Below are 71,776 nucleotides of genomic sequence, written 5' to 3' on the forward strand. Positions count from 1 at the left end.
TTTGACTAGCCATCCTCAAATGCTTATAGATCATCTCTTCTTCCTCCTCCATTGGTTCATAGTGAAAATCATCCTCGATTTCCAAATCATATTAATCTTCCTTTTCCACAAGTCATACAATAGTTCAGCTTCTTATCCATGTACATTGTGCTTCTGATTGAATATTTGTTTGGCTTGTGCCTTGCCTATTGGACAAGCAACAAACCAAATCTAACTCAAGACTCTCAATTTAAGATAGCATTTCAATAGAAATTATTGAGTCCTTAAAAGAAATGGGTCAACAACGATTGCCCTTAGTAAACTAATACATGGTACTAGGGCAGAAGGGACGCTTATCATCAAAATGAAAGTGGGACTTGAAGAGGAGTTTGAGTCCTGAGGTGCTCGGCTCAGTTCTATAGAAGTTGACAAAGGCCTTATATCCCGTCAAAAGGAACTCAACAAATAAAAACAAACACAAAGTATACATGAGAATAACACAAGGAAGATGGTCAGAGAAAAAGGAAAGGTTCAATGAATGGAAGGAAAATCAAGCTCAATGAAAAGATAAAAGATAAAACAGTTGACTGTAATAATAGCTTTGGGTGAGTTATATTGCTGACATATTGTGGAAAATTAATCAATTAGTTTAACTTTCTATTAGTTTATGAGGGTGGTTGGCTCTAGATAACATTTCCAACTGACTCAGTATGTATTCGATTGAGTAAATTGGATAAGATAAGTTTATTTGTACTCGGCCCATTTGAGCATGTTTTTTTTTATATCTTGGTCATTGTACTAATGGTTAATAGTCATTTGTGATTTATTTTATTCGTATTGATTTAGAGACAGATTGATAAAGATGAGTGAATCGCCTTTTGATAAAGATGAGTGAATCGCCTTTTGTCATATTAGGATGTGGACTCAGGTTAAAATTGTTGGACTAGTAGATAAAAAGGGATAATTAGCTGTGAAACTTAAAGTGAGATGGTCTTTTGATTTTTTTTTTAATTTTAAATGAGATGCTTTTTGATGATATTTATTTCCTTTTATTTTTAACTTTGTTTAGTATTGATATGTGACAAGAGGCTATGTGTCCGTGGGATATAACGGTATAAAGAGCATTGATGTTAATATGTAGATTTTATAATAATTAAATGGTGTTACAAATTAATATGGATGAGTGCTATGATATTACATATTAATCTTGTTTAATTCTTTGAACTCAGTTAAGGAGTGTATTTTATATAAAAAATTTAAAAATTAAGAAATAAAATTTAAATAAAAAATAAAAATAAATAAATAATAGAACTCATAAATAATCAATGTTAGTGTTAAAATAAATATGAGTGTGTATTAATAAAAATGAGACGTTAATATAATAAATATATGATATGCTATTTGAAAAGATGACATATATTAACGTTCAAATCAATACGGATATCCTAATATATACTAATTAGTATATTTTTTACTCTATTCAATATAATTTTAATAATTTTTTAAAAGGCACATTTAAATTTTTCGAATGCCTAAAAAATAGGCCTAAATTTTAGCTTTCCCAAAAGGCATACCTCATCTAAAAATGATAGGCTTAAGAAAAAAATCTCAAAAAAATATTAAAATGATGGAACCCATAAAAAGTGAAATGATAGATCATACATTTATGTATTTATCTTTAAATATATCTTTAAAAATTTTCCTTATAGATATAATTGCTCTTTTGATTTTACCCATCCTACTCAAAAATGGCTCATTATCTTCTCATCTCTACTCGCTTCCCTTTTCTCTCTCAACTCAAGTGTAGTGTTGATCAAGTGAAAACATAGCATAAAGCTTAATCATTAAATTTAGGATAATCCCCTAAATTTACTATTTTTATTTTAATAAAAAAATTTAAAAAAATATACACAAAAGAAGGTTAATAAAAGTAAAAATTTTAAAAATATATTTTTAATATATAGTTACAAATGAATTATAAAATGAAATAAATTAATAAAAATAAAATAATAAAATAAAATAAAATAAAATTTTATTTGGAAAAATTAGCACACCCTATTTCTTTTCCACGGATTTTCTTATTAGGAAAAACAAAATAATATATATTATTTTATTATAATAATAATAATAATATTTCCATTTTTTTAATTAGTAAAAAAATAAAAATTTATTCATTTCAAAATAATTTTGTATTTCATTCTATCCCAATGAGAAAATTGGATTAGGATAGAAAAGGATAATACATTTTCATAATTATCAAATCGATTTTTTCACCTAAGAAGATTTCTTGAATTTCTTTTACGATGCTGGTTTTAAAAAATTAGCACCACATTGATAGTAATTTTAAAAAATTAGCACTATAGTGGTGTTAATTTTAAAAGAATCAGTACTATAATGATGCTAATTTGAAAACCAACACCACATTATATTGTTTTTCTCATATAGAGTCTGCTAATTGACATATAACTATAATTTTATTTACAAAAATTAGGACGAAGCTTACACATCATATTTACCCTCTCCATACTCAGCTCTTCTATTATATGTCAATTTGTTAGAAATCCAAATCCCCTAGGTTCAATAATGGATTTCTATAAAAAACTATTGATGAACTTAGAGAATTCTGATCAAACTCATTCCAAGTGTTATAAGGTTATGAAGTGCTAATCTATATGTGTCTAATCTATTAACTTAAAGTCATTAATAGTAGTGATCAAAATATTTTCAAAGTTTCAAACTTTAAGGCAATTGACACTCAGAACCTGGTATGGATACCATAAATACCTTCAATGCACTCAGCTCTTCCATTACATGTCAATTTTGTAAAAATTCAAATCCCCTAGGTCCATCAATAGGTTTCGATTGAAACACATTAATAGACTTAAGCTTTGATTAGATTCATTGTAAGTGCTATAGATTTCTGACAAAGTATCCTAGAGTTTATATGTGTCCAGAGCTATTAGCTTGAGTCATTAAGTGATCAAAAGGTTTTCAAGCTTCAGACTTTAAGGCAATTAACACATACACATAACTTATCGTAGAGATGTCAAAACCAGGCACGAACACTATAAATACCTTTAATGCACTATCATGGGAATATAATCAAAGTTCCAAATTGAAAATATATGAAAAAGATCATAGGTTTATAAGATAAAATATATCTCTATTAGTATGAGGCATTTTGGTAGAATTCAAAAATAAATTCATAAGAGTTTAGACCAATAATATCATATCATTGTGGAGATATGCAAATTCTTTTGGTCCTAACAAGTGGTATCAAAGTCATGGTCCAGATCGAGCCATGTGGGTCGAATAGTAGCCTTGAACGAAGGAGGTGGGAGCTCCTAGAAGAGTGAACTTTAAGTGAAAAGTCCAAGCAGGTTAAGAATGATCGGATGCTCGGGAAAAATCTTGGGGGATTGATGACCATATGCTTGAGGGGAGGTTCAAAGTAGGTCAAGGGTGATCAAATACTTGAGGGGAGACTCAAACTATGAGAATAATGGTGATCATTCATTTGAAAGAAGAATTGTTAGGAATACAATCAAAGTTCCATATTAGAAAACTACCTAGAAAAGATCATGAGTTTATAAGATGAAAGATATCTCTATTAATATAAGATCTTTTGGATATAGTCCAAAAATAAATCCATGAGAACTTAGACCTAAAGTGGATAATATTATACTATTATGGAGATATGTGAATTTTTTTTTGTCCTAATATCATCTTTCATTATATGTCAATTTTTCAAAAATACAAACCCCTTATATCTATCAATAGGTTTCGATCAAAATCTATTGATGGACCTAAATAGCTCTGATCGAACTCATTCTAAGTGTTATAGGTTTTTGGAGTGTCTCGGAGTTTATATGTGCCCAGAGCTATTAGTTTGAAATCATTAACAACAGTGATCAAAAGATTTTCAAAATTTTAAACTTTAAGACAATTGACACATATACATAACTTATTATAGAGATGTCAGAATTAGTCATGAACACCGTAAATACCTTCAATGCACTATCATATTCCATTACATGTCAATTTTTTTTAGAAATTCAAATCTCCTAATTCATCAATGGGGTTCACTCAAAATTTATTGATGGACCTAGAGATTCTGATCGGACTCATTCCAAGTCCTATAGATTTCTAAAGTGCCCCAGAATCTATATGTTCCTAGAACTATCAGCCCGAAGACATATTAACAGTAGTGATCAAAAGATTTTTAGAGTTTTAGACTTTAAGGCAATTGATACATTTATATAATTTATTGTAGGAATGTCAAAATCAGACATGAACACTATAAATACCTTCAATATACTATCATATTCCATTATATGTCAACTTTTTAGAAACCTAAATCTCCTAGGTCTATCAATGAGTTAATGGACCGGGAGAACTCTAATTAGATTCATTTCAATTCTTGTGTATTTCTAAAGTATTTCAGAGTCTATATGTGACCTCCTTTACTATTTGAAGATCGTTTAAGCAATGTTCAAAAGGTTTTTTAAACTTTCATAACTCTATGGTTCTGTTCTTCTAAGAACAATACCATATTGATAATGATTTTCGGAAATAAACACCGCTAACTCTATAGCAGAAAAATAAAATATTATAGTACTGGTTCTAAATATCAACATCATAAAGTGATGCTAATTTTTTCAAATAAATTTTTATTTTATTTTTATTATTTTTTTAATTGGACATTGAAAATAGAAAAAATATTTCCTTTTTACTTTTTATCAACATTCTTCTGCATTTTAAATTTTTTAATTAAAATTTTAAAATTAAAAATAATGCTGACTTTAATGATTAAATTTAAAAAATAATAATAATTTGAGTATAGTTCGTTTGTAATATAATTACGTTTCCATGTCAATCACCTAGCTGAAAAAGAAAAGGGACAGAGGAGGAAAGATATTTTGGGAAAAAAAAAATGAGATGTATTTTTTTTTAGAAAAGATAAAAATTAAGTGCGCCTTTTGGACAGTTGGAAGTTTTGAGGACATCTTGATTAATTGCCGATATGATTATTCTAGACTATTTACACCTTATGAGAAAAAAAGATTTGTTGAGATAGATATGCGCATAATCGGAATTCCTAACTGCTAAAAGTTTCAGCGAACCTAAAAACAAAGGATACAAATTCAATATCTAATTAAATGAAGTTCAATCAAATCAAACAAATTCAATGGTGGCATATACAAAATAGATGAACCAACCAAAACAAAAGGCTCTCTAGACCTCATGATAACAATCAAACGATTAAATGTGCCTTACTTTGAATGTGAGTGCTCATTATAATGTTTGGTTGTTAGTTCTCCCTCTGAATAAAAGAGCTTAAGCTTTACGTGAAATAACAACACAAACAAGCAGCTGTCTTTTCTAATTTATTTCTTGTCTTGATTTCGTCTCTCACTCCTTTCTTTTCTTCCATAGTAAAGGATGTACGAAAAACCTGGGCTCATATATTGTACTTGCTTACCTTAAAGGTGGTCAAAGTAAAAGTTTTTCATCATTAAAAAATGATGAGTAAATTTAATTTATGTATACATGCAAAAATCTGTCATTTCGTTGTGAGATGCTTTCTTTTTCTTATGGAAGGTAAATGGATATTATCAGAATGCACAAAACATATGCGTCCTTGGATGGTTTGCTTATTTCTAATAAAGTATCATATCTAAATAGATATCTAAGATATATGGAACATACATACTTGTACATAAATACAAACCTTACAGTTAAACGATCACCATCAAATATGTCATCATACCACAACTTGTTGGGCCATGTAAGTGGCTCTATACCCCTTTTGTGACAGATATAACCTCCGTTTGTGGTATGTACAACCTGTCTCCTAACCCCAAACAGCGTTGATCCCCTTAATATATAGATATCATGCATCTATCAACTGCATAAAATGTGTCCTAAGTCTCTTTCACTCTCCAAATATCTGATATGTAGTCCCCTCTTACGGCTATTGTATACATATGTTATGTCTCTATATCAAAATGTATATCTCATTTAAAAAAAAATGGATACATATATTATGACTATATCAAAATATATCATCAAAGCATATCGCGTGTATATGATATATATATGCATGAAGTGCATCAAAACATATGATGTGACCATGGATAGGCCCTCATATCGGATGAAGCCATCTAAGGTCTTATCTACAAAACTAAGTTTACACTGAGTACTAACACTAGGCTACCTGCTATGTCAAAGTGTAAAATATAAACAATGCTCAGTACATATGACAACTGTGTTAAACCATATATATGACTCTGGAAAGACTATGTGGAAAAGAAGTATCAAAAGAGAAGTAGGACCATGGGATGACTACTCATAACTAGTGAAGTATCCACCTGAGTAAGTAAATCCTATGTACAAATGCCAAAAGCCAACACAATTCAGAAAAGTAGCATTATGTCGGAATACAAACTTTGAAGACCGTAAAACTGATACATGATATCAACTTGCATTTGAAGAGGTATATAAAAGTACATTGATCCTATATGAGAACGCCAACGAACGAGCCACCGATGAGTACAATGAGTAGGCATCTGTTTTGACTTCATTGTTGATCGCCTGACAATAATAAGGACTTGCGAAGAGACTCGCAGGAGCTTGAACGGGAGCAAATGAGAAGGAGAGGGTTAGAATGACGACCCGGAGTTCCACGCATCCACTCCGACACTCAAGTAAGTCTTCAGTAGAACAGGAAGAAAGAAGAACCGTAGTATATGATTTGTGGTTGTGTGTGCACGCATACCTATGCCCATAGGAGCAAGTTGCCTTTATAGAGTTGCAGCTATACTCCACGTACGTGTCTCGAGATTTACGTTGGCGTTACGTCTCTTGAAATAAATGACTACGTTGCCCACTTCTCCTAGACTAGACGACTGTGTTTCCCACGTTCTCTGAGGGGCAACGACTACATTGTCCATATCTTTAATGATCCACAACTTATCGCCCTGTTTCCTAGCAACTGTCGGGCGTGCTGCTCCGACTAGTCGAGGTAATCTGGAGTTGCAAGGATTGGGTTGTACAAAACTAGGATTGTACAACGTCATGGTGACATGAAGCCGGGTTTGCATGGAGTCGGGAGTATTGTAGAGTCATGAAGTGGCTCTCTGTTGACTTTGGCCGCTACCTTAGTTAGACTATTGACCTCCTTAACCACGTGACACCTTTTGATTACCCCCACATCACCAGTTTATCTTTCAAATCTAATTGAAGGAGGCAGAAGTTTGACTTACTAGATTGTTGTTTAGTGAGTATGGTGATTACCTTTGTCTCGACTATAATAGCTAAGTGGTGAATCTAAGACATTTTGCAAATGACATTGTGCATTAAATGTAGCTATGCTTAATAAATGCACACCATGCACAATCTGTTTTGATCTTTAAGTTCGGAATGTGCCAGCATGTCTCTAAGATTGTGTCTCATTAAAGTGATGTGATCATCTGCAAAGAAGACGAGGCATCATCGGAATCGCAATGATTACCAAGATTTGGTTTGATCATTGTGCTCAATCGAACAGTCGACAACCCATCCTACTCTTGTAATTGTAGAGATCCATCGGTCATCATTGAACGAGTGAGGATATATTAGGTCAAAGAAGGATGTCGTTGTCCTTATCGTGTAACCATTGCTTCTGTGTTCGTCGCTTGCATCTCCTTCATCTCCTAGCACTCTGGTTCCCATTTTGTAGTACGTTGTCATGTTCTTCATTGTCACCTTCTGCTCCAATCAACTATTGTTCACTTGTCCTCTATGTATAGTTTTTGTAGTCTTGTATGGTGCCTCTCAATAGTTGTGGAGTCTTCTTCTGCTTCATGGTATAGGTTTATTGAGTCAAGTTTCACCAGCAACCCTTGGATCAAATAAGGACAATCTATGGAATCCTAGCTGATCATCGGATAGTCCTTCTGAATGGTAACAACCATTCCCCCTCTCGTTTTGTGATATTTTGTAGGAGTCATTTGTTGAGTGGACTGCGCTTTTCTCATTCCGGCCTTATTTTTTTAAAGTGTCGTGATATTTCCATATTCCCTTATCCTAGCTTAGTCCCAACTCCTTCTGAATCGTCTCTGGTGTAGTCATCCTCTTCCAACTATACCAAACCCCCCTATCGCCTCAAATCTTTTATTTTTTATTTTACCCGTCATTGTACAAGGGGGTAGAAACCTTTGTTTTTCTTTGTGAAGCCCCCAGTCCCTATGACTTGGCTAACTCATTGACAACTCGAATTACTCTTAAGCTCCTACCTTGAAAAATTATAATTTAGAGAGGAGCTACTTTACTTCACCCCAGAAGATGCAAGATCTGAAGTTCGACTACTCGAGAAGAGGTTACTTCACAAATTCAAGCTAAGTCTCATCTAACCCCTCTAACAGCTTCATTCGGTTAGATTTTTTGCTCGTATTAGCTTTAATATTTAACTGAATGCTTGTCAATTTATTCAGCTGCCACCATGCTGAAGGCCAATGAGGAAGAGGTAACATTCACGAAGGACTCCCACCAGCCTATCAGGCCCGTCTTCACCAACGCAAGTTCAAATCCTAACTTCACTTGCCGAGTCGATGAACCTTTAGGTTATGACTAGTTCCTCACGTTGACGAGGTCCAACCACACCCTTGGGGGCCAAAACCCTAACATTCCCTGTCGGTTGGGGGCTCTTGCATTGGGGCCAGCAATTCTAACTACTTTAAGGTCCAACAATTGATTTCAATCAAAACCACTTAGGAAACTTTGATTGGACTAATTTCAAGTCTGATAGATTTTTTACAGTGATCCTAAATCCTGTCATATCCTAAGTTATCAACTTGGAGTCATTTCCGCATTACTCAAAAGATTTTTAAAATTTCAATACGGTAGTTGTTCTATTCTTTAAATAATAGTACCACAATAATACTGATCCTTAAAAATTATCATCAAAATATTTTTTATTTTATAATTTTTTTCTTTTGTAATTGGCTATTAAAAAATAATTTAAAAATTATTTCCATTAACGTTCTTTTAATTTTATAATTTTTATTAACTTATTTTGTATTTTTATTAAATTTTAAGATAAAAAATTAGTTTTTTTTCTTTTAATTTAAAGCTAAAAAGACAGGAGAGATATAATCGAAAATAAATGTCTTTTTAAGAAATATGAAATTTAGATTCGGCTTCTGGTCATTCGGACATTTTAGGTGCATCCTTCATGTGACAAAAAAATCAAAAACAAAACTTTAATCAGTAATACTGAATTTAGAATGATCCATTTGGTCCATAAAATTTTTTTTATCAACCATTATAATAAATTATAAAGTATTCGTAATAGACGATGAATTTCAGCATTACATATCATTTAGATAAATTTTTTTAACAAATATATAAAATTAAATCATAAATATTTGAATAATGATTTAACACTCTAGGATCTTAATGAAGCCTTCATGATTGAGAGTAGATCCTTTGGACCATATTTTACAAGTCCAGAGAATGGATCATTATATTTATTGGTTGATTTGAATAGACTTCATCTGTTTAACATATGAGTTCCATCCAAATCAACCAATTAACCTATGTGGTCTCTGATCCGTAGAGTGTGGATCAGAGGATCTTGCTTGCTGGGAGAGCGGATCCTTTGGATCGTACTTTGCGATCCATACTTCAGAGAATGGATCATTACATTCATTGGTTGATTTGAATAGACCCCATTTATTTAGCAGATGAGATTCATCGAAATCAGCCTATGCAGTCCATCCTTTGGTTAGCAAAGTGGGAACCAGAGGTTCCCGCCTAGCGCCTGCTGGAAGAACGGATCCTTTAGACCGTACTTTGCTATTCAAAGAATGGACCACTGCATTCATTGGTTGATTTGAATAGATCTATCTATTTAGTAGATGAGGTCTATTTAAATCAACTAGTCAACTTATATGGTCTATCATCTGGTCCATAAAGTGCGGACCAAAGGATCTTATCTACTGGGAGAATGAATCCTCTGAATTGTACTTTGCGATTCAGATGATGGACCATTATATTCATTAATTTATTTGAATAGATTTTATTTATTTAGTTAGGATCCATCTAAATTAATCAATTAATTTAGAGCTATGATACTCATAAGAAAAGGATCCATCATTTCATTTTTTTTAGATCTCATTATTTATATATCTATCCTTAAAAATTTTTCTTAAGAATATCATTTCTCATTAATTTATATTAATTTATATGATTTATTTTATAATCCATAGAATAGACTAAACGATCTCACCTACCGGATCTCACTTATTAGAATCGGATTCTGAATCACAATTTACGATACAAAGATGGACGGCTGCATACTGCATTCATGGGCGATTTGCATAAATCTCAGATTGCCGTAAGAAGTTGGTCGGTGGAGAGTATTACGACGGCGATTGCATACCTCTTATTAATTGGTCGGACGTGGAGATGCGCCTATAAGACAAAGGCGAGATCTTAATACGAGCCGATTTAAGTGATGGACTAAGCCATCACTGCATAACTCATTTTTGTCTCATCCACGCGCAGACAACCGAAATTGCATTCACATTATAAATATAAATATCATCTTTTTAAAAATTTTGATGTAATATATATAAATATTTTTCTTCTCCACGGCCATCCCCGCCGTCAATTCGACGATGGACGGTTTGCATCCCACCGTCTCCCCGAGCTCCGTCGACGCTCTGCTAGGCAAAGTGATAAACAAAAAAAACAAAAAGGATCCGAGGAAATGCTGCTCTTTTCCCACTTTCCTTTTTCTCACTGTGTCGTCATTTCGATGGGAGGCTTCGGTCGATGTTCCCGCTCTGCTGATCCCTAACGGAATCATGTGAGTTTTCCTTCCCATTCTATCGGTTTCTTATGGGATCGGTCGCTTCGTTCGACTCTTCACGGTCGGATCTTGGCTCCCGGTGCTTTTTTGTTGATCTGAGGTCGGGGGGCCGTGATTTTCTTCTACTGGAGTCTGGATTTGGATGACACTCCGGTATTTTTCGCTTAGGTTTCTGGAGTTGGGGTTTTGAAGCTCGAAATTGACTCTTTAGGTTCTTGTGTGGTTTCTAGGGTTTCGCAAGTTATGATCGAGACCCTATTGGTTGTGTTTATTTTAGGGGATTTGTTTGTTCTTTTCCTCAGTTGAATATTACTTGCCTTTTGCATTGGCTTGTCTAGGTAGTCTGTGTTTCAGGGTTTAAGGTACGGTGACCTTTTCGAGTGATGCCTAGTGAGGCGGATAGTTCGTGAGAAGTGAGTCTCGCAAGAAAGCGAGTCTAGGTTGTCTAGCGCTAATTTGAGTTAACTGCAGTTGTGATTTGTCAAAAATGGATGCTTAGGAGCCATTTGCATCCAGTTATATGGTTAGTTGGAACAGAATGGTTGATAATGAGATAATTAGATCACCTACTTTGCTGAGATTTTTGTATACTTGAGTGATATTCTCGAGAGAAATGAAAGTTTTCATCTTAAAAATGTTGTCATAAAAACAGAGGACAAATACCAACTTGATATTTTGTTTATTCTTTCTGAGATATCAAATTTCAAATGCTTTCTGCAATGATGAATAATGGTTCTTGATTCTTAAAAAGATCTAGCAGTTTATGTCTTGAGCGTCTATCGTTGACCATCTAAAATTATGTTGTTGTTTATAGTGTGCTTACAAGTAACAACCAAAGCGAGACCATGCTAGTACCTGCACGTATTTAAATTTACAGTCATTTTTGTTCTCCTTAAGTGTTCCCACTCCAAAGGTGACAGATGTTTTTCTTCCCACGTGGTTCTTTTATTTTCAATGCTTTCCTTTCTGTTGTCTATCAGCAATTTTTAGTCATCAATTTTGGTGGTATATAGATATTTGAGCCTTATTATGTCCATTCATTCAAGTTAAACAATCTTAACCTAAAATGACTTTTTCCCTCTCTCTGTTCCTATCCTCAATTTCTGAAAGTTGTTATGCTTTTGGCATATCATGTGTCTCAATGCTAGACTTTTGTATACAAATATTTAGTGCTGAGAAATGAAACGGAATTACATTTGACATTTGATGCAAGTAGCTGCCTTAAAGTAGGACGCTAACTTTAGATCTTGCCATGTGATTGCTTCAACTCTCCCTATGAACATTAAAACACTTTGGCATCAGTATTCTGCAGGTTATCATAATATAATCTGTTAGACCAGTTAGGACCGGCAAGGGTTGAGTTTATCTGTCAAAAAGTAAAACAAACACTTTCTCGACTGTTCAATTCAGATTAGCAACAATAGTATAATTAAAATAAACAACAAGAAAATGAAGGAAGAGACGCAGGGTTTATTTGGTTACAACCTAGGTGGTTGTTAATTCAAGGACAATGAAAGCTCTAAATATCTCCTTCGGTGAAGGTGGAGAAGCCTCTTACACTCGTTAATTGCTCATACTATTGCTAGGAAAAGAATACAAGAGTTGATCTCTATTTCCTAGGTCCAGGGTCTTTTTAAGATGATGAAAAATCTTATCCATGGCTTGAAGGCGCCTTCCGTAGGGCTGGAAGGCGTCTTTCGTAGGGCTGGAAGGCGCCTTCCGTAGGGCTGGAAGGCGCCTCCAGTGAGGCGCCAAAGGATAAAGCTTTACCCTTTGGCAACGGCTAAAATTAGCTTGGTCGAAGGCGCCTTCTATAGGACTGGAAGGCGCCTTCTATAGGACTGGAAAGCGCCTTCGTACTGTTCATCGAAAGTGCCTTCCACAGTGAAGGTGCGGAGGCGCCTTTAATTCAGCAGCAATTCCAGCCTCCTTTCGCTCTTCTGCTGCTCCGATCGCCTGGGTGATCGCGGTCATCTGAAATAGGGCTCACCCGGACTCATTTTTTGGCCTTCTCCTCGAGTAGGCTTTCGCTCCGGCTTCTCGTCCCTCGGAACGTCGCGCATGTTCTTCTCGTCCACCGGTGTATTTTTCCGTAGCACCTCGTCCCTCGAATACATCGAGTCCGTTGGCTCCCTTCCCGTGCAATCCTTCTCGCTAGCTGCATTTTCCGCTCGATTTCTTGTGTTCCTAAGCTCTTGCACACTTAGACACAAGGATCAAATACAACAGGATCTAATTTAACTTGGTTGATCACATCAAAACTACCACGGGGTTCCAACAATCTCCCCTTTTTGATATGCATCAACCCAATTCAAGTTAGGATAAAAACAATAAAAATATTGTAAAGAAATTGCAATAATAACATTTTAGGAACATTAAGTATAATGTTGCAAAATTTAAAAGTTTGCAAAATTCAAAAAATTTTAAAATCTCCCCCTAAATTCTCCAACTTGTACATATTCCTCCCCTTTTGATCACATCAAAAAATAACATAAGAAGTTAGAATATTTTGAAGTTAATTTTGAGGGGTACTTAATAAAATAGTAAACAGAATGTTTAAAATTTTTTATAAAGTCGTACTTTGTATTTAAAAAAATTAACGAAAAAATATTTTGTAAAAAAAGTCTAACCTTGTTAATAGAGTAAATCGTTTTAACTGTTAGTTAATTAAATATTTATTTCGTTAATTGGCTTCCAGGTTGTGGCGAGGCACTAGATCTTTTTGGATATTGGAGCAACAATCACTTTCTTAGACAAAGCCTTTTAAAGAAATTAATATTCAATTTAACTCTTTTATAAAAGAATTTTAGTCTAGGTATGATCTTGGAACCCAAAATAAGTTTCTACCTACTGGATTAATCAGAAATTTTGGAGGTACATAATTTTTAGGAACATTCCTAATTTGTCTCTGGTTATGTCTAATATACCAATTCAAATTATTATATCTCTTAATATTTTGATTGTTTAAGCATGCACGATTTTTCAAGTATTCTATTTCTGTTTTCAGTTTATCATTTTCTATTTTTAAATTATCAAACAAATCTAATGGGCATGCTTTTGCTAATTGTCTTTTCAAATCATTGTTTTCTTTTTCTAGTTTAACTAAATCCTTAGAAAGAACTTTAATGAACTGAAAAGATTATTCGGGTGAAAGAGCGCGTACCTCACTTACCTTAAGTTCTGATGCTCCCCCTTCATCGCAGCTTTCCTCTGATGATCCTCCCCCTTTGTCGATGTTCATCTCTGAGCTGGTTTCGTCTTCCTTTTGATGGTCTGCTATTAGGGCTAGTTTGGCGGTTTCGATTTCGGAGTCGGAGGACGACGATTCATCCCATGTGGCTTTTAGATTATGTTTGGGCTGAGTTGACTTCTTATTCTTTTCCATGTCTTTGTTCTTCAGTTGTGGGCCGTCATCCTTGATGTGTCATTCTTCGTTGCAGTTGTAGCATCAAACCATCCTTTTGTTTCGATAATGGTTTCTCGTCTGCGATTTAAATTTATTAGATTTAATAAATTTATTAAATTTTCTTACTAGTAGTGTCGCTTCATCTTCGTCAATTGACGCTTCGGAGTCAAGACCTTCCTTCTTGGCTCTCAAGGCAAAATTGTTGTTCGAATTTTTGATTTCTTTAGAATATGCACATCGAGTTTTGTGAAGTTCAAAAGTAGAAAACAAATTCTCTAGTGTACTTACCTCAAAATCCGTAGAGATGTAGTATGCATCTACTAAGGATGACCATTCTGGAGTTCTTAGAAAGTCGTTGAGCGTATACCGGATTGAATCTCGGTTTGTTACTGATTCTCTAAGATTATTGAGCTAAGTGATGAGTTCTTTGATTCGTGCTTGGAGTTGCACTACCTTTTCTCCATTGTTCATCCGCAGGTTTGTTGGGTTCGGAGGATGTCTCGCCTTGCTAACTTTGCTTCCGAAGTGCCTTCATGGAGTTCTAGGAACTGCTCCCAAAGCTCTTTGGAGGAGTCGTAGTTGCCGATTCGATTGACTTCCTAGGGCGGAAGAACGCTGAGCAGATGTAATTCTGCTTTACCATTCACCACGAAATCGGTTTGCTCCTTCTTTGTCCACTGGTATTCTTCTGTCTTTCAGAACTACAAAATCATATTTCATAATTAACAGATCTCAAAATTTGTTTTAAAGAATACCTTCATCCGGCGTTTTCATTGCGCGAAGTCTCCCCTGAATTTTGGTGGGTGGATGCTTGCACCGACCATCGTCTCGTTGCTTCAGTCAGCGGTTAGTCCTTCTGAGGCGTCCGACCCTGATACCACTTGTTGGACCAATTAGGGCCGGCAAGAGGGGATTGAGTTTATCTGTCAAAAAGTAAAACAAACATCTTTCTCGATCGTTCAACTCAGATTAGCAGCAATTATACAACAAGAAAATGAAGGAAGAGGCACAAGGTTTACTTGGTTACAACCTAGGTGGTTGTTAATCCAAGGACAATGAAAACTCTAAAAATCTCCTTCGGTGAAGGCGGAGAAGCTTTTTACACTCGTTAGTTGCTCAGACTATTGCTAGGAAAATAATACAAGAGTTGATCTTTATTTCCTAGGTCCAGGGGTCTTTTTATAGCCCCTGAAAAATCTTATATGTGACTTGAAGGCGCCTTTCATAGGGCTGGAAGGTGCCTTTGTACTGTTCATCGAAGGCGCCTTCCGGCCATGGAAGGCGACTTCCACAGTGAAGGTGCGGGGGCGCCTTCAATTCACTTTGAAGGCGCCTCTGGCAGCAATTCCAGCCTCCTTTCGCTCTTCTGCTGCTTCGATCGTCTGGGTGATCGCGACCATCCGAAATAGGGCTCACCCGGACCTATTTTTCGGCCTTCTTCTCGAGCAGGCTTTCACTCCGACTTCTTGTCCCGCGGAACGTCGCGCACGTCCTTCTCGTCTACCGGTGTACTCTTTCGCAGCACCTCGTCCCTTGGATGCACCGAACCCATCGGCTCTCTTCCCGTGCCATCCTTCTCGCTAGCTGCGTTTTCCGCTCGATTTCTTATGTTCCTAAGCTCTTGCACACTTAGACATAAGGGCCAAACACAATAGGACCTAACTTAACCTGATTGATCATATCAAAACTACCACGGGGTTCCAACATAATTAACTGTAGCTGCCTTAAAATAGTAGAATTCAGATCTTGCATTGTGACTGCTACAACTCTCCCTATGAACATTAAAACACTATAGTATTAGTATTCTGTGAGCTATCATAATATGACTTATTGCCCTTCTAGATACTTATGATTCTATGACTGTTGATCACATGCTACTAAGGGTTAGATCTATAATAAGCAGTCAAGTAAATATAGAAGGTAAACTCAGCCTCATTATTCCAGATATACGCTTTCTGGTTCAATGTTGTGTAACATATGATTCTTATCGTTTTAAAAAAAAAGGAACTTGAGCTTTCTGATAACCAAACTTCAGCAAAAGATGAAATTTGGTAAGTGACATATTGCATTATTGCAACAGGAACCATACAGCATATACTATAAAATCTATCTTACAAAAGCATCAATAGATAAACAACAGCTTTATTTTTTGGATGGCACCATTCCATGATTATGCCTGGACAATCTCCCTCCATAGAACTCTGTGTTGGCTAGGCAACCATTTCTATGAATCCGACATTTGACTTCTTTCCTATGTGGCAGTGTGGCCAGTTTTGATTGACTTGTTAGGTCTTTGATTCTATTTCAACCAATTCATTTTTTGATTTACTGCTTGTTGTCTAAAGACTTATTTTTCTTTTCTGGTAGTAATCTGCTATGGCTGATAAGGAATCTGTTGCTACACTTATTGATTCTACTACTACAAAGATACAGCAATTGCATCAGGCATTTGTTGAACTTGAGAGTCACAGTGCCATATCTCTGAACTTGAAATGGAAAGAACTAGAAGAACATTTTCATGGCCTTGAGAAGTCTCTAAAGAAAAAGTTTATTGAATTGGAAAATCAGGAGAAGGAATATGCTACACAGTTCATGAATACCCAAGAGATGCTGGAGAAACGGAAGGCTGCTGTTGTAACCAAGGAGCTTGCATCACTAGATAAATTGCAGGAAAAGAGAGATGCTGCTCTTGCTGCTTTATTTGATCAATACAAAACCTGTTCCCCAGAACTTATTGCTGATGGTGAGGGTGCTAGAAATGTCATGGCTGATGTTATTCTGGAAGAAAAATTCTGTGTTGTACCGTCTAATTCTGACTTAGATGTGTGTCCTACAGCAAATGGAGATGCTGGCATTGAACACCCATCAGAGCTGGTGAAACTCTGTGCAGAAATGGATTCAGAAGGACTACATAAATTTGTCTCAAACAATAGGAAGAATGTAAATTCCATACGTGAAGAAGTCCCATTTGCACTTAAAAGGGCACCAAATCCTTTCATTCTAGTCTTGGATTCCCTGAAGGGCTTCTACACTACAGAGAATATAGGATTGAAGAAAGATGGGAATCTTTTGGGTCAACGAAGGACTTGTCTCATGCTAATGGAATCACTCGAACAGTTGTTGGCTGATGATGCACAAGATTCACTGCCGGATCAGAAAATACTGACACCAGATATTAAAGAGAAAGCAAAGGTAATAGCTAAAGAATGGAAACCAAAATTGGATCATCTGGACATTGAAGCCAGCTGTGGAAACTCATTGGAAGCACATGCATTTCTTCAGCTTTTGGCTACTTTTGATATTATCTCAGAATTCAAACAAGATGAAATCTGCAAACTAATGCCAGCTGTTACACGGCGCCGTCAAACTGTCGACTTGTGTCGTTCACTTGGTTTGTCACATAAAATGCCAGGTTTGCTGTCTTTATCTTAGTTATAATACTAGGGTGATGTTGATGTCAAGATTTACTTATAATATTTAATATTGTGGTAGGATGTTCAGGATAATGTTAGATAGTATAAAACAACATCCAATAATTAAGAATAACATATCAGAAAAAAATTCCAAGTAACCCAGTCAATATCCAGTGTCAGATCTTATGTTTTCATTTGAAAATTTTCAAGGTTCAAATGCTTCACCATTCAAAAATGTAATTTTGGCCACTAGTTCTTTTTGAGATTGTTATTAAAGTTTTCTTTCATCATTGCTTGAAGCATTCAATTATCTTCTAGTAGTATATCTTTTATTTTTATCAAGCTTCGTGTGCTAATACAGGGAAAATTAGTAGGGGTAATCTGTGAGATAGTGTTCCCTCTACCTATATGCATATTCTCATATTATCAATGTACTTACCATCCTTGTACACTTGAATATCTACAAATAGGTCCCCAAAAGGTAGTAGGTTGCTAGGCATCTATATATGATAGAATATCTGTTTTGCAGTCCGTTTATTTGGACTAATCTTAGAAATCTATGGTTCTATTACATCCTTTTTGTGGTTGCTTTCCTTCTTCTAATTGGATCATTCGTTCTCAGGTTTGATTGAAGTTCTTCAGAATAGTGGGAGGCAACTTGAGGCTGTTAATCTTGCATATGCATTTGAGCTTACAGAACGGTTCACTCCGGTTCCATTGCTGAAAGAGTATCTAAAGGAGGCAAGAAAGGTATCTCAGGTTAAAGCTGGAAGCATGTCACCTGGTACACAGGTTGTGATCTTGTCCACTAGAATGTCTTATTTTGAATTGATAAAATTGCCTACTAACTGACCTCCATTTTATTTTATAGTTAGTTGTTAAGGTGGGGTTTTATCAATGAATGATTGATGCCACAACTGGTCTTGTGTCTGAACTGTTTGGGCAAATTACCCTTATTGCAATAAGTTACCCTCTTTTTTCTATCTATCTTGATGATGAACTGTTAAATTATTTATTACCTTAGTCGAATTAAGATTAGAACTATGATTGAAATCATGTATCATGTCGAGCATCATAGCTAAAATGCCTAAATTATTGAAATCTGATATTGAGTGACACTAGTAGTTTCTCATGTTGCCTGGACCTATAGGGCTCATCATATTGTGCCAACACTAATGCGCCGTTGTTATGCTACAACACACATTAAGATGGATTTTAATAGTCCTTGTTATTTTTTATTTCTTATTTTCTCCTAAATTCTAATCTAATGTACCTTTAATTTTTTTTACAGGTAAGTAAACTAAGCAGAATAAGATTTTAACTGTAATTTTACACCAACATTGAAGTAAAAAATATATGAAATCATTTTTGATTCAATTACTAATTGATATAATCTTTATTAACAAGTAGAAAATTTATGTCAAATACAGTTAAATTCATCTTGGGATACTTTAACACATGACAAAACTTATCAAATATTGGTATAGTATTATATAATAAAAAAATATTCAATTGACTATTTAATTATTATATTGCTATTTTTATAAGTAAATAAATTAAGTGAAAGAAGAGTATGAATGTGATAAAACTCACCTAAATTCGCTGTGGCATACTTCAATACCTGTTAAAGCATGCGAAATGTCAACGTAAGACAATATTAAAATTATATCATTCTAATCGGAAACTAAAACATACGCATGGAATAGCATTTTAAACGATGCCCCTATTTATATAGTTGTCTTGTCTTCATCTTTTTCTTTTTCATCTTCTTTACCTTCATTTCATTGTTGATAGCATGTGTCAGCTCTTCAATTTGGTAACAGAATCATATGTTCTGATTGATCAAAATTCCACCATGGATTGTGATTTCAATCCTTGATTACTATACATGATGGCCTTCCTATTTTATCAGATGATGGAACTGAACTGAGTATTTTTCCTTTCTTATTATCCATTTTTTCCCACAAATATTGGAAACTGCCACAACCTTTTTCTAAAGACATGCGGATATTAGTTCTGGGTTGATTAATAAGAATTTATGATATGGCATTCTGTTTTTAGTTTGCTAAATTCATGTGAGAGAACTGCAATTCCTTACTATCAAGTTTGCTTAGATTTTTTTATAGTGGAACTTGGTAAATCCTAGTAATTTGTATCCATAATAATTACCCCTTGCTGGATTCTGGCATATTGCATGAATAATTGCAATGAAATCTGCTTAAACTCATAATAGGATAGTCCTTGATGGTGTGCAATTGTGCTTCAGTTGGCTTTCACATATCTGATATGTGGTGTGACAATCCTTTTGTATAATGTCGGCACATTCTTACCTTTCACAATATAAATATATAAATTGATCTCTTTCCTCATAGCTTGAGCCTTTAAGATAAGTGGTTAATTAATTTAACATGAAATTAGAACCGAAGGTGCAGAGGGAATTCCATCTGTATCCAAAAAAAATGCAAGGGACAAACATGCGCACTTCATTGAACATTGTACAGTTGACAAAGGTCTGCATGATATGAAATAAATTCGATTGTGTACTTATTTGAAGTTATGGTTTGAATAGTTGAACAGTAATAAATAGTTGAACAGTAAATCCAGTACAGTAGTAAACAGTAGAACAGTAAAACCAGTAACAAAATAGGTAATAACAGTTGAACAATAATAGCACGGTAAAGTTTTAACTTTTTTTTTAGTCCCAAATGCGATTTGTTTTTTTTTTTTTTGAAAAAGGGACTTGGTCAGATAAGAGAAAATTTTGTCTTATCTTTTTTTTTTTCTTGTTTGTTTTCTAGGGAGCCTCACCTATTCAGGATCTCACCGTTGAATCGTTGTCCCGGCTTGCATAAGACTTTGGGTAAGATACCCTTCTTAGCCTGCACAGGTCTTATAGGTTTTTCTTTTGGTTATTCCTAATACAGTACCTATCAGTTACTAAGATAAGGACTGAGGAAAAGAACTAAAAAAAGATAGACGGAATAGAGCATAGGCTTCCTGACTAGGTCAAGGAGCGTTCAGTTCATCGTAAAAACAAGCATGGATTTTACTAATGGAGAATTTTTACCGGAAGATGGAATTTTTACCGACAGAAACTTAAAGATTTACATATTTTTACAAGTAGTACATAAAGAAAACTTACAAAGACACTTGAGCACACTAGAAAACACACTGGGGAATTTGAATGCTTGCGTTGGAGGAGTGGATGCTTGGAGAGGAGAGGTTGAGAGCTTTTTATAGGCAAAATGGAGAGAGTTTGCTTGGAGAAGAAGGAAAGTAGGGAGAGAAGATAAAAGAAGGACCTGGAAAGATAAGGCTCAGTGAGAGACAGTTAGTTGTTGTCCTTCTGTCTGAGTGGAAAACAGGGAGAGAAGAGAAAAGAGGGACCTAGAAGGATAAGGCTTAGTGAGAGACAGGTGGATGTCCTTCTATCTGAGTGGAAGTACGGTTGTTGTTTTATGGAGAAAAATGTCATGACTAACGTTTAGGTAAAGTTCTAGTGGGGTTACTGTGGGAGATGTTGAAAACGTATTGGGAGATGTTGAAAACGTCATGGTTGTCGTTAGGACTCCATTAGGTTATCTAAATTATTGTCGCTTGTGAGATCTAGAGAAGGATTTTGAGAGCTTTCTGCTAGGTTTGGATTCATGCTTTGGTGGAGTGCTGATCTGTATGCTTTGGTAGAGAGAACCGAACTGGCTAGTCTCTACTAGCAGAATCGTTCAATTTTTTTGTTGATAATGTTGGAGTAAAATTGTGTTTTAAAGGAGAAAGGAAAAAAATCTAGTGCCCATATCTTTTGGCTAATAGATTCTTTGAGTATAGGTTTCTTCTACTAGGAGATAATTGTCAGGATTTATCAAACTGTCCCAAGCCCAATTGGTTTCTTATACTAATGCTCTCCAGTGTTTTAGTTGATCCCCAAAAGTAGGAGCTTCCCAATCAAGATATGGGTCAGAAGGATAGTCTTCAAGTTCAGGTTGATATCCTCTAACTTCATTGATGTCGAGTTTGACCAAATGTTTGGCTAGTTCAATATTAAGATCAATCAATTCAGGAGGAGAGTTGTCAAAAGTACAGACTACAAAAGTTTCTTCTTCTTCTTCTAAGGCAGAAATAATAGTTCCAAGCTTCTTAGGAAAATCTTTGACAAAGTTTGGATCATGTATCCAAACTTTATAAAGAAGTCCATGATCCATCAGAATGAAAGGAGTAATGAGACTTCCTTTGTATGAGGTTGCTTTATATTTTTCATAGTCTAGATTGACTTTGTCGAAGAAATATAGAAGTTGGCATGGACACCATATTTAGCAGATTTTTCACAGGCTGGACCAATCTTCTGCCATTTGAATTTTGGGCTAAATTCTATTTCATAAACAACAGTTATCCTAGGGGGGGGGGGGGCTTATGGAAAGCTTTCAAGATTTCACATAATTCAATAAAAGTCTGTAATATAGACTGTTCTGCTAGATTTCGAACATAAGAGTTTATGTCCTCAGGTATAGTATTAGGCATGCTCAATAAATGAGCTTCTGAAGTTCTTTGGACAGAGGTTGTAGCAGCTTGTTCCTTTAATTGAGCGCGTGTCAAATAATTAGGCAGAGGAGACTTTTTGTCTGTTAAAAATGTAGGAGAGGAAGGAAGTCCATAAGCCCCTTCGATAATTTGTGCATATGTCGGAATCTCATGGGTTTGTGGCATAGTTGGCCAAGTTAGGCTCTGGTATCATTAAAAGCCTCTTCAAGCGAATAGTATCCTTTAAAAAAAAAAGGATGTTCTAAATCTTATATTGCTATATTTGTTTCTTCTCAAGTGGCATATACCCCAGCTTGTGTTCCGGAGAAGATGACATAACAAGAGAATTTCTTGCCAGCTAGTTTCTGCATGGTTGTTAAAAAATAGTTTGATAAAGCATTAATAACTACAATCTTATGTTCAGAACTGTCAGGAATAGTTGGAATGCATCAAATGTTATCAATGAGGTAGTGTTGGATGTGATCTAACTTGTCTCTAAATGTAGAGTGGAACTGATCTTCATGTTGTGTGAATTGTTCTAATTCTTGATTTCTAAACGTTAATGTTTTAGTAGCAAACGTTCGTACCTTCCTTGGTTTATCCATCGTCTGAAAGAAAAGGGGATTAGTGTAATAAGCAGAATAAAGTATCTACTAAAGAATTATTAATTTCTTTTATATGTTCCTAGTGAATGTGTAAACCCTTATTAATAATGGTATCTGTGAAAAAAGGAGCATAAGATAAACGTGATCAATCTAGGATGGTATTTAACTACAAGAGACTTAATGATAACTGTCAAGAAGATAGTTATAAAATTTCTGACAAGGACCAACTTTTAAATAAAATTCAAAACTCGGTAGTCTAAATTTGACATGAAATCAGGATTTTCGCAAGTCAAAATGCATCATGAGTCCATTGAATGCACAACCTTTTCTTGCTTCGAAGGACATTTCGAGTGGCTTATTATGTCTTTTGGTCTTAAAGTAGCCTCTCAAATTTTTCAAAGGAAAATGGATGATATTTTTTTTGAAATGTTTCTCTTTTCACTTGTGCTTATATAGATGATATTTTAGTTTTCTTTAAAACTAAACGAGAACATTATGCTTATCTTCATATTATTTTTAACCTATTCGAAAAACATGGTTTTATTATTTCTCGAAAGAAAATGACAATAACAACTATCTATATTGATTTCCTAGGAGCTGAGATAGGTCAGGGACAAATAGCCCTTCATCTCATATCTCTGCTAAAATACTTGTTTTTCGATAAAATGGAGGACACTAAAACTCTAAGAGCTTTATTAGGACTCCTCAATTATGTGAGATCTTATCTAAAAGATATAGGTCAAATTAGCGGTCCCTTGTACAATAAGACATCCTTAATAGGACAAAATCATTTCAATCAACAAAACATAACACTTGTCCAACAAATTAAACAGTTAGTTAAAACAATTCCAATGTTAACACTCTCGTTTGATTCTGACTATTTAGTCATTGAAATAGATGGATGTGAAACAGGATGGGGAGACATTTTATTTAGAAAACCTCCAAATATGAACCTAAAACTATTTAAACCTTATACAAATATGCCCCTAGGAAATTAAAAAAAAATATTTAACTTCACTAGACTTTGGAAATATTAGCTGCTATTTATTGTCTAGAAGTATTCCGATTATTCATTTGCAATAAACAAGAAATTACTATTAAAACAGATTGTGAAGCTATAGTCAAATATAGACAAAAAGTTTAAGAAAAGGATTAAATACTAAGAGATGGTTAAATTCACAGATACCATTATTAATAAGGGTTTACACATTCACTAGGAACATATAAAAGAAATTAATAATTCTTTAGTAGATACTTTATCCCGCTTATTACACTAATCCCCTTCTCTTTCAAACAATGGATAGGCCAAGGAAGGTACGAACGTTTGCTACTAAAACATTAACGTTTGGAAATCAAGAATTAGAACAGTTCACACTATATGAAGATCAATTCCACTCTACATTCAGAGACAAGTTAGATCACTTCTAACACTACCTCAATGATAATATTTGATGGATTTCAACTATTCTTGACAATTCTGGACATAAGATTACAGTTATTAATGCTTTAACAAACTATTTTCTAACAATCATACAAAAACCAGCTGGCAAGAAATTCTCTTGTTATGTCGTCTTCTCTGGAACACAAGCTGAGGTATATGCCACTTGAGAAGAAACAAATATAGTAATATAAGGTTTAAAACATCCTTTTTTTAAAGGATACTATTCGCTTGAAGAGGCTTTTAATGATACCAGAGCCTAACTTGGTGCTAATTTTTTTATTAGCACTTTATTAAAAACAACAACTCTGGTAACAAGCTTTGTTATGCCACAAACCCATGAGATTCCGACATATGCACAAATTATCGAAGGAGCTCATGGACTTCCTTCCTCTCCTACATTTTCAACAGACAAAAAGTCTCCTCTGCCTAATTATTTGACACACACTCAATTAAAGGAACAAGCTGCTACAACCTCTGTCCAAAGAACTTCAGCAACCCATTTATTGAACTTGCCTAATACTATACTTGAGGACATAAACTCTTATGTTCGAAATCAACATACTTTTATTGAATTGTGTAGTCTTTCTATAAACTCCTGGAATAACTATTGTCTATGAAGCGGAATTTAGCCCAAAACTCAAATGCTAGAAGACTGGTCTAGCTGTGAAGAATCTGCTAAATATGAGTATCCGTGCCAACTTCTATATTCCTTTCGCAAAGTCAATCTAGACTATGAAAAATATAAAGCAACCTCATACAAATGAAGGCTCATTACTCCTTTCATTCTGATGGGTCATGGACTTCTTTATAAAGTCTGGATACATGATCCAGACTCTGTTAAAGGTTTTCCTAAGAAGTTTGGGACTATTATTTCTCTGGCCTTAGAAGAAGAAGAAACTTTTGTAGTCGATACTTTTGACAGTTCTCCAATTGAATGGATTGATCTTAATATTGAATTAGCCAAACATTTGGTTAGGAGAATATCAACTTGAACTTAAAGACTATTCTTCTGACTCATATCTTGATTGGGAAGCTCCTTATGAGGATCAACTAAAACACTAGAGAACATGAGTACAAGGAACCAATTGGGCTTGGGACCATTTGACATATCTCGACAATTACCTCTTAGTAGAAGAGATCTATATTGAAAAAATTTATTGGCCAAAAGATATGGGCGTCAGATTTTTTTTCTTTCTCCTTTAAAACACAACTTTACTCCAACATTATCAACAAAAAACTGAACGATTCTGCAGAAGAGACTAGCTTGTTCGATTCTCTCTGCTAGAGCATACAAAGCAGTACTCCACCGAAGCATGAATCCAGGCCCAGGAAACTCTCAAACTCCTTCTCTAGATCTCACAAGCGATAATAATTTTGACAACCTAATGGAGTCTTGACGACACCATGACATTTTCAACATATCCCAAGACGTTTTCAACATCTCCCAGTAACCCCACTAGAACTTACCTAAACATCATGGCTAACGTTTTTCTTCATTAAAACAACAACAGTACTTCCACTCAGTCAGAAGGACAACACCCTATCTCTCACTAAGCCTTATCCTTCCAGGCTCCTTTTTTCTCTTCTCTTCTTGCTTTCCACTCAGATTGAAGGACAACCACCTGTTTCTCACTAAGCTTTATCTTTCCAGTCCCCTCTTTTCTCTTCTCTCCCTACTTTTATTCTTCTCCAAGCAAGCTCTCTGCACTCTGCCTATAAAAAGCTCTCAGCCTCTCCTCTCCGGGCATCCACTCCTCTCACTGGCAACGCAAGTGTTCAAATTCCTCAGTGTGCTCAAGTGTCTTTGTAAGTTTTCTTAATATAATACTTGTAAAAATATGTAAACCTCTAAGTTTCTGGCGGTAAAAATTCCATCTTCCGGTAAAAATTCTCCATTAGTAAAATCCATGTTTACTTTTACGATGAACTGAACAATCCCGAACCTATACTCCATTCTGTCTATCTCGTGGTAACAAAAATGTATTGTTCTGAGGTATATCAAAATTCAGTCTACGATTCATATTACGTTGACCAATCCTTCTTAATTCATATCTTTGTTGAAAAAATTCCTTTTGTAATTCCTTACATAAGGACTCAGAAAATATCGGATCCCCGCCTACACAAGCAAATTGTTGATAAAATTCCAAAATAGCACTTTCTTTTGACCCAATCTTTTTTTTCTCCTTATCATTCAAATTAAGGAAAGACAAGAAAATTTCAGGGTAACAAACATTATCCAGAATTTCTCTTAGATTCTTAGTTCTTTTCCTTAGTCCTTATCTTAGTAACCGATAGGTACTGTATCAGGAATAACCAAAATAAGAACCTATAAGACCTGTGCAGGCTAAGTAAGAAGGGTATCCTACCCAAAGTCTTATGCAAGCCGGGGCAACGGTTCAACGTTGAGATCCTGAAGAGGCGAGGCTCCTTCGAAAACAAACAAGAAAAGAAAAAAATAAGACATAGTTCTCTCTTACCTGACCAAGTCCCTTTTTCAAGAAAAACAAATCACTCTTTGGACTAAAAAAAAGAGTTAAAACTTCACCGTACTATTAATGTTCAACTATTATTACTTATTTTGTTACTGGTTTTATTTTGTTAATGGTTTTTCTGTTTATTACTGTGTTGGTTTTTCAGTCTTTCTGTTCAAACCATAACTTCACATAATCGAATTTATTTTATTATTATTATTATTGCAATAACTGTTGTAGATATGGATGTTAGCCATGCTCTTTGTTTAAATGGCGGGTCTATTTGGCATCTTTCTTACAATAGCTAATTTCAAATAGTTAAATTGCTGCGTTTGATGTGTTGAGCCTGCTTGAAGCCTTTGCATATGCTGATATTAATGTTATCAGGGTTCATATTGACAAATTGGCTTATTCTGGGCGCTGCACAACATAGAATGGCATTTCTGTTTCTTTGCTTAGAAAAACTGTTTGAAATGTCAATTCCAGAGAATCTTGATATTTAGCAATGGAATTAGTGGTTGAATGCAATTAGCGATACCATCATTACTAGAAACTGCCTATATGTTCATACATGATTGAACTAACTTTGAGCTGCATAATTGGTGTTTTGCATGCATATTTTGTGTGATAACGTAAACATGAGTTGCTCCTCAGTCATGAAGCTATGTGGTAATGAGACGTGATTGAGTACATTTACTTCACATACAAGACTTGGGATGTCATGGATTGAAGATGATTTGAAAAATAACTTATTCTTCTGGGTCATCTTTATTTTTATTTTTCTTACGATTGCTCTAGCCTATAATCGGGACAATCGTTGCTTGTTGCTTATAGGATTTTCTGAAAGAAAGAAAGGGCAACCTGGTGCACAAAGCTCCCGCTATGCGGGTCCCGGGGAAGGATCCATTGTACGCAGTCTTACCCTGTTTTTTGCAATAGGCTGTTTCTAGAATTCGAACTCGTGACCTTTTGGTCACAAAGCAACAACTTTACCATTGCGCCAAGGCTCCCCTTCTAGACATGCTTATAGGATTTTCTGAGATATTGAAAAATGTCTACACATGCATATAGTTACATTAAAATAGATAGGAGTTTGAGCTATTGTTTTGATAACTTGGCAAGTAGTCATTTCTTTGCTTAAGTTTCTTCATTTTATTATCTTATTTACTACGGCAGTGTGATTGCATCGTAAAAATAAACTTCAGATCAGCGCTGAGTTGCATGCATCATAAAAAATAAGCTCTATTTACTTGTATTCCTTTCTTTTCAGAATGAAATGAATGAACGTGAATTATCTGCTCTTAAAGCTGTCATCAAATGCATCGAGGAACATAAGCTGGAGGAGCAATACCCTATCGAACCACTGCAGAAGCGTATTATACAGCTAGAGAAAGCAAAGGCAGACAAGAGGAGAGCTGCAGAAGCTGCAAAGCCCCAGTCGAAGAGGCCTCGTGCTGGCGGAAGCATTTACAATCCTCGTGTCACTGGCATACCCGACAAAAGCTTTTACCGGGCAGCATCCGAAAGGTTTGCTCACCCATATGACAGCCCTGAGAGGTTCCCATACCCTTACGAAAGACAATATATCTATGCTGCTGAAAGCCATCACCCTACTCTGATGGGATCGACTCCATACCCCATTTCCCCTACTCATCCCCCATATTATGGAAATGCTTACCGAGTCCAGTACCAGACTGCCTATTTGCACTAATGGAGACAGCTACAATGATCACGATCTCGTCTAACTATTAGCACTTTAACCCACTGGGTCCTATATGTTAATCTCATAAATCTGCATAACCAGAAGATTTTATCTATCTGTATTAATGTGTGTTAACCCTTTTGACTGACGCAGATGTTTTTCTTCTAATGTTCAGTTTGATATTTTTTATCATTCTTGTTTGTGGCTGGGTTGCCAACGATTGTTTCTTGTGCGCCGTTCCTTTTGCTTATACTTGGCAATTTAACTTCAAAGGATTACTTGCCAACGATTTTGATTTATATTGCTCGTCATTGTAACTTCAAAGGATTACTTGCCAAGTACCTTCTAAAACTCTTTAGTTTCTTTAAATATCATGGCTTCTCTCTGATTTATCGCCTTGTCTCTTAGGCGTGGGAGGTTTAAATTTGGTTGTATTCAAGTTTATCGTCTTTAGTGCGCCATAAATGAGGGATTTAAAAATTCTTTTTCTTAAAAAAAATATATATATTAAACAGGAAGCATAGAAAATTTTCGTTGGTAGTTAGGATAAATTAAAAAGTACTCATAGTGGATGGTATAAAAATCTAGCATCTCATGGTTGTCTTTTATTTGGAGGAAAAATCTCTATAAATGTATCATAGTTGGAGGTCGAATAGTGGATATTTGAGTGATAACTTGGCATTCCGTGGGGCAACTGGTTCGATCTCACAAATATTTTTTATTGGTCATCAGTATAAATTAGAAAGTGCTCAGGATGGACGACCTAGAAATTTAACATCTTATAATTATGTTCTATTTAAAAGAAAATTTTCTATAAATATATTATAATTAAAAATCAAATATTTGGATGATAATTTAACGCTCCATTTTCTTCTTCTTACACTTAAGACTTTGAGATGCATATAATACATCCAAATATGATTCAATCTGAGATCTGAATCCTACACCGGGGAGTTTTGTGTATGGGATTATCTTACAGCTTGATCTTTTTTACGATTTAGATTTTAGGATAAATTATCTGTCAATTTCAAAAATATGAGAACAAGATATTAATTATTTTTTTTCCTTTATACTCAATAGTATTATAACCTGAATCCAAAATTCTGAGATCATTATTATTATTATTATTATTATTATTATTATTATTATTATTATTATCTAGGGACAGTGTTAATAATTTTCAATAATATAATACGAATTCAAATTTCAATCGGTGATTTTTTTTTAATAGACACAAATGAGCCATATATTCGTAATTGTTATTAAATGCGTGAGACATTAGAAGGATAATATAAGCGAAGCAAAGATGATTTTCGTTCTTTCTTTCTATATTTTTTAAAAGAAAGTAGAGTTCTATTGAAAAAAATAATTTATAGATTATTCGATGGAAGCCCACATAGAGGATGTCAATGGAATTTTCTCGACAACAAATAGATTCCTTCTCACGCATAGAAATTGCGATTCATTTATAGTCGTGACTATGATTTAAAATTTGGATCTCTAGTTTTGATTTACGATGAAAATGATATAATTTTAACACCGTATTATTATGTGTTACGTCGATATGATTTCAAAATTTTTTAAATATAAAAAATTTAAATAATTTTTTAAATGTAAATATTAATAAAATATAAAAATAAAATATTGCCTCGTGTAGTATAGAGAGATTTTCGGGCGACAATGTCATGAACATATGTCGTCTAAATCGAACCACCTTTAACTCTTGGCTCTGCGATAAAGGTGTCATTTTGCGGGCATTGTCGTTAGAATTCGATCGGGAAAGGCATACGTAATTGTGCTTGCTTTTCTTGCTCTTGATGCCTTTGTAGAGGAAAGGAATTAGGCCCTCCATCTAGCTTTGGAATGAGAAGATGTGGGAGAAGATGAAGATATTATTGACTTATTAATCTAATTAAGGGACAGTTGAAGTGTCCCTCTCATTCTTAATCACTTGGATAAAAGTATTATCATTGACTAATTCAAAGACACAGATCATTCAAGTCCATAATCCTAATTAAGGATTATCATTGATTCATCTGACCACCTTAGTTAGGCCTACCATCACATTTGACCTACCAACTTGCTGGTTGTTAAATTCAACTGACTTGATTAACCTGATCAGGTTTCCAACCCTCTCGAATAGGCCACCTGATTGATCCATCCAACTAGACCATTTTGTCAAACCCAATTGAAATAGTTTTAAATGCAACGCTAGCCCATTCGGCTAATCTAGCTCACCCAACCTAGTTTGCTTGATTGTCTTGTTCAACCTATTCAGCTTGCTTGAGCTATTCAACTTGTCTTACCTACTCTTGATCAGTTTGGTGATTGAAATTTAAATCCTTATCGTCTAAGAAACTCGTCCCACCTCTTATAATCACATCATAACTCAAGGGGACATCCACTTAACATTTATCATAATTTAACAAATTGTACGCTAGATATATGTTTGGTTTTTGCTAGATTTGTTAGCTAAATTTAGTAGAAGAAATATAAGTTATTTCAAACCTAGTTAACTTTGATTTCTTTTTCTCTTTTTTCTTTTCACTCAAATCACCTCATAGAATATTGGTCATATGCTAATTTAATAAAATATGTGTGCTAAATTTAATAGAATTTCTTATATTGATTATTTTATATTTAATACAAATATTTAATCACTTAAATAGATTATTTAATTAATTAAAATGATAATAACAATAACTACTAACAAAATGATCAATCCAACGGCCTTTCTTGGTCCACGTAAGGAGGCATAAATCTGCCAGCCCTCGATAGTTAACTTCGTGCGGGGGATCACGTAGTATCGGTAATCGCGGCGGCCGTTTCCCCAAACAGATTAGGGTTTCTTCAGCTCCCCCACCCAAATCCGAGACGAAGGAGATCACTCCTCCTGCTTTCTCGCAGTCGGAGAGCCGCCGCGTCGAATCCGAGTCGAAGGAACGGATTCGTCTGTTCGTATTCGGTATCTCCCTTCTTTCTGATTTGTCGCATTTATTTGTGCATGACTTGATCGATTTTGTGTGAATCTCGTTGGATCGCATTGTTGTAGCCAGTCCTTCCATGGAGTTCGATAACTCGCACGACGGCGAGCTGGAACCCTTGATCCAGATTCAAGCTCAAGAGTGCGATATCGACCAAGCTATAACGATCGACCCTCTGGGGCATGAGTCGGCAGCAGAGCTCCTCTCCGTTCCGCCTGAAGTTTCCGGAGAAGGACGGGAGTTGGAGGTCGACGTGTCTGCTCAAGTTGCATCCGGAGGTCCAGACGAACCTGCTCTCGGGGTGGAGTTCGACTCTCCGGAAGACGCCAGAGCTTTCTACTCTACGTACGCCGAGCGCATTGGCTTCCGTATTCGCAACAGCAAGTCATTCACCTCCCGAGTCGACGACACAGTGATCATGAGGCGCTTCGTGTGCTCCAAGCAGGGCCGTCCGTCGAAGAAGGACCCTTTTGACCTTACCAAGAAGCGGCGCAACCGGTCGTCCTCCCGGGAAGGTTGCAACGCAATGCTCCAGGTCAACCGTCGTGACAATGGCCGATGGGCTATCTCAAGGTGCGTGCTTGACCACTGCCATTCGCTTGGTATTCTCCCCAATCCATCGCCTTCTGTGCAGAAGAAACTTGCAAAGAAGCCTTGGGAACTGCTGGTCTGCCCGGCTGCTGAAACCCATCAGAATGGGTTAGGTCCTGGTGGCGGCGTGGCACAGAGCCTGTTGGAATACTTTAAAAAGATGCAGACTGATAATCCTGCATTCTTTTATGCAATTCAAGTTGACCAGAATAATTGCGTCTCTAATGTTTTCTGGGCTGATGCCCGATCAAGGATGGCATATAGCTACTTTGGCGATGTTATTGTCTTTGACATGACCTGCAAAAGAAACAAGCGGGTGGTGCCCTTTGCAACCTTCACTGGGATGAACCACCATAGGCAGCTTATTTTATTTGGTTGTGTATTCATGACTGACGAGAGTGAGGCTTCTTTCATTTGGTTGTTTGAGACATGGCTTGGATTGATGAGTGGATGTAGGCCAGTTTCTTTCATCACTCCTTACAATGAGTCCATTGCTTCAGCTGCAGCTAAGGTGTTTCCAAATGTTCGGCATAGATTTTGCAAGAGGGACATTTTCAGTAAGTGCAAGGATAAGCTCTTAGGAGTTTATTCTCAACACTTATCATTTAAGGGCGAATTCAAAAAGTGTGTGAACGAATCTGAAACTGTCGAAGAATTTGATTCTTGTTGGAGATCATTGCTTAGCAGGTATAATTTGGAGGATAATATGTGGTTACAAGAACTTTATGCAATTCAACAGAAATGGGTTCCTTTGTTCTATAGAGGCACATTCTTTGGAGAATTTTTTGGTGCTCCAAAGTTGGAAACCATGTACAAATTTTTCCAGAGGCATTCAATAACAACCACCACTTTACGTGATCTAGTTACTCAATTTGATAAAGCAATGGTGGGACAATTTGAGAAGGAACTACAGGCAGATTTTGATTCAAGTCACACCAAGCCTGTTTTGAGGACTCCATCACCTATTGAAAAGCGAGCATCTGAAGTATACACAAAAACAATTTTTGCGTTATTCCAGGAGGAACTTTCAGAGTCAGCTGGCTTTTTGATGGAGAAGGTCACAGATGGTGTTGTTAGTAAGTATCATGTCACAAAAGTTGAGGATGCAAGTAAAGCATATATCGTGACACACAATGCTTCCAGCAAATGCATAAACTGTAGTTGTTCTATGTTTGAGTTTTCAGGGATACAATGTAGGCATGTGCTTAGAGTTTTGATAATTACTGGCATTCTTACACTTCCGGATGAATACATCTTGAAAAGATGGACCAAAAATGCCAAGAGTACTGGTTTTTCTTGTGAGGACCATAGTGTATATCAAAATAATTCTAGAAAAAATTTGACTTGGCGATGCAATGATCTTTGTCGTGATGCCATTAAGTTTGCAGAGGCAGGGGCTACCTCTGCAGTAATATATAAAGTTGCTAAGGGAGCTCTGCAAAAGGCATTTGCTGAAATATTTGCTGCTAAGAAAGGTTCCTTCTCCAATGCACCAGGTAGTTTTCAGTTGTTTTAGCAAAAAAGTTATTTGTTCTATTTTTAAAATGGTTAAGTGCACCAGCATAATGTTTGAATTAGTAGCAAGAAGATGATATATAGATTTAGACTAGTATCTAATTTGACCATGGTTTTCTGGTCATTCAAATATTCCATTCTTGAGGTTGAAAATATAGTAAGTTTATGGCTAAGGTGTTGAGAAGTTAACAAACTATTAAAAGAGTCAGTTAGCACAGATGATTTCAGCTACAGTTGGTAATAGAGATGATAACGATGAGTAACATCAAACTATATTAAAATAAGGGAAACATACATAAAAGGTTAAAGGCTTTTAAAGTTGAACAATATATGTTATAATTAGACAAGCTGAATTATCTAAGATAAATTTTTAGAGGTAGAGAGGGATCAGGAAAACTTAAGCATGAATGAAAGAAATCTAAAGATGTAGCTATCACAAATCAATTGACTTGGCATACATTCTAACTGCACATAAGATCCATGCGGCAATCCAAATAATTGGGAAGTATGATTTCTGGTGGTGGTTGTGATTTTTTCTAATTCTAATTGAGTTGTGCTTCATTACCTTTACTTAGTCTATGATTTTTTTTTATCTGAGTAGCTCGGAAAGATGATGAATTACCAATGTGCTAAAGTATTGGTGTTCTATTTATTCCAAACTTTTTATATAAATAGTTCTCTGTATTTGATTATTGTATGCCTATTGCTGAGTTAACCACAGCATTTTCTGTAGAATATTTTAGATGCCTTGTAGATGTGATCATCCTCATGTTTATTTTGTCTCCATTGTTTAAATCTGTATCAGGAAGGTGAAATACTTTTTGTTGATTGTTGGTGGGAAGAAAAGTTCTAGTGGCCAAGTTTTGTTTGCAGCAAAACTTGAGCACCAGAACTGCAGTTGAGACCGTGAGCTCGAACAAAGCTGGAAAAGTGAGATCACTGATCTTTTTTCTTTTCTCTTTCCATTACGCTATCTCCATTCAATTGCTTTCCCAGTGGCCATTGCCAAATATTAATGGCAATGATATTCCATCACTTTTCTTTGATGAAATTGGTTTAGACATTGATTTTTATCAATAACCATGGCCATTGACTCTTGTTCTGTTACTTTTGAAGCAGAACCTGATAAATTGTCATTGCAACGAGAATGTTGCAAAAAAAAAAATCATCTTTTATGTATTTCAAATTTAATTTGAATAAATTATTTTTAAATTTTACTTTCTAAATTTTTTTCTATTAGTTAAATCATGGCATATATGCTATTGAGTGAAATTGAAGCGAAAACATGTATTGACATTTCAATTCAAGCAAAGAATTGTGTAAATTAATGGATGGTTCTGTTTCTTCATCACTTGCTCTAACTTTCGCACTTTTTCCCCCCCCTTTTCTGTTTGTTCTAAGGTGCTCTAAGAAAGTCCCTGTATCAATTTCAGATATGATCACCAAGATTTTCTATTGGTTTACGAACGCGCCATTTTATCCCGTAAGGGAATGGTGTATTAATTAGTGTTTGACTATGAAGATGATAGTTGCTGTTGATACCATCTGACAGGTAAGTTTTCAGAGTATGATTGCTTTACAATGCTTTGAGTTGTTTATGTATGCTATGATATAGATAAATGTGTGAATACATTTTATTAGTATTTTTCTTATTGGAAATGGGTATGATGTTCCATGACTTCTTACTCTGTTGTTGCTTTCTTTACTTTTTTTTTTAAAAATCATTTTCTATTCCCTTTACCATGTCTGTTATTATTATATCTTGATAGACTATTTTTCCTTGTTATTGCTGCAGCAAATGTGATTTTCCACAATGGTGGTGTATCATTCATTCACGGTTCTTTCACCAGTATTATTCAGAAAAGGATCCAACATTTATCTGGAAAACTGCAATGGTATACTTTGATTTGTATTGAGCTACATAATCTTCTTTGTAATGTTTGCCAATGGATTGCATTAAATCCAAGATCATGTTGTTTGAAGTTATTATTTACTTATTTGTTTATATTCAATTATCTGATTTAGAACTAGGAATCCAATGACTAGGGTAGCACAGGATATGAGATAAAGAGAAGAAATGAGAGAGTAGAGGAACCCCCCCCCCCCACACATAAGAACTTTCAAAATAGAATTTTTTTGAAAGGTCTGTGCAAACCTGAAATTTCAAAAAGGAAAAAGAAAAAGAAAATGGAAACTTGAATAGCTGTCTTTCTGTCACAACTAGCTGTCTAGATATGGTATCACCAACTAATTCATCCAAGCACAACTAGCTGTTTTTCCGTACCACGGTTTTAAAAGTACATGCAGACATCATGCAATCTCATGACTGCAAAGTGCATATGCTATCATTATTAATATTAAATTAATTTTGTATTCATAATAAGATATAATTTACATAATTGTTTAGAATCCAGAAATAGTTTATACATAACATGAAATGGAAAACCATGCCATAAAGTAAGATATGTGAAGCGTCTGTTAAATAGCATAAACAATATGCAAAATTGTAATCTTCAAAAGGCATGAAGATCATTAATTTCTAACAATCAGTACCTTCCCTCAAATTTTAGTTTGAGGAAACATGTGATTCAGTAGTTTCTCCTGAAAATATAAGTGAATCTAGGCTTCTCTTCTCCAGAAATTTCATTAGCTCACTTTCTTTTGCATTTAGTCTCTATCTATTTCAAGCTCAGTGCAGTTATATCAATATCTTTTTTTTTTCTACTCCATCAAGCTACTTTTACTTTGCACATAATAAATAATTCCTGAGTCGTTATATGTGCACAAACTAACTTAAACTATACCATTCATCTCCATTTCCAATTTGTTCTGCAAGACTTTAGCTGACCTAATAAACTAGCTTAGTTCAGTTTAGTGAACTGAAGATTAAGATAAAGTATACTGCATATGCATAACATCTGGGACTGGGAGGCAATCACGTGCCCTTTTAAAACAATGATTTATTCATGTATACTATGAGGAAATATTGTTGCCAGAAACTTAATCACCACTTGAGTCCATTTGACGCCATGCACCACTTTCTTCAAGTTCATTGTAGAATTTCTACGTAGATAATACGTGTGAGTTCCTAAGCCAACTAGACTGTAGGATTGGATGTGTATTTGTTTGCTCCCTGAGAGATGTATTGACTTCTATTAGTTCAACGTATCTTTTTGAAGAGTGATATACTTATTGCTATTTTTTAGTTGCATTGTAAGTTAATGATTCTTATAATTAATAACCTATTCATCATACTGCTAGCTTGGCCAGTTCATTGTAGGGGTGGGCATCTGTAATTAGAACTGACAAACTAAACTAAATCAAGCAGATTAAAACTAAAAAAAATAATCTATTAGTTTATCAGTTTGATTTTGATTAGATGACTAAAATAGGCCAAGAAATGAGGTGTGAGAATGTGCCTCCTCAATCAAGACAGTCATAAGTACCCTCATATTTTATCCAGTAAAGTTGGATGGCCAATTATTTTGTTATTTGGAAGGAAAGAGAGAGCCGAAGAAGATAATTAATTATTTTTAATTCTTCTTTTTATATTTCCTTCTAAACATTGCAGAAATGGAAGGAAATGAAGATTGGTACCTAATGGATACAACTAGGTGATTACTGTTAATTCTTTTTATTATTAGAATGCAATTGCCAACGCAATGAATTCAAACTAATGTTAGACATTATGTGCGTACGGTCAATTATGTGATATTATATGCAATAAAAAAATATGAAACAAATGTAAAATGCACACAACAGTAGCAAAAAAATGTAACGTGGTTGATGTATTACCCTCAAATATCTACCAACGCACTCTTAAATATGATACGCTGCTGCTAAACTCTTGACACTGAAATGCTTCATTGTAGCCAGTGAAACCTTCAACTAGATATCCTTTGGTTGGGAAAATCCTTGATATAGAAGTTTAGTTACTGAAACAAAAGAATGCAGAATAGATTGCAAAGTTATCACATTACTGGACAAAGCCCCTCTAGCATGAGATCTGTATTTTTGACAAAAAAAAAAAAGGTTGATGATTTGATGCCTAAACATAGTGGCTAAATTGAAGTTAACATGACAAAGAAAGAAGTCAAATTCACAGGATTTCATGCATTCAAGTACAACATCAAATAGGTAACAAAAATTCCCTTTCCAGTTTCAACCACCAATTTCATGAAATGTATCTATCACTGGAGAAATGGAAAGACTACAAAAGTTAGTTATTTTGTGTTTACTAGACAAGAAAATAACTAACTTGTCTGTCTTCTTTATTCTCACTGAGTAAGAGCTCTCAATTTGAGCAGACTTTCTTTATGTCAATTTACACAGCATACATACACTGCAAAGAAACCAACCACTTGCACAATCTCTGACTTCAAGTTCTGCAGATGAAATCACCCTCAAGCATCCTCTAAACTTCAACTTTTTCATGGCGGGCTTTACGAACTGCCTGCTGGATCTGTCTCTCATGCTCTTTAAGCATGTCTTCAACATCCCCACCTGGAGGCATCAAAGGTCCAGAATATTGGATTCTTTTGTGCCTAGTACCATAACCCTGAAATGTGTAAAGTGTGCAAGAACTAATTAATATTATAAATCTAATAACAATACAATTCAATTCCAAGAAGAAATAGGATGTAATCTGAAAACTCTATGCTTATGGATGATGTACAAAAACAAGTTAATGGATGAAGTGTGACGAAAGAACATACGACAGCAGTTTCCCTGGTCAATATCCAGTCATCCTTCTTGCGGGTAGAGGCGGATTTATTGAGTATAGCCTTGTTAGCGCCAGAAGCATCAAGTTGATTGTACTTCTTAGTTCCGCTTTCAGAAGTCAACTGCGTTTTTTGCTTCTGCCACAACATGAAAAAGATAGTTTGAGAGATAAGATCAATCGAATCCATGGAACCGATAGAAGACAAGTGAATGAGCCAGCATTGTGTTTGCATCAACCTGCAAATGATCTGTGACTGCATGAATGACATGACTGTGCTTATGGCAACGATTTTTCTTTTCTTAGAACAGGAAAGTATCCACATTAATTCATCTAAGAATCTTGAAACAATTGCAATGAAAAGGTAAAGAAGAAAGACCAAAGAAAATATGTGAAATACACAAAAGAAAGATCATCAGCAAGAACAGATATTCAGATATAGATGGTAGTAAGTGCTACTCTGAACCAATGATATCCAAAAGGACATGTAGGTTTCATGTACTGCCTTCAAAAGTTTAGAGGATCAGCTCATTCCAAGTATATCGACCAATGTCAAGTGCCAATTGGCCTCATATGCAAGTTTCATCAACTAAATAGCCATCTTTGAACTCTAGATGATTAAATTTTATGTTTGTTTAATCCAGATGGTTAGTTGTCAAAAGTAGAGTGCCAATTGTGCTCTTGATGTTTTCAGAAAACTTTTTTTGATCTGTAACAAATGCATTGCTTTTCAAGAGACCACTGGCCTAAAGAGCAATGCCAACCAAGGGGCAAACAAATAGGTTAATATTCCATTTCTTCTCCCTTTATGTTAGGCAGTGAATACAAGATACATCACACAATCTAAAACCACATTGTGTATGAAATATACCTGTTCCATGTTTGCATCTGACAATGGAATTCCTTTGGCATCTTTCACCCCCTGCCTTACAGATTCTGACCTTCCCTTTTTAACATCTTCTTTTTGTCTGTTGCCCAACAAAGAGAAAGTGAGACTTGCCAATATCGGGGATGTAACATACTTACATTGTTTGAATTGTTTTACAACAAAAAGGAGGCAAAGAGGTATCTTTTAAGTTAATCTTAAGAGTAAATTACTTTCTAAGTCTTTCATCCTGAAGCTTAACATCATACTCCTTGCTTGGTGGATATTTAGGCAAACTTGAAGCATCGCAGGCCAATGGTTTGCTTTTGAAGAACTGCAAAGCATAAATAGAGGTTGGTGATTGGTAAATCATGTGGAATACAAGAAAGCTATTTTGAACTTCTAAGGGGATGCAACTTTATGCAATTACAAGGACATGAATAAAATATGCTTTAGTTAAACTTCTAAAGAGAGTATACCGTGCAATGTTAGGCATGTAGAATGAGAGAGAACACAAATCATTTTCCAGCAAGAAATTGTCATCAAGAACATGCTAAAATATTGCCAAGATAAGAACAGTGAAGAGATGTTTCCTGTATCCACTGCCTGACCACTAAAAGGAAACATCTCTTTACTAAGATGTTGAGTACAGGAATGTGAGTATAACTTCGTACGTAGCATGCACAGTTCAAAAGAGGACCAAAAATTTAAGACCAAAAATTTGAATACTTGACGACCACCCGTTACCTTACATCTCTCACAATGTCTTGGTCCCCCTCCCTGATGTGAGGTACCACGCCCATGGAGACTCCATATGCTTGGCAAGCCAAATGGATGCAAAGATCCAGTCCCCTGTGCTAACCAAATTTATACTCCTGGCTCCATCTAACAACAACAACAACCTAATATTATCCCACTAGGTTAGCTTCTTGGCTCCATCTGACATGAAAACGAAATTATGAATCCTACAAATTGATTCCCCTCCATAAATAGAATCTTTGCTTAAGATGCCCCCGCCATGGTGTAAGTTTCATCTCGCCACAATGCCCCTAACTGCCCTCCCCTGTGTCTCACCCAGTGTGCACACTAGTCTCTCTGCATGCTCTATCTCAGTGGTTACAACTTAGCTAAGCTTGCAATGAGCACAAGTCTTCTCCGCTTTTGTTTCTTCTTCCCCCGTTTCTTTTAGCTCTGTTTCTTCCTCAGAGATCTCGCTCCCGAGACAAATCTGTCTCATCGAACTCAAATAGTTGTGTTTGTGTCATGTTTGCACAATATGGGCAGGGGTAGAGGAAATGCCAAGTCCAACCAACTTAGATCATCACCATCCCTACTATGCATAAAACTTTTGCACAATAATTCTTACATCAAGTTGTACTTTATCATCAAAACAACACTAGATCTATATCCTACATTTAGGTGCAACTTCCCAATTAGAATTCTCCCTCACCGATGCCATTCATATTATCCCTTACATATGCCTTAATTGAAGGGTGGGTGCTCCCTCCTGTTCTGTTTAAACATAATATGCTTGCAATATATATCAGGAAATAATTTTTAAAAATGATAAAAGAAAGCAAAACATAACAACAACTGCAATAACAACAAATAAAAGAGCAGAAAATAAAAACTTATATGAATGATCAAAGCAAACTAGATTACTGCTCACTTCACTACCAAGGGCTGAAGCTGTTGTTCCACGACTTTTGGGCTCGAGTGCGAGAAGGGATTCTAATAGAGTTATAGCTGAAGAGGGGAAATCCCTAAATGTCTCTGCAATACAGCGTTTATATTGGTACTGAGGTTTGAAAACAGTAGCATGAGGCAATTTCGATTTCTTCCAGTATTCTTCTGATGGTGATCCACAGAGTTTAAAAATCTTATGCAATTGTTCCACCTACACAGATTTAATGACCCACAAAATAGACCAGATTCAGTACCTTAACAGAACAGAAAATGGCAATGACAAAGCACAATTTTGAATTCTGCATGATACTTAAAAACTCATATTGGATCATGAGTCTCTAGATTTAGATTATACCTCTGTTCTTCCGGGCATGATTGGTTTCCCTACAAACAACTCTGCAAGGATGCAACCAGCGCTCCACAGATCTACGGAAACACCGTACTTTGTAGCACCAAGCAATAGCTCTGGGGGTCGATACCACAATGTTACCACACGACTTGTCAATGGTTGTTTCTGACCAGGAATAAAGGGTGTTGATAGACCAAAATCAGCTATTTTAAGAATGCCATTATCACTAACTAAAAGATTTGATCCCTTGATATCACGATGAAGAATTCCTCGACTGTGGCAGTGAGCAAGACCTTGAAGCAGTTGTTGCATGTAACACTTCACCTACAATACATATTAAGATGGTCTGAGAATACATAGTTCTGAAAATTGCATAAGTAGTCGAATACACGTAAGAGACCTGTGGTTCGGTGAGCTTGGGACCCCTCCTTGCAAGAATTCCGGCAAGATCATGCTCCATGTACTCAAAAACAAGATACAAACTCTGTGACATTTGTGATGTAATTATACCTTCAAGCTTTATAACATTTGGATGATCAAGCTGACGAAGAATGTGAATCTCTCTTGCCATAAAGCGAACACTGTCAGGATCCATATTAACGAATCGCACCTTCTTTAGAGCCACTATTTTGCCGGTTTCGAGATCTCGTGCTTTATAAACACTACTATAAGTTCCTTGTCCAATCTGAAAATTTGGTTAATATTAGCTCCTTTAATCCCTTTCATCCAACAAAAAGTCATATCAATGCTAGATATAACATAAGACAGAAAACATGGCATGACTTGCATGAATCAGAAATCAATAAACATGCAAAATATTCAAGCAAAAGAAGCAGCAAAAGTCAGTTCCAACCTTGGCGAGTTTCTCGAATGAGCCAGATCGGCGAGGCAGCCATCCTTTTATTGCTTCCCCAGCTACAGCAGTTAGCCAAGAAGGCCAGCCTGCTGCAGCATGTTCTCCTGAAAACCCACATGGGGTATCAGGAATTCTAAAATTATCATTATACTCATCAGACACACCTACAACTTCCAAACCATCTCCAGCACCACCAGTAGCTTTCTTCTCTGCTACTCCAGTGGGTGAGCGAACACCACTTGTATCTCTCTTCTCCCATCCTATAGTTTGTGAGTGCAGATTGGACAGTGCATTCTCCTCTGACTTGGGCACAACCCCCTTATCTGCCTTGCCTGCCTTGCCACCTCCTCTCCTCTTGAATGTGATGAATTTCCTCAGGGACTTTGTCGGGTGGAACCTGTGCTCGCGGTTCAAGTTTATACACTTGCAGTGGATGCAGCCCATAAGCATGTTCAAGTTTATACAATCAAATCAGCTGATTAGATGCAAGCAAACATTTATCTGGGTGAATCGAACAGAAATCAATTGAGCAGCAACACGCATTCAGGTTTGTATCAAGCTCACACTTTAAATCTTCACCTCCAATGTCTTAAAGCTTGCAAAAAAAAATATTTTTTTTCCTTTTTCTGAATCTTATTGATGAACCAATCCCTTGAATCCTAACAATTTCAGAATCCGAGGATGAGCAAACAAGGGAAGTGGACGGCATTCCGATCAAAAGCCGTAGCCATTCTGGAGAAAAGACAAAACAGAGAAAACCAGGATCGTAAACAAATGTAGCAAAAGAAATCGAGAGAGCAAACCTCTTGAAAGTTTTTCCAAAAAGAAGAAGAAGAAGAAGAATGCAATTGGAACCAAGATCACCCACCTTGTTTTCCCCCCTTTGCCAAGTGAAAGAAACGAATCAAGGATTCCAACATCAGGATCAAGAGACAGCGAGAAAGATACTGGAAGGGAGGGTTTCTCGGATCATGGAGCCCTAAAATCCCGCTCTGTCAATCAAAATTTATTCATTTTTATTTCCCATTTCGCCTTTTGCCCCCTTTTATTAGATTAAAAACAAAACGAAGAAATCAGCTAATTTAAGAAAATAAATTTATTCAACTAAAAAAACAATTATATGCGTCATTTTAGGACGACAGAGGCCCCAAACTCAATAAAATATTTTGAAACCAAATTATTAAACTTTCTATGCATTTTTCGTCTATTGTGAATTGTTTATGATATTTAGGATTGATTGGTCAGAAAATCAGTCGTAAGCTAATAAGATTATATTATAGAATTAATTATTTTATTTGATACGATTTTAAAATTATAATATAATATAATATGAATTTAAAAATAAATACAATTTTATAATATAAATTACAAGATTAATATCTTGTAATTAAATTGCATTAAAAGCTCAGTATTTAGTGCGGTAAATGAAACAAACGTTCGTGAATAAGTTTGATGTTCGATTTAGTAAGAGTATTTATGTTTGTTCAATATACATAAAATTAATTAAATAAACAAACTTGAACAGCTCGTTAAACTAAATAAGCAAGCTTAAACACATATGTATCCAGCTCATTAACGTTTGTGAATAATATTCGTGAACAATATTCATAAAATATATTCATTAATAAAATTCTTTTCAATATGTTAAATAAAGAATAAAATAAAATAAAATAAATTTAAATTATCAAATTTAATAACTAATCAAACAACTAAAAATTTCAAACAATCAAACAAACTTGAATTAAGAATTTAATAACATCTAAATGAATCAAGGTCAAGTCAAACTCGAATTGAGAGTTTGATGACATCTAAACGAATCAAGCTCAAACTCATAAAAAATAATCAAGCCAAGTTTGAATACTTATTTCAAAAACTTGGTTCATTTTAAACTCGGTTTGACTCGATTTAATTATCTTATCAAATAAATTTGAACATCCTATCACTCAGTTTGGCTCGTTTACCGTCCTAATTTAATTAAAATTTAAATTACCAAACCCCTGATTTTAATTGATCAGACGAAAAATGAATCCGCGACGGATCTAATTCGTCGTCGCCTCCCTTCCCGATGATTCTTGATTTGTGGACGAAAAGGCACGGATTCGCTTGGTGGGGGAGAGGGTGAGAAGCGAAGCTAGGGTTTTTGGTGGTTCATCCTTGCCCCGCTCGGTGTCGGATAATGGAATGGGGGCGGGACGCGACGGGGAGTGAGTGAGACCTAGCAATTCCTGACTCCTTTGCCTCATGTTCTTTGCCCGCTTCGATTCGCGGGTACCTTAGCGAATAGAATCGCGGCCTCTTGTCACTAGTCCTGGGATATCTCTGTCTACTGGCGAATCGCCCCCATCTATTGACAGGCATTGTTGTGCTTATCGCCGATCGCGCCTTCGTTGTCTGATTCCGGGGAAAGATCCAAAGCGAGCTTCCTCATCTGCCGGTCTTTCCTGTGCGTTCCTGTTGAGAAAGATTGGATTTTTATGCTCTCCACTCACTTTGCTCGATATTTAAGGTGCCACGATTTGAGGTGGTGAAGTGATGTGCGAGGGGTGTTGAGATGTTGGATTTGGCGTTGGATTCTGACAACGAGGTCGGGACGGAAGTGATTAACTCGAGCCATAGCGGCAACAGCCGGAGTAGTTTCTGGCTTTTCCATTTGATAATGCTGTGCCTCCACTGCCTCTCGCGACGAAGGAGGTGGCAGAGGCGGGGCTTGTTAGGGTGGCAGAGGCTGGGTTTGTTAGGGTTAGAGAAGGGGGAAGAGGAGGAGGATTGTGAATGGGAGTGGGGAAGGAGAGAGACAAGTACTGGGGCTGAGGAAGGGTGATGCCGCGGCGGCGATAGCGGAGGAAGAAGAGTGGAGGATGCGACGGAGGTAATGGAACTCTTTAATCAAATATTAATTATATTACATTACACATTACACATTTGATTACATTACCCCCTAACTAAACATAAAAATTATTTCCACTAAAAACCAAAATAAGGGCTATAGCTCCATGAATTATTCTAACTTATTAATTAAAGTAAAAGATATATAAAAAAATCTATAAATTAATGGCTAACTTTCTTTTAAAATAGTTAATTATTTTTTTTTTAAAGAATGAGAGCTCTCAAGGATAAACAAAATACTTCCTCTCTATTATTAATTGAGTGTTTTGATGATAATTTAAAAGTATAATTAAGTATGTTAGTTTTAAAAGAATAAGGCAAAATGTTAATAATAAAATTGAAAATTTATTGTATCCGTCTCGTTAGCCCATTACCGTGGAGCATAAAGTCCCAGCCCAAGCCCATCCGACCTCTACCGTATATCGTTCGTTGCTCGATCCGTCCCAAAACCCTATCTTTGCTTCTCCTCCGCGTGCTGCTTCGACCCAAACCCTAACCATACGTTCTCTCCTCATGGCGGATTCCGGAGTGGAGATGGCGGCCGCTGGAGAAGTAGAAGAAGAGATTAAGACCTCGGGGGAAGAGGAAGCGATGCAAGTCAATGAATCTGAGGCTGCGGCGGACGAGATCGTAGCTGCCGCCGGAAACCACAAGCGAAAGCATGAGGATCTGGAGCCCTCTGACGACGCTGAAGACGCACCGGCCAAGAAACAAGAGGTCTCAACCGAGACCCTCGCCGTAGCCGACGTCGAGACAAGATCCGGCAACGGAGAGGTCGCTGAGGATGCCTCGGTGGAAGATTCTGGTAACCGTGTGTTTTTTCTATGTTTTTTTGGAGTTTTGGTTAATGGTTCCTTTTCTTTGCGATGTGTCTCACTGGTACGCTCGTTGATGAGCAGATGAGGTAAAAGCGGACCTTGTAGCAAACGCTGACCAAAATCTAGAAGTGTCTGAGGTTGTTGAAGTGAAAACTGATGACCAGGTTGAACAACAACTTGCTGGAACCGATGGCTTGGGTATTAATTCTCTTTTCCTCTTTTGTAGTTTTTCTGATTGTTCATGATTTTATGTGGCTATATTATTTATTTTCTTGTTTATGAATCTCTTTGGCCCTTAGTCGGTTAGTCCCTTCCTTGTTGATGTCACTATTGTATATAAGTTAGCTATGAATCGTTTTAGTCTTGTTCCGCATTCTTTTTCAATGTGAGAATGAGTTGCTTTTGGATGCTTTTAGCTTGTCTTGTCTTGAAATAAATAAATAGTGTAAATCAGTAATACATGTTAGTGTTCCAGTGCCTGTCGAGACTGACAAAGAGATAAAAGAATCAGAAACAGAAACGGATGAAAATGGTAATATTCCTTCTGAAAAAGATCCCGAGAGCTTCGCATCACCTCCAATAGATTCAGAAGTTGTATCTCATAAAATTGAAATTCCCAACAACAAGGTATTTCACGTCTATTACTTTTTATAATTGTAATTTTAAATTTTTTCTCCTAGCCATCAGATATGTTCCTACTAAAGTTATTTATTTCATTATTTTTAATGTCGCTGGAATCTGGATTATTTTATGCAAATGCTTCTTGTGTGTTATGTCAATATTCTTAACTGCATTCTTTTCTATGTTCTAAGATCATTTTCTCTTTTACTGCATCCATTTAATGGATGTTCATCCAATATGAGATCAGGTGTGTCCTTGTTTTGCATATTTTTCCCTCATCATATTCCCTTGTACTAGTATTTTATATGGTGCAGATCGTTGATATGCATAACTATGTCATGTTGCTTGTTCTATTTCCTGCCAAAAGAGATTAATTGACCAAAAATATGTTCACAAGGAATTGTTTAAAGGATAGCATTTTGCTTTGCATTTTTAACAGTAACCATGCAATTCTACGGGCATTCACCAAAAAATGCAAGATTTACTGTGCCATTTGAAACTATCTAGTGACTTCTTTATCTGCTTTCTGTGTTTCAATAATGATCTTAGGAGGTGATTGGGCTTAATTTTTTAGTATTTAAAATGAACTTTTGAATATTCTCTTCGCACAACCATATTCCTTTTAAGCTAATTGCTTTTATGGAAGACCTAGTGGAAAATTGTGAGGCTTCTGATTCTGGTTTATTACACGTAGTAACAAGGGACACAATGTTTCTGGGATGTGTACATCATGTTAAAAATCTAATGTGCATATATTGATGGGAATGTGATGTGGTGTGACACAAGTCTCCTTTGCTTTTGTTTTCCATATTGAGGCTTAGCTAATAAGCTAATATAGTATAGGACTGGCATAAATTTTTTTGTTCATATGTAGTGGTTTGCAAACTCCGCTCATGACGAACCATTCATGGTCGGTCCTAAGCCTAGATAAAGGAGGGTTGCGTTAGGTTGTTATAACTATGACAAATATTCAATGAATTGATCCATTAAACTATTGTGCTAATGCTAGGTTATTTCTCGGAAGGAACGCGTTGCAGGGTCCAACTGTAACGTCTTGGCAATAACCACTACATCTCCAGAACTAGGGTGTAGTGCTAAATATACAAGAGTTCGCATTGCAGGGTTCAACTGTAACGTATTGGCAAGAACCATTACATTTCTAGGAGAACTTGGGTGTAATGTTAAATAGGCAAGAGTTCTCATACCATAGGTTGAATAAAAACAAATATGATAGGAAAATTAATAATCTAAGATTTGGGGCATGGAACATAGAAACTCTCACTAGTAAATCAATGGAGGTAGTAGATACGATGATTAGAAGAAGAATTAGTATTTTGTGGGTACAAGAGACAAAATGGATACACGAGAAGGCAAAGATGATAGAGAACTTGAGTTTTAAGTTATGGTACACAGGAAAGAATAAAGCAAGAAGTGGAGTAAGTATTATTGTAGATAGTTCGTTAAAGGATGAAGTTGTAGGAGTAGTTAGAAAAGGGGATAGAATTATAGCTCTTAAGATAATAGTGACAAAAGAAACTATGAATATAATTAGTATATATTACAGCGCGCGTAGGATTAGATGAAGCTACCAAATCAAGATTTTAGAACGACTTAGATGAAATATTACAAAACATTCAGCCAAATGAAATGATCTTAATAGGAGGCGTTCTAAATGAACATGTCGGAGTGAAAATGAGAAATATGAGAGGATAGATGGGGTTATGGGTTTGAAACGAGAAATGAGGAAAGGAAAATTATATTAGATTTTGTGATCATATATGATCTTATATTACCTAATACGCTTTTTAAGAAAAGAGAAGAACATTTAGTCACGTTCAAAAGTGGGAATAATAAATCGCAAATTGACTTTCTTATGGTTAGGAAGAAGGATAGAATGATTTGTAAAGATTGCAAGGTCATTCCTAGAAAGTTTAATGACCCAACATAGGTATAGGTTAGTAGTGTTGCATATATACCTCAAACATACTATCAATAGACAGAAAATATATGACTTCTAAAGTTAAGTGATGGAAGTTAAAGGATGTGAAGCAAAATATATTTAAGTAGAAAGTAGGAGTACAAACATTAAGTTTGGTTGGTTTGTTGTTGTAGTAGTTGTAGTGGTTTGCAAGGCAATGAGTTCCCTTACATTCCCGTCAAGTTAATATACCAGATAAGATGAGTCATTAAATTGTAGTTTTTGACATAGAAAATAAATGAGTTCCTCCCATTTCCCAATTTGAGGTTTGTATACATTCTAGTCACAGTTTCTGAGTTGATGAGGTGACATGTACAGGTTGGAGTTCTTATTGGGAAAGCTGGTGAGACAATAAGGTACCTTCAGTTCAACTCGGGAGCTAAAATTCAGATAACCAGAGATGCTGAAGCTGATCCAAATTCTACAACTCGTTCCGTGGAATTAATAGGGGCCTTCGAAAGCATTAACAAGGCAGAAAAACTCATAAAAGATGTTATTGCTGAGGTTTATTTTTTGTTTGCATCTTATCTTCATGACAATTTTAGTTTCAGTTTCCAACTGTTTTGAGTTACATACTAATTTTTTTCTATGCCTTTTTCTTATTAGGCTGATGCTGGTGGTTCACCATCCCTGGTGGCTAGAGGTTTTGGAACTTTACAGTCTGGTGGAGAACAATTTGAAATTAAAGTAGCGAATGAGAAGGTATATGTTATGTGTAGTTACTTATTTTATTGTTATGGTTTCTTTATTAGTTTGTTCTATTTCTGTACAGGTTGGGTTAATCATAGGCAAGGGTGGAGAGACTATTAAAAATTTACAGACCAGATCTGGCGCTCGCATACAGGTAAAGATCATTCAGAAGAAAATTCTCTTGAACTTTATAGTTTTTTTTCTGTTGCTGATACACTGATTGATAAGTACTTGTTCTTTGTTTCTATTCAAATGTTAGTTGATACCACAACATCTTCCTGAGGGTGATCCTTCAAAGGAAAGAATTGTTCGAATAACTGGAGATAAAAGACAAATTGAATCTGCTAAAGAAATGATCAAGGACGTAATGAATCAGGTCGGTTCTTCAGCACTATATCTTTTTTTCTTGATAAACTAGCCTACTTGTAAGTCAATTATATTGCATATTTTATTGGCTTCATTCTCCAAGTCAGATTGGTGATGGTGTTATTCCTTTCATCTATATTTCCTCCATTCCAATATTATATTTGCATTTGGCTTCAAATAGAGTAAATGTTGAGTGCCTGAAGCCTTGTCCTCTACTGGCTTAGAAGTTGTTTTTTGTGGCATGCTTACGTAAGTTTTCAGTTTTTTAATGAGGTTGATGGAAAAGTTCATTGAAGCAGAGTTGCCTTCTGAGTGCTTTAGGGTATGTATTGATCCTGCTAAGTTTTCTCTGAAGGAATTGGAATCTAATGATGACAATTCTACAATCAAAACAGAAATGAGAAAGACAAGCTGCTAGTGATAAAGTCAAAAGTCTGTCTTGTGATCGTGGATTGCATCAGTTTTATGATGTTTCATCTTGATTACCTATATCTGTAAACCAATATTACTGATAATCCAAGCTGAAGTTTTGATTTATTAGATATTTGTAAATGTGAAAATTTGGCAGATTTAAAGTCTTAGATAGTATGAAATCATACCCTCAACTTAGGATTCTTGCTGTTATAATTATCAGACACAAGATTACTCCAAATTTCTTGTAGATGGATACGGTATATAGAGACTTGAACCACTCCCATGTCTCTCCCTCTCTTTCATTTGTGGTGTATTCTATTCTTATATTTTTTCTATGAGCACCACTGGACCTTATCTGGGTTTATATTTACTAGAAACAAATGAAGAATGCAACATGATGCAAAAGGGATATGCATTAAACTACTCTAGTTCACTCATAATCATCTACAAATGAAATTACAATTTATAAGTAATGTACTATCTTCTAGAATTATAAATGCTTAATTAGAAATAGAATATTAGAAGTAGGAATCTTCTAAAACTAGGTAAAAGCTTGATTAAAATCAATGTAAGTGTTCCAGTTCACATGTTCTCATTCAGGTTAATTGTTGATCCATTCACTATTTATTATTATAGCTTAGTGTAGCATGCATATCTTGTTAACTTTTTAAGGGGAAATTGTCATGTTGGATGTATTTATAAACTGTGCATTTGCTCAAGGGAGCCACTGTATAACCATGGTTAGAAGCTGAGCCTTGTATAGGTTCATGATTGTATTATACTAGTGTTCAGTTAGGTTGGTTTATGTACTGACTGTCAAATTACTTCTTTTTAGCTAATGATGATACAAGGAACTTTTTGCAATTTTGACATGTCATCATTCTTTTAATGATTCAGCTATACATGTGATTGCGTTAACTCTAGGTGTATTGAGTCAATTTCTTCTGAACACTTATTTTAGCTACAATTCATGTATTCCTAATTATGGTTGGTATCAATGAGTTTTATGCTTTGCCATATTTAAGTGTGCAACTTATTAATTAAAATATTAATATCCAACTTGATGCATTGGTTTTTTATAGTGTTGAATTACTCACTTTTGTTCACATGGTTTGTGGCTGTTTCTCAGATTTTGGAACATTATCTTCATTCTTTAGTAACCCTCTCTCTTTAGGTTTATACTAATTAAGTGTTGTCCTGTGGAAAAATGTCCATGCTAGTAACAGAATTGAGCCCATGGAATTCTATTCAAATCTGTGAAGTAAAATTGAATTTTCTTCCTTGTCATGGACTATCTTTAGGAACTTCATATATCCTGAGTTTTAGGCCCGAGATTTATGCAGAACCTTTGTATGGTGACCGAAGAATATTATTACCTCGTAGTACCTTTGATAATTTAGAAGGTGCTATTATATTCCATTTAAACATCTCTGCCTGTTTAGAACAACTACCCTTTTTTGGTGACTGAAACCAATACTCTAATCGATCATTTTGAGAATGAGAGTTTTTGTCGAAGAAGTCTGACAACACTTGACATGATCAATGTAAAGCCTGCTTGCTGCCAATTTCAGCGGTTTAATTGTGTTGAAGATGCAAATTTGGAATTGGTTGGCTTTCATAATGCAGATTTCAGTATGCTTTTCAATTGAGGTCTACAGTGCATTCTTGGTGTAGCAAAAAACTCCATTCCTCAATCTCGCCCACTGAAGAGGTATAGATTGTCCTTGTTGCTATCAAAGAATTTTCATAGTTGGTAAGACTGCTGGACTTGAGATCAAATTCATATTGCAGAAGCATCATCATGTCAGTGTTATTTAGTACCATGGAATATGGATGATCCAACATGCCTTAAAAAATATAAAATTCTTCTAAAATCATTACTCATGATTGCATGGTACATATCATGGTTAGCTTTTGATGAATATAAATGTATGAATTTATCACTTCAAAAAAAATTCACACTAGTATTGACATGATTCATGGGAAACTTGATTGTAATATGCTATTTTTGCTTGACTTTCCTTTCTATTTCCAAATGTAGACCTAATGAAAGTCGTGCATATTATTTCTGTAAGTTAGATATGAAAATGTGGTCCTTCAGATAGCAATTATTCTTGAGTATTTTCCTCCATAGATGTCTCTAAATTGAAACATTCCATGGGTCTTTGTTTTTGAAATTTCTAATTGAAAATCCCATCACAGGATTTCATCTTTGAAAGTGAGATTTGTTAATGCTATTGTTGAATAAAAAAGATGCATGAAATTAGCTAAACACTATTTGAACAAATGTAGAGTCAAAAAGGATTTGACAGTACTTATTACCAGTTCTTCCTCCTATATATATATTTCCATATCCCAAAATATCTGAGGTTATTATCATTACAAAATTTGTCGTGTAAGAAAATTAAGTTATTGTTTGCACATTTAGTTGAGCCAGTCAATTCTATTGATGGTTAGTTGATAAAACCTAGGATGGATATCTACGTGGCACTTGAAATTTTACTAGTCTGGAATGAATGCGAACAGAAATCTTCAAATTACACATGATATTGTTTAACTTGTTTCATTGAATCGTTCTTTAGCAGTTCTTTCGGAGCTGTATTTTCTCCACCTGATTATGAGTTGGACCTTAGAGGTTTAAGGTATTGCCTCAGCTTACTGGCTGGCTCATGCTCATTATACAGTTTCATTGATGTGGTTGTCTTTCCTGTATTCTACAGCAGAAATTAGATAACCATTTTTAACAGGGTACCTTGTTGTATACTAGATGTATCAAGGATCCTTGTTGCTACAAAAGGAAATTGTTTATGAAATTCTTGTGCACACATCAACCTTGGACGTTATGAACTATTGCCATCCTTCTAACAGCAAGTCAAAATTAATTTCTAGCCTGCAGCAATATTCATGAGTGCATATATGCTTACATTGTGAATCATGTCTCAATATCTTTAAAAATGAAACAGGTTGGGCTTTAGCGGGATCTTTTGGTATATAATAGGAATTATGATTGCTTCTCACTTATAAATTCATTGTTTATATTTTAATTTGAACATGGCCTCTTATGACTTCTCAGGTTGCGTGTGTTCTAACTTAGAAGTTTAATTGTAAACTGCCGACTGAAAGATATTTCAGAATGTGCTGACTGAATATGCTGTGCCATCTGAATTGCTTCTATATTATTGATTCTATGCATATTTTGAATGCTATTGGACTCTTCAATCTTAAATATGCTTGCAAATATTTATTTGTTATTGAATTTTGTTCATTTGTCTGCTAAGCTGTGTAGCTTAAGTTGTCTTAGTCATGGATTTTCAGTTCTTTACGATTGTTTTAAAAAAAATATATAATTTGTTCGATATGCCAGAACATTCTCCTAACAGATCTCTTATATTATGTTGATTGCTTAATATCGATTCAAATTATTATCTTTGCTGTACTTTATAGGCTACCTTGTTAGTGCTTATGTTTTGGCACTTCCATAATATGTTCCTTTGACAACGTTGGCAAATATAGTGTGTTGCAAATAAGGCCTATGAATTTTTCTTTTTTGATTTTTATTTTAACTGGTGTTTAATCTCAACAGACACCTAGGGCATCACATCTCTCTAGTCACAGCCAACAAAACTACCGGGCTCGTGGGTCAAACTTACAGCCCCACTGGACAGCTCGAGCAACTTCCCCAGCACAACGTGGAGGTCATGATTACCAGCAACGAGGTTCATATCCACCTCAATCTGCACATTATCCCCAACCTTATGGTGGCTACTCACAACAGTCTGCTCCACGAGGTGGATTTGGCAATGCTGGTTGGGATCAGAGATCATCTGCGCCTGCCCATAATGCTCCAACTAGTGTGTATGACTATTATGGGAATGGTTGCCCGCCATCTGGAGCTCAAGCTTCAATGGCCAACCCCATGTCTGGTCCATCTCCAGCGCCTATGAACTATGGGCAATCACAACCTCCAAATTATGGACATTCTGCTCCCTATGGACAGCCTACTCCCATGCAACAGAACTATAATCAGAGTTACAATGACCCCAGATACGATAGTCAAGCACCAAATCAGCAGTTCTATAACCAGCAATCAATGGGCCCGCAACCAAATGCCTATGGCCAAGGAACAACGCATACAGGCTACACTCAGCAACCACCGTATAACAAGGCAGCTTATGGTGCATCCCAAGAGGGACCTTACGGTGTTCCACATCAAGAGGGGCCGCCATCTTATGGCGTGCCACCGCGAGCAAGTCAACCTGGAGATCCAACATACCAGGGTTATGGACCGCCATCTTATGGATCTGGTGCTCAGCAATATCCTTACGGTTCCAATGCAGCTTCTCAACCGGCACCTGCTTATAATCAGACTTATGGGCCTGCATCTGGAGCTACTGATGGATACGCCCAACCACCACAGGCAGTTTATACTCAGCAGGGGGGACAAGCTCCTGGCTATGGACAAGCTGGACAGCAAGCATCTGCATACTCTCAGCCAAGTTCCCAGCCTTCTGCTTATGGGCAGTACCCCACACCCCAACAAGGCTATGCTGACCCTTCCTCAGGCAATACAAATTATGGATATCATGGTGGCCCTGCTCAAGCAGCCTATGGTAATAACATCCCAGCATCGGGTTATGCTAGTGCTCCTGCTGCCGGTAGTCAACCTGGTTATGCTCAGCAGCCATCAAATCCTTCTGGTTATTATGACCAGACTATGGCTCCTCAGGCTGGATATGCGGCCAATCCAAATACCGCACCAGGCTATGCAAATCCTAAGAGCGTCTCCCCTCAACCTGGATATGGTGGTCAGTATGATTCTGCTCAATATGCTCATCACTGATGAAATTATACTGATTGTTGCTAGAACTTTTAGTATATTCGAAAGATGTGGTTTGTAGCTGTGGACACTGATGAAATTGTAGCTGTGGACATTTCGGTTGGGCGGCTGAAGCCTCTTACTGTACTATCTAATGTTTTCGATGTCATTTTGACTGCAATGAGTACTCAATATGGAGACATCACTAGTTAAGTTGGACATGTACCCTATCTTCTATCTTATGTATCGTTTTACTCAATTGAATTCTTTTGTTTTCGCTGCGGACAAAATGTGGCTATTTACACCAAATACATCCCAAGTTTTAGACGAGTAGATTTTTATACGGTACCTATGAGACACTTAGGAGAGGAGGAAAGAACAGCTAAAGAGTTCTCGTTCCTCAATCCGATGGAGAACTCTAAATCCATTTTGGTGTCATATCTCCTCAGTTGAATTTGGTCGCATTTGAGCTTAGTTGTCAACTGCAACTCAAAACTTATTTTTTTATCGAAGGTTATTTACATGCCAACTAGATGGTTTCTACCTGCTTTAACCTTATTATGTTTGATGATACTTTCCAAAATGAAAATCTCAAATTATAATCCGCACATAATAATTTCTCATAGCTCACATATCATTCAAGTCTTCAACTTTTTGCATCATCCCTGATGTTCTTGCTCGGTCAAACACTGTTACCTCTTGGTCTTTTTGATCTCTTAATCAAAGCCTTGCCTCCAGATCTTTAACGTCTTGCACGAGGACTTTTGTCTTAAGCAACTCATTACAATTCATTGAGCCACTTGATTGTGTATCACTTGCACCATCAATTTTACCAATTTATTAATATTTAATTAAAAAAATCTTTTTTAAAAAATTAAATTTAGATTTTTTTAAATTATTTAATAATATTTTAGTGATATAATGGCGTAGTTCATTATAAATTAACTCCTTAAAATTTTTCAATGTAGGAATATTGCACCTTTCTATAGAGTCTAAATAATATAATAATATTAATGTTAATATAATAATATTAATTAAAAGATATAAATCAGCATACTAAAATATAATAATATTAATGTTAGATTAAAAAATCATTGATATAAAAAAATACTCAATATTTAGTATAATATTATTTTTTATCTATTTTAACGCTCGAGTTTTTAAGAAGTTTAAACATTAGTTGATGATTGAACAAATATTACAAAAATAATAAAAGAAATATAAAGTAGAAAATTTTAATACCGAAGGAACTAACAAATTATATGGTTTAAGTTTTTTATATCGTTAGTGGATAGACAGACAACTTAAATAAATGCATGAGTTTTTAAATTTTAATTTTGCATATTTATAAATTTTTAAATATTTTTTAAAAATAAAATATATATTATAATCTATTTTAACCGGCATTTTCAAACCGTAAATCATAACCACTAATATTAAGAATAGAGATTTTATCAAATCACAATTTTGAACCGTGATCGGGTGTTTTGGAATGCTATGAAAAGAGTGATCGGGTGCCTTGGAATGCTAAGAAAAGAGAAAAGTATATATATATCATATTGGAGTTGCCACTGAAATCTTCAAGGCAACAGGGGGAGTAGGAGGTCAAATCACTAACCATGTAAATAGTTGAGCACAAACAAATGATAAGATGAATTCAATCAATCCAACTTCACAGAAGATCAACTCCAAAAATTGAAGTTTCAATACGAAGATCATCTCAGTCCTCTTGGAGCACGAAGTGATGATAAGAGATAGTGAATAAGAGATAGTGATTCTGTCCGGAAGTTAAGTCAAATGAAAGCCGGTAAAGGTGGCGTTAGTGTTGACGGAGCGACGATTTTGACATACATGTATATATGCGTTGGAAATTTGGACCCTCACAGGAAACCAAAAGCTTGTGATAACGGAACCGGTGGTACTTAAATCCTGCACACACTCAACTAAGCACACGGGGCGTTAGAGACAAAAAAAATTAAGGAAGAGGTCTCTAGCGCAGGTCCTCTGACGCTCAAGTCATGTCCTTTTTCCGACAAAGCAGTATATGAAGGAAGGAAAAAAGAACTGCTAAAGATGCGTGCGAATGTGCGCATACCTGGTCAACGAAAAGGATCTTCCTTTTAATATGATTCTACTTGCCTTTTGAGTCTGCGCTCTGTTAGAGAATGTTGGATGAGGGAGAATGTCCGGTAGCCTCCTATTGGTAGGAGGAAGGTTCCCCTATTAGTGTAAGGTGGAATACTGGAATATTTCATGACTAACAACAGTTATTCTCTGACAGGATGTTACGATTTTCTGATACTATTGTCGCTTAGTGTTATTCGTCCTGCCTAAGTTTAACCATAGACAGCCTAAAATGATTGCTCAAATGTGGTGCAAGGACTAAGCCTTGATGTCCTTGCTCGTGTGCAGTCGACCAGGGGCTATCAAGGGACTACGCCTAATGAAGAGAATGAGGTGTGTAGAACTGGCCAGGAATCATCTACTGCTGTGATTGAGGACTAAGCCTGCATGACCAAACCGGTGCAGAGCTAGTCGGGAATTGTCTGGTATATGTGTTAGGGTTATATGTAGAGACAGAGTTGGGATAACCTAAGCAGTAGGTAGCCGGCCGGGAATTAGTCAAAAACCTCGACCCGAGGCTCAACCCTGAGGACCCGACCTATCTGTGATCGATCAGGAATTATACGGAGGATGAAGTGGGAAAGTTGAACCGCCACTTTCCCTTAACTGTTAACTATCACGTACTCTTGACCATTGACTTTCTAGTATTATCGGACTCCTCATTTACGCACCGTATCCAATAGGATAAGCTCTCATGTAACGAGAATTTGAAACTCACACATAGAGCATTGCATATGTTCGTGGTATTTGAACTATTTGTGATGTTGGATTGTCCATCAAGATTCATTTGTACTTTCAAATTTATGTTAATGGGTGATGAAAATTTTCATAAGACCATATCAATCATCTCTATAGATTATATAAAAAACAATCATCTTAAAGGTAAAAGTGAGCATCAACCTATGTTACAAAAGAGTTGGATATATTGTCCGACATGAAGAAATTAATGGCTTCCTATCTACCGATTGATTGTACCCCATGGAAAATATACGACGACAACTCTTATGAACATACAACTCAAATCATATATATAGTGGTGCCGAGCTTATTGCTCTACAATGGCTTTCATACGACCTAATATTCATTAATATCTTCTGTTTTTTTGGAAGTTTGTGTGTATCGAACTATTATTTGTTTTCTAATAAAGGACCAAATCACGAGGAAAATAAGTACTATCAACTTAAGCTTTGAGACTTAAATTTCAACGTAGCTGAGGTAAGTATCTTCATCATGTGTTAATCACTATTCTAAGAGTTAATAGTTATTTATAATTTATCTTCTTCGTATTAGTTCTGTGATTCCAAAAACTCTGTATGAGATGATTTAGAGATAATAATTGATCATAAAAATATGAATTTACAAGAAAAACAGATTTTTTTTTTTTTAATAGAGCTAAAGTCATTTCAATGTAACTCATCCGACGATTCTACTCAATTGAATTTTGACTAAAAAAAGGGTCGGACCTGCTTTGTCACCCTAAAAGTTATAGGAAAAAAAATGTTAAAACATCGAATTTAAAACAATCGATTAAGTTTTCTATTCATCGTTAAAATAAATTAGAAATCACATAAGTTTAATATCTCATAATTACATGTTTCATATAAAAAAAAATTCTATAAATATGTTATAATTATAGATCCAATTACAAATAACTAGATTATAATTTTATACCCTTTCACTGGACCATAATCTTGAGGTAATCCTAAAGCCTATCAAAGTATGCATCAACTGTTTGGCATATGCTCCTAGTTTACTTTCCGCTAAACTAATTTTGTTTCTGTGGCGCCTTTAGAAAACGAACAACATCAAATCAATTTTTGGAGATCATTTTTTGTCTTTTTTTACCGACGTGGAAAGTTCATCTATCTTATATCCAATTTATATCAATTAATCCTAAAACTATAGACCCTAAATAATTTTCCATTAATCACTAAAAAAATCTTAAATTGATGACAAAAAAAAAGATAAATACGCTCGCCCCCAACGCCCCCCCCCAATCCGTCCCAAGGCCAACACAAAAGAGATAAATCACAGACGATTACTAATCTTTAAAATAAGGACTAACACATAAGAGAGGCATTTACCTCAACTTTACCGAAAATCGAACCCCAAACCTCATTGGTAACAACACCTCATGTACTAACCACTAGACCCATCCGAGAAAACACTAAATAAATCTTAAAGCACTTATTACTCATCAATTCAATATTTTCAAATTAATCTTCTATTAAAAAAAATCATCTACATATTTATCCAAGTTAAAACTCAATTCTATCTAAAAAAAATTTAAAAATAACTTAGTATTGTACTATTGCAGGGAGTGAAAAATTCAATTTCATTCATAAATCATGTAATCAAACTTGAATTGTAGAGCCTCTTAACCATCAAAACATCTTAAGTAAATAGGATTAAAGTATCGTTTGAGTGATCTATTCTTATAAATAATACAATTTGTTTATTAAATCAATTTTGACTTTTCAATATCAATCACAAACAAGTCCAATGGAGATTATAAAAACAGACAGATTCATTTTTATCGTATATAATCTGGTTGAATTGAGCAGGAATTTTACCATTCTGTCATAATAGCTTTGTAGTTAAATTCACCTAAACAAATATCAAAAATGACCTTGATTCAGTTGTAGCAAATGTACCTGCATGACTTTGAGGACAAGTACCGAATGAGTTTGAATCTTCAAGCATCTCCAGGCACAGTTAATTCTCCTTCCAAGCTACACAAGTTAGTCGATGAAATTCATAGAGAAATAGATTCAACGACCCAAAACTAATACCACAATGGTGTATCCGCAATTCAAAGCTACTACAGATATAAAAAAACATTTAATCCTGAATGATAATGTCATGGTCCTATTTAAAGAGTGACTAACAAATCATAGAATCTCCATGTTTGTGAAAACACGACATACTGCAGAATACAAATTCTTGCGGACCATTTGACGCCTCCAACAACTTAAGTTACATTTCCCACTCCAAAGCAGGATCTGGCCGTGTCCCAAACCCCTGCTTGTGTAGATTTGATGCAGTTTGGGGCAGCTGGGATATCGCCGACTGGGACCAACCCAAGATATGCGGCAGTATATACTAAAGAAAGAAAGAAGAAACAAAACAATGACACAAATTAGATATAACAAACAAGTATTAATTTGATGATGGGCCAAGGCCAAACTTCCCAACAGTAAATTTATGTATGTATATCTTGTTATTCAGAATGAGCACCTTATATTTTATATTACTAGGAACATTGTTTTGTTATTGATTTCCCAGAACCAGTCAGACCTTATTCGCTAAAGAAATTTCCCTTGCTCCAAGAAGATAAATTGATATTCTCAATGATAAAGATCTCTTGTTCAAGAACATGGGCCAGAGGAACTAATTGCATGTTTAAACTTAACAGCGCGCGCCGGCTTAAAAGGTTGAACAGCAGAAAATCAGCTAAAATGAAATGCTATACAATTATGAGATAATAAATTAACAAGTATTAATTGGTGATTCCAAAGGGTAGGCAATTAGCCCACTACCTAATGTCTAGAGTCTAGACGGTCAGCATTAGAATAATAAACAGAAAAGAAAAATGTGTTGAATTAAGAATAACTAATATTATATTATGTGTAGCCAACAGTATCCTCATCAATCAAAACAAGTATACAATTACAAAAAAGTCATGATTGACGAATACTAAATATAACAATGAAACATTTCACATTTCATATTGAAACCAATAAAATCAATCTCAAAATCTGAAGGAAAAAAAAAAGTGCTGAGATTAGATGCTAAAACTATGAACATCGAGTGAAAAGAGGATGCAAAATGCACATAGGGTGGGAGGGTCAAACCAACAAGGAATGTCAAATGTGCTAATAGGGAAAACTGCTATTACTTTCTTACACCAAATGAACTAATGACTTCTGAAAAAATTTACCTCGCCTACACTACCTAGGCAAAGTGCCTAGGCTACTTTTTAAAAAGGTCACAGCCTAGCAAGAAACACTGGACAACTAAACAAAGAGCTCTCTTACCCAAAATACCTAAGCAGCTTTTAAAACAATGGAAATTAGATACCAAAAGTGCATCTATAATAACAAAAGGATCATAACAACAGCTAGATTTTTTTTTTTTAATAATGAGCATTAGTGCAAGGAGACAAGAAGAAGCCTAAATCTAAAAGAACATGCAGAAAAGCAGAAAAAACTATATATTGGCATGATCTTGGCAATAATTTATATCACCAAGGGCAAGGCACCCAGCATTGTATAAGGTAAAAAACTTAAATTAAAATTATTGATTTTTACGTGTGAAATTGCTACCAGAAGAGATGCCAAAAAAAAAAAACTCGAGCTTACTAGTAATAGCATATTCAATCACTAAGGTGAGCTAAGGATAACAAAGTTCATTTTCATGAACATCAATAAATCTACCTTTACCTATCATCGGAAGAATAAATTTATAAACCAAAACTAGGTCTATAAATCACTGGGATATCCATAACTTAACAACAAATGCAATGGGAGAAAGGTTGAATCACAAGGTTCAAAATATATTTTTTTTATTGATATAAATCTATAGCAATTAGAAGACATGGAAGGGACGTTGAATTGATAAAGTGAAAGAACGGGCAATTGAGATGAGGGTACACAATATAGGAGTGAAGATGAATCAATCAATCTTGTGCAATCATAGAACCATGTTAGGCGGAAGAGGAACTTGAAAGCCAAAGGGGAAGGGGAATAAGTTGTTGATATTTGGTAAAATATAACTTAGATGTAGTTTAATTATTAGGGCATATACAATATCCACTATATAGCAGTGGTTTGAGTTAGATTTTTCTCAAGTTAACCCAACCCAAACCCCAAATAAACATTAAATACTTAAAACCAAAAAAAATACATTTTTTCAATCAGTTTAATTCAATTTTTAGTTCAAATATAGTTTTCCCCCACCCTTAGTTTCATCTTCTCGCTAAGATTGGCTAAAACAAAAGGGATGTCACAACTAGAGAATCTTTCTATCTCAAACAATGCCATTAAAATTGTGTTGACACAACACACACGATAAGCTTCTTTCGTGCTAACACAATATGGCTAATCAGCCTTGTAATGTAATCAAGATTACATTACAAGATTGATTATTTTTGTTTGATACAATTTCAAATGTAATATCATCTAGATTACAAAAGGTAATAAAATTTTGTAATCTGGATTATAAGGCTAACAACATGTAATCCAATTACATTAGAAGCCTAGTATTTAACTAAAATTTAAATGCCAAATCCTTAATTTTATTCAATCAATAAGAATGAATCTATGACGAATCCACTTCGTCATTGCCTCCCTTCTCGATGATTTCCGAATCAACTTTTTTCTCTCGAATAATTAGTTTCACCACCGGCACAATGCTTTAATCAATCAAAGCAATCAATTTCAAACTTTGGAACAGCAGAGCCGATTCAAGGAAAATAGATTTCTCGCAAGTAGGGGGATTGGAGAACCTGAGGTCGAGCGAGGGCGTCAAGGAGGGTGACAAGGTCGCCCACGACATGGAAATATGGGGTAGGAGGCAACATCAGGCGGCTCAGAGGAGTTGTCGTAACCGCGGAGGTCTGGGGTGAGCACATGGAACCCGCAAACGATGAGGCCAAGAATCTGGTGCCGCCACGAGTACCAGAGCTCCAGGAAGCCGTGGAGCAACAGCACCGGCAAGCCCTCCCCCTTCTCTACTAGGTGATTCTGGATTCTGTTGGCCTCCACCTGGCTATGGATGATGCCTTCGCCTTCCATATTGGCTCACCTTATGTGATTTTAAGTTAAGAGTTAGTTACGATGGCGGTGACGATGCCAGAAGCAAGGCTTGTTAGGATTAGAGAAGGGGGAAGAGGAGGAAGATTGTGAATGGGAGTCGGGAAGGAGGGAGACAAGTACTGGGGCATAGGGAAGAAGGTATCAAGGAGTAAGGGCAATGCCGTGGCAGCAGTAGTAGAGGAAGAAGAGTGGAGGAGTTGGTCGATGCGTGAGCAAAGGAAGGGGAGGAAGTGGCGGTGGACAATGGACATCAAACAAGAGAATGTAATCACCCTTGTAATCAAAGATTACATACAACTCTTTAACCAATGTAATAATGTAATATTAATTACATTACATTACAAATTTTATTACATTACAAGCTTTATTACACTACCCCTAACCAAACATAGCCTATATGTGTTGGTTGAGCCTTTCAATTGGGCCAACCATCATTGATCAGAACATGAAACAATGATCAAAAGTGGTAGTAAACATCCTAGTTAAAAATTTACTTCATACATTTATTACTATCTAGCTAGTTCTTTTCCTTGTGAATTTTGATTATTACATTAAGAAGATAACTTGCTAATTAGATTTCAAAAGCAAGGAAATGTGAATGAACCAATGTGATGCAGACTCTATTGCTACTATCTCAAATATGAAAAGACTAGACAGCCAATATCTTTCATATCACATGAGTGATCTACAGTGACAAGTTAAACATAAAGTTGATACAATAGGAAACCATACAGAATGACAAAAGTATTTAGTTCCAAATCGTATATCAATTCTAACAATTGACCAAAATAAATAGAAACCTTTTCATCCAAATAAACCAAAGAAGCTCAGCATCATATCAAGAATCTTACAGTTAATATCGTGCGAATAACTGCAAACTCTGCTTTAGTGACGGGAACAGAAAACCGCTCATTTGTGCCCTTGATTTTGTTTGTAACCACTGTACAAGTTATCAACAAATTAGGAGAATATGGCCTACTAATAACAAAATACAATCCAGAAAAGACAATCATTTAAACCATATTGCTATATTTCCTATTTTTATTTATATAATTTGTAACAGTTAACAAAAATAAATTAGATTTAAATAATATATTACGAATTTTGGTTGTGTTGTCAAAACAAAGGAGATCGGGTGGATAGGACCGGCCAACTGAATCATAGATACAATAGTTACAATTTTATATCTAATACCCCCATAGGAGTATCCAACCTCGGTAATCATGGCTGAGCATGGAAAGAAGCATCCGTGTCAATTTGACTAAAGGAGTTTGCCCAAGTGCTTATGGGCTCAGGAGTCAGGGTGTCTTGGCTCGGTGGGTCTCGGAGGCATGAGGGGCAGACAGACCATTGAAGCACAGCAGGTTGTAACGCATGTCATAATGAGAGGTGCAGGGGTGTAAAAATAGGGATAATGGACAATGGTTGTTGAGGAAGAACGAAGGTCATTAGGTTTAGTACATGAAGATAAAAGGTATTGCTTCATAATGCAAGGAATGCTCTTTCTGAGAGAATAATTTATCCACTCTCCATCTTCTCTCAAGGTAGTGACTTAAGCATCAAAGGGGCATTGCTAGACCCTCTCGGCACATGTTATTCTTGACAAGAGTAGTGAAGATTTCAACGAAGTGGCTGCTCGATAAGAAGGAAAGATTTTTGGGTTGAAACAATATCATTTGCCTTTTTAGTATCTCAACAAATAGATACCCCTGTTAATATTATAAAGACAAAACTAAACAAATTATAAGGATAATTTAAAGTGTGTGTTGTATGAACTATACAGACTTATTCCCCTTAATTAAAAAATAATCAAATATTATATTTACTATAACAAAACTAGAAGCCAAAAAAAATCAGCTCTTGTAAAACATTATCTCCCAAAAATTCATGTCACTGCTAGAAAACAAAGAGAAGATAACCAAAAATCAAAATAAAATATCAGATCTTAGACAACTTCTAGTCTTACTCAAATTGAGGAAATATCCCTGGTCATTGCCTGTGGGGGAAAGTTTTAGTGATTTATTCACCTGACCTTCAAGGCTGCAAAATTCAATAGCTAGATGAGAGAGCGAAATTATTATATTAGTGGATATGATAAATCCCAAAACCTTGAATTTTTTGAAGGATCATGAAAGAATTCACATGATTCCTCAGGACCCAAAGAAATTAAGTTCCCAGCTTCAGTAGGTGATAAAGCAAAGACCTATTAACAAGAAATCATCCAATCAGTAAAGCTGTTTTGGCATACATGTGTGATTAGAAAACAAGGTTGAATGAAATCCACAAAAATGTACTGAACACTTGAAGCAAATAAAACAACATGAAGAAATACTCCAATAGAACTTCAGAAGGAATAAGAAATGTGTTTACCTGTTTTCTATTCCAGTCATACTTCTTCGTTCCAATTGCAGGCCAAAATGTCATCATAACACAACCTCTCTTACATAATTTAGAACTCTGCGACTGACATAGGAATAAATAGGACACATGGAATTAATACCTACACCAAGAAACATAAAATTCCCACATCCAAAGGAAGTAGAGCATACATTTACTTCACGGAATGTTGGTAGAATTGGCGATAGTGCCATTGCAGCTTTCCCTTTGAAAATTGTGTAATCTGCAAATCTCTTGAATGAGGTGCTCCGAGCTACATAAAAGACAAAAGTCCATGAAATGCTGTTGTTTAGGTTACAGATGCAACTAAACTTCTAATCTAATACATACCATCAGTTGCAAGATCAGGTCCAGATGTAGAAATTCCACATTTAGAACCCAACCATAGTGATACCTTTACATCAGCACTTCTACCAAAGTTTCTGGAAAATTAACATAAAAAAATTCAATAGATAAACTGAGACAGATTAAAAAGCACCTATGCAGGAAAGTCCAGATAAATCTTCAACAGTTTATTCTTTTTAATTGATCATGCTATAGAAGAGCAGTTGCATGTTACTAACTAAGAAACTATCTACTTGCAACCTTCAAACAAATTGAAACTGGAAGTTGTTTCATAAGAACTTAACAATTAAGAGCATCTTACATCCAAAAACAAATAAAAATTAAAGACTGTAATGTTGAGTCCAATTAATGGTCCAGTAACAAACTTCAACTCAAATAAATACTTAAAGACATCAAATTTCAATCACCATTAGCCAAAAAAATGAAAATAAATAAATAAAGATTTTGTGATCAGGCTTGCATCACTGGCGATTGAATAGAGACCAAAATAGCCAATAATTAGGATTTGTGATGTCCGCAGATATGACTGCCTATATGCCTGCATAGACGGCACCAAAGATCACATAGTCTTACATACCAACCCATGTACAATGCATTTTGGTGTCAACAAACCTGAGACAACAACTTACAGGAACCTTCTACAAAACTATATACTGAAGTACATGACAATACAAATACCAACATAGTCAAAAGTTTACACTTAATCTTTCCTTCAACAACTATCTGAACATTAATATGCTAACATTGTGCCCCAACTTTGTCCGAAACAGGAAACAATAACTATAGCGTGGACTGCACATCGGGGAGTGCATAACCAGGAAGAAAAAAAGTAGAATCATAGGATTGCGTGATTGACCTAAATATCAAAATGTCCACATCCATAAAACTATGTCAGGAAAAAAAAAAATCAGCAGACCCTCCGAGTAGAACAACTTCATTTCATTCGGCGACGATGCGACGACAAATAAGAACTCATAAGAAAAAAATGAAAAAACAAAATCTCTGAGCATGAGAAACAAGTATAGTGTACACCCGATGGTTGAGATGCCGAACGAGAAGATAAAAAATTAGTCGAAAAGGATCGAAAAAGAGAGAGAGAGAGAGAGAGAGAGAGAGAGAGAGAGGTGATGATTTGCCTGGAGACGAGGAAGCGCGAAAGACTGGAAAGCGCCATCGAACTTGGAATTAGGGCAACGGCCGGCAATGGGTTTAAGAAGAGGGGGAGAAAGCGGGATTTTGGTGTTTGGAATGGGTAATATGGTAAATTACACTAGAGAACCCTTTTGCAATTTTGAAATTTGAAGTGTTATTTGATTTTTAAATGGCCGGGGGTTGGCCCAGAAAGGCCCAAACCTGTGCCATAATTTTTTTTCCCGCCTAATATGTCATTTTTATTTCCCTTTTGTTTTTTTATATATAATCTCGATATTTAAGATTAATTAATTATGTAGGTGAACGGTCTTCCATCTAATTTATCTATAAGATAAATCTGGAAGCACAAATATATCTACTACCAATAGAAGAGAAAAACATCTTGTAATACATCGTAGCTACGATTCAATCCGTATGTATGTTAACTCTCTCCTCAATTAACAATCTTGATCTTTTTCATCTAACATGGCATTCACGATATTTGAGTTGACATTCAAGATCTCCTCTCCTTCCCCTAAAATGGTTCTCGATGACCCCTTTTAATGGTATTTTATACAAATGATTTAAATTCTTCTACTCCAATGATTAATCAGGTTAGGTATTGTTAAATTTGATGTGATTAATTTGATCACATGAAAATTTTTCATCGATCATCAGGAGAAATAAGAAAGTGCTCATGAAGATTTATTCCACTCTAAAATCATATAAAATGTAGTTAAATTTAATTTAGTTAACTTTGTGTCTTTGAAATGACCAAACACTTGAATTATAGGATGCTTCTAAAATTAAGGATGGCGAGATAAAAGTTATTAAATTTAATCAAGTCAAGGTTGAAATTATCAAAATACTTTTGGGTTTCCTTTAACCGAATAAAATTAAAATACTCTTAAACTTAAAACTCAAAGTCATTATGTGACTTCTTAATTACCAACTCAAGGACCAATTCAAATACTATTGGGTTTTATTCTTTTGATTCTTAAAATTTTTCTATCACATATTTGTTGGATAAGCAATGTTTTCTTATAGTTGTGTTTGACCATGTTGTTTTGATGTATTAATCTTTTACCAAACTCATCAATCAAACATTAATAATATGTGTTAAGTTAGGTTTTATTTAGATTTCTAATGTGGCATAGAAATCTAAACAAAACCTAACTTAATGTTTGGTTGATGATACGTGTTAGGCTATGTTTTGTTTAGATTTCTAGTATGCACATCAAGTGTGCAAGAACTTAAAATAGTACACATAGAGCTCATGGCTTCACAACCCGTAATGATCATCATATAGTATTTGTCTAATGACACAAAGCGAACGCAAGGATGTAGGAGAATTCAATGACTCGGTGACCTAAGTCAAGGAGGTTGAAGACTTATAAATATGATAATGATGTGATATTATAGGAGCCAATATAATCTTGAACTTTGGTTTTCTTGCAACATCATGTTATTACAATGCGAGATGACCTAGGGGCAAGAAATTAGAATTATTATTAACGAGCATCATTTGACCTTTGCTTGTTGAGATATAACTGGTGAAGACCGAGGCACCCACCAGGGAGCTAAACACTTTTTATTAGATATATATATATTTCTCGTGTCTTTTACATTTTGTAAATTATATATGGTCCACTAATAATGAGGGATCCATTAAAAAATGTTAAAATAAGAAAAATTAGCTGACGTGAAAAATAAGGTCAAGCAAAGTGTCCAACTATAACCAAACGAAGTTTACAAGACAAGCCAATCATGCATTTCCTGGCTGGGTAAAAATAGCTCTCTGACTACAAAGAAAGCTAAGCAGCAATTGGTCTCGCTGATCGGGCTCCACATCCGATCGGATAGAGATAACTGAGGACAGTCAGGAAGCAAGGAAATGGATGATCCAGTAGGTCCGATGGGCATTGTCGAGCAAGGGTAGCCCGACCGAGCGAGCGCCCGTCGGTCGCGTATGGTCCCACCAAATATCTTATCATATATTTTTGAGAGTTCGTGTCGCTGACAGCAGGGTATGTCTAGCAGACAAATCGTACTTTAGAAGCTTTCAGACTGTCACATTAGATAATTGCATGACTACTTAAGGAATGGTGTCATGGACACATTTTCGACTTATCTTTTATTAGGATACCTAGGAAAACGTGTCTATACTTTAAGATGCATGCATAAACTCTACAGTGACATTATAAAAGGGGTTCCCATATACAAGTGGAGGTACGCGCGCAACTTCATTTTCTACACACTTTATCTATAGTTCCATCCTTTGAGATCACCGGACACTGACTTGAGCGTTGAAGGATCAACGCCAGGAACCCCTTCCCGGTCTGGCACAAACACTTTTGTGTTATAGGGGCACGTGGAGTTTTTGTCGCGTCAACTTTGAAGTCACATCCCCAGCTCACCGCCATATCCATTTTCGGACAGGATCATATTTAGCGTCGTATGTGGGAACTTACTTGTAGCCGAAACGTGAAGATGGAGGACGCTGGATGACTCACCACAATGACATTGACGCCAGAAGAGTTGGATATGTTGATACAAGCTCGAGCTGCAAAAATGTTAGAACAGCAGAAGGCAACAGTTGGTCGCCGAGGGGACGAGCTCGTGGCGTCAACGACGGAATAGCAAGCAGAGCATAGAGGGTGAGCCGAAAATCCTGCTACTCACAAGCCCAACAACAAGCCGATCGACACATTTGGCCATGCACCAAACAGGCAGATCCCTTATCACTGAGTGCCATTTTGCACCCCTTCAAAGGAACGAGGCCTAGTGGATAAGGCACAAGGATCCTCATCGAAGGGCGCGTCCGCTCGGGACGAGTGAAAGGATAAAGCGCTCAGGCTCGATGACTCTCACGAATGAATAAATAGGTAGTTCTCACAGGAAATCCTGGATGACCGACTGTCGCGACACTACACACCATTAACAATCAAAGAATACACGGGGGCATCCGACCCCGAGGACCATCTAATTAAATTCGACAACATGACCACACTCCACCAGTACACTGATAGAGTCAAATGTCGAGTCTTCCTCACTACGCTCTCCAGATCAGCATAGAGATGGTTCAGGTGGCTGCGATCGTATTGATCTGTAATTTCAAAGACTTTTGCTCGGCATTCCTACAATACTTTGCGATCAGTCGCAGCCTCTAGAAGACAAATGTCAACCTGTTCACGGTCAAGCAAGGGCCCAAGAAGGTATTGCGGGCCTACATTAAAAGATTTAACCAGGTGGTCATGAAGGTTCCATCAGCCACACTAAAGATCTTGATAAGTTCTTTCTCCCAAGGACTTGTAGAATGTGAGTTCTTTCGGTCACTCATCTGGAGGCCTCCGAGAGACTTTGATTACCTGCTCAGGCAAGCTATCGAGTATATCAATGTGAAAGAGGCTCAGACGGCTCGGAGGAAGGAATCGTTCCCCAAGCCAACTGCTGCCCTGGAACGTCGAACGTACACATCAACCGCCAAAGGGGCCACAATCGGGAACATCACAGCAACACCAAGAGCCTAGTACACACGTAGTCAAGCATGTGGAAGTAGAGCGGATGAAGTCCACGGAAGGTCGACCATGGGCACCGCTCTTCTGCTATTTTTATCGAGTAGCAACACACAACACCAAAGATTACTACAGTTTCAAACCGAAGCCCAGCCGAGTGGCTTCACCAAGATCGCATCGTCGATCCCCATCTCCTGATCGACATGGTCATCACTGATCAAGAGGACGACGTGAAGATAGAAGGTCGGTGGCCGAGCCGCACCAACGACCAACCCAATGTAAGGACTATGAGGGACCTCCAAGGCATCTGCTGAGTAGCCGCGTCCATCAGCTCGGGAAGAAGAGAACTAGCACAACGCCGCTCAGGGTGACATAGGAATAATCACAGGAGCCCCGACTGACAGCGACTCCAATCAAGCTTAGAAGTCACACACCCGAAGCCTCGAAATCCATGCAGTCGGGTGCAGCAAAACGACAACAGAAGGACCAGTAATCAGTTTCAATCCGCGAGACTTAGAGGGAATGGAGGTCCCTCACGACAATGCCTTGATCATCAAAGCGGTAATCACTAACTATAATATTCATCATACTTTTGTAGATATAGGTAGCTCGGTAAATATTATCTTCAAAAAGACGTTCGATCAACTATAAATCGACAGAAGTGAGTTGCAACCCATGACGACTCCCTTATAAGGGTTTACTGGAAACAAAGTATTGTCGATTGACCAAGCACGATTAGTCATATCCCTTGGAGATGAGCCACTCAAGAGGATGAGGACGACAAATTTCATTGTGGTGGGCACTCTGTCTGCTTACAACGTCATACTGGGTCGACTGACGCTGAATAAGTTTTAGGCAGTTGTATCCACATTTTGCTAGAAGATCAAGTTTCCCGTTGAAAACTCAGTCGGTGAAGTAAAGGGCAATCAGTTGGTCGCTCGACGTTGCTGTGTCGAGATGGTCAAAACTAAGTCAAAAGCCACTCGGAAGTCCTAGCGGTTGGAGGTGAATGCGATTATGGAAAAACCTCCCGCGCTGGTGTATGATGAGAAAGAAGAAGTCTAGGTTCATCCTAGCCAATCAGAGGCTACTACTTTCATAGTCGCTGACCTGACTGCAGAAAGGAAGAAGGAGCTAGTTGCATGTCTTAGGTAAAATCACAATGTGTTCGCTTGGGCGACGCACGAGCTCCCGGGTATTTCATCGGCCATAGCGCAGCATGAGCTGCACGTCCTACCGGATACCAGACAGGTGAAACAAAAGAAAAGAGACTTCAGCTCGAAGTAAAATCAGATCATCCTGGCGGAAATAGAGAAACTGCTGGAGGCTAGGCACATACGCGAAGTACAATGCCTGAGCTAGCTAGCTAATATAGTGCTAGTCTCCAAGTCGGGTAATAAATGACGGGTCTGCATTGATTTCCAAGATTTGAACAAGGCTTGCCTGAATGATTACTACCCGCTGCCTCGCATTGATCACATGGTGGATTACGAGCTGATTTGTATATTAGATGCATACTAGTTCTACAACAGGTGTCGCTCACCAGAGAAGATCAAGAGAAGGTTAAGTTCATAACTGCCGACGATACCTTCTGCTACAATGTAATATCATTCGGACTAAAGAACACCGGAGCCACCAACTAGAGGCTGATGAACAAGGTATTTCGAAGGTAGATCAGCTGTAACATGGAGGTATATGTCGATGACATTTTGATAAAATCCCTCCGAGCCACTGAGCTCTGGGCAGATGTTGAGGAGACTTGCCAAATGCTGAAAAGGTATGGAATCAAGCTCAATCCAAATAAGTGTCTATTCAGAGCCAGGAGCAGACACTTCCTTGATTACATAGTGATCAAACAGGGGATCGAAGCGAATCCAAGCAAAGTAAGAGCGCTGCAAGACATACC

At 36.1% G+C, this 71,776-nt stretch overlaps 5 protein-coding genes and 1 long non-coding RNA gene across 8 annotated transcripts; 4 read left to right on the top strand and 2 right to left on the bottom strand.

The window, feature by feature from the left end:
• The first annotated feature begins 10,676 nt into the window (after positions 1–10,676).
• On the top strand, positions 10,677–28,579 carry LOC122002641 (FRIGIDA-like protein 3). Of its 3 annotated transcripts, none has more exons than XM_042557889.1 (5): positions 10,677–10,831; positions 16,608–16,983; positions 17,077–17,652; positions 18,276–18,445; positions 27,956–28,579. In XM_042557889.1, the coding sequence occupies exons 2-5, from the start codon at positions 16,617–16,619 to the stop codon at positions 28,394–28,396; spliced, it is 1,554 nt and encodes a 517-aa protein (XP_042413823.1). In that variant the 5' UTR covers positions 10,677–10,831; positions 16,608–16,616; the 3' UTR covers positions 28,397–28,579. The 3 variants fall into 3 exon arrangements, with proteins under 3 accessions (XP_042413823.1, XP_042413821.1, XP_042413822.1); XM_042557888.1 differs by adding an exon at positions 14,718–14,920 and having other exon boundaries at positions 10,704–10,831; positions 16,608–17,652; XM_042557887.1 differs by having other exon boundaries at positions 16,608–17,652.
• A 2,586-nt stretch (positions 28,580–31,165) lies between these two features.
• On the top strand, positions 31,166–35,424 carry LOC122002642 (protein FAR1-RELATED SEQUENCE 5-like). The gene is made up of 6 exons (XM_042557890.1): positions 31,166–31,352; positions 31,440–33,038; positions 33,147–33,458; positions 34,283–34,407; positions 34,911–35,029; positions 35,273–35,424. Exons 2-4 carry the CDS (start codon positions 31,451–31,453, stop codon positions 34,288–34,290), a joined length of 1,908 nt encoding a protein of 635 aa, XP_042413824.1. The 5' UTR covers positions 31,166–31,352; positions 31,440–31,450; the 3' UTR covers positions 34,291–34,407; positions 34,911–35,029; positions 35,273–35,424.
• Positions 35,425–37,566: 2,142 nt separating this feature from the next.
• Positions 37,567–42,403, bottom strand: LOC122002643 (probable serine/threonine-protein kinase At1g09600). Its single transcript, XM_042557891.1, has 8 exons — positions 41,951–42,403; positions 41,498–41,782; positions 41,104–41,421; positions 40,732–40,959; positions 39,296–39,396; positions 39,069–39,165; positions 38,193–38,336; positions 37,567–38,035 (listed from the first exon to the last, which is right to left on the bottom strand). The coding sequence occupies exons 1-8, from the start codon at positions 42,401–42,403 to the stop codon at positions 37,892–37,894; spliced, it is 1,770 nt and encodes a 589-aa protein (XP_042413825.1). The 3' UTR covers positions 37,567–37,891.
• On the top strand, positions 42,369–42,673 carry LOC122002644. The gene is made up of 2 exons (XR_006117690.1): positions 42,369–42,500; positions 42,626–42,673. It is a non-coding gene; the product is annotated as an uncharacterized LOC122002644 (long non-coding RNA).
• Positions 42,674–45,191: 2,518 nt separating this feature from the next.
• LOC122002645 (far upstream element-binding protein 3-like) lies at positions 45,192–54,801 on the top strand. Its single transcript, XM_042557892.1, has 8 exons — positions 45,192–45,644; positions 45,739–45,855; positions 46,133–46,284; positions 48,575–48,760; positions 48,863–48,958; positions 49,029–49,100; positions 49,206–49,322; positions 53,310–54,801. The coding sequence occupies exons 1-8, from the start codon at positions 45,353–45,355 to the stop codon at positions 54,564–54,566; spliced, it is 2,289 nt and encodes a 762-aa protein (XP_042413826.1). The 5' UTR covers positions 45,192–45,352; the 3' UTR covers positions 54,567–54,801.
• A 4,651-nt stretch (positions 54,802–59,452) lies between these two features.
• LOC122002647 (single-stranded DNA-binding protein WHY2, mitochondrial-like) lies at positions 59,453–66,478 on the bottom strand. Its single transcript, XM_042557893.1, has 8 exons — positions 66,361–66,478; positions 65,210–65,301; positions 65,032–65,132; positions 64,853–64,945; positions 64,591–64,685; positions 64,449–64,522; positions 63,334–63,422; positions 59,453–59,768 (listed from the first exon to the last, which is right to left on the bottom strand). Exons 1-8 carry the CDS (start codon positions 66,396–66,398, stop codon positions 59,643–59,645), a joined length of 708 nt encoding a protein of 235 aa, XP_042413827.1. The 5' UTR covers positions 66,399–66,478; the 3' UTR covers positions 59,453–59,642.
• Positions 66,479–71,776: the final 5,298 nt, after the last annotated feature.

Source organism: Zingiber officinale, chromosome 7A, assembly GCF_018446385.1.
Source record: "Zingiber officinale cultivar Zhangliang chromosome 7A, Zo_v1.1, whole genome shotgun sequence".
NCBI classification, from domain to species: Eukaryota; Viridiplantae; Streptophyta; class Magnoliopsida; order Zingiberales; family Zingiberaceae; genus Zingiber; species Zingiber officinale.

Coding starts and splice junctions, on each gene's coding strand:
- LOC122002641 (XM_042557887.1), top strand. CDS start 16,617: ATGGCTGATAAGGAATCTGTTGCTACACTTATTGATTCTACTACTACA. Junction 17,653..18,275: donor TTTGTCACATAAAATGCCAG/GTTTGCTGTCTT, acceptor ATTCGTTCTCAG/GTTTGATTGAAGTTCTTCAG. Junction 18,446..27,955: donor GCATGTCACCTGGTACACAG/GTTGTGATCTTG, acceptor CTTTCTTTTCAG/AATGAAATGAATGAACGTGA.
- LOC122002643 (XM_042557891.1), bottom strand. CDS start 42,403: ATGCTTATGGGCTGCATCCACTGCAAGTGTATAAACTTGAACCGCGAG. Junction 41,783..41,950: donor CATTCGAGAAACTCGCCAAG/GTTGGAACTGAC, acceptor CCAAATTTTCAG/ATTGGACAAGGAACTTATAG. Junction 41,422..41,497: donor CCAAGCTCACCGAACCACAG/GTCTCTTACGTG, acceptor TATGTATTGTAG/GTGAAGTGTTACATGCAACA.
- LOC122002645 (XM_042557892.1), top strand. CDS start 45,353: ATGGCGGATTCCGGAGTGGAGATGGCGGCCGCTGGAGAAGTAGAAGAA. Junction 49,101..49,205: donor GATCTGGCGCTCGCATACAG/GTAAAGATCATT, acceptor TTCAAATGTTAG/TTGATACCACAACATCTTCC. Junction 49,323..53,309: donor TCAAGGACGTAATGAATCAG/GTCGGTTCTTCA, acceptor TAATCTCAACAG/ACACCTAGGGCATCACATCT.
- LOC122002647 (XM_042557893.1), bottom strand. CDS start 66,398: ATGGCGCTTTCCAGTCTTTCGCGCTTCCTCGTCTCCAG. Junction 65,302..66,360: donor TCGCGCTTCCTCGTCTCCAG/GCAAATCATCAC, acceptor TTAATTTTCCAG/AAACTTTGGTAGAAGTGCTG. Junction 59,769..63,333: donor TTATTCGCACGATATTAACT/GTAAGATTCTTG, acceptor TTCTTTCTTTAG/TATATACTGCCGCATATCTT.
- LOC122002642 (XM_042557890.1), top strand. CDS start 31,451: ATGGAGTTCGATAACTCGCACGACGGCGAGCTGGAACCCTTGATCCAG. Junction 33,039..33,146: donor GGTCACAGATGGTGTTGTTA/GTAAGTATCATG, acceptor TTGAGTTTTCAG/GGATACAATGTAGGCATGTG.